The following is a 53,771-nucleotide window of genomic DNA, read 5'->3' as shown; positions in this document are numbered from 1 at the left end:
CAGACCTCTCCTATGTTGCCCACTGCTCCCCTCAGCAGTATATTTCAGTAGATCTGCCTGTTCTGCTCCCCACTCTGTCTGGTGAAACCTCTCACTCTCCTACCCTCTCACATCTGGCCTACTTCCCAGCTATATATATATATATACATAAATAACTAAAATAAATCTTTTTTGTTTTTTAAAGATTTATTTATTTCTGCATACAAGAACTGGGGTACAGGCTAGAGGTGTGGAGGCTGAGAGGATTCACCAGAGACAGAGTGGGGAACCGAACAGGCAGACTGACAGATATATATTTTTGAGGGGAGCAGCAGGCGAGACAGGAGAGGTCTGCTGCGCCATGCCAGTAGCTCCCTGGCTAGCAGGGGATCGAACTCTTTCTGTGGAGGCTGCAAATAGCTTCACAGTGCTGCGCATAACCCCTTGCACTAGCAGGGAGACCCTAAAATAAATTTTAAAAAGAGAAAAAGAGATCCTGTTCGCAAAGAGAAGAATGCCCTAACGCACTAAGATCCGTGTTTACACAGTAACAGTCTAATGCACCCACTGAGCACAGAGGATCATATACACCCATGAAACCACCATGGACACTATATTATCAGTGCTAGCAAATCTGACCCAAGAGCACATATGTGTACAACAAGGAGGTAGAACAAGGGGGAATATTCATAATAGAAACCGAGCTAACAGGCCAGAGGGAAATTGTAGGTCATGGTTGAATACTAAGCAAAGCAACAACAATCATATTTGAAGAACCTGGTGTCCGAGACGCCATTCCCACAGCTTTTATAAGGTTCATTTATGAACCAGATATTTTTCTCTGAGATTAATAAATCCCTTATATTTTATGAAAGTATTTCCTCAAACATCCCCGAAATTACAGGCCAGAGTTTTGCCCACAGATCCAAGCTACAATGGAATGTGCACAGGAGGTTTTGGAGCTTAAAAAGGAAACTAGTTAAAAAAGGTTAAGGACAACACAGTAAATAATGTTATCTTTTCAAGTAAACAATATGGGAACCACACACACACTAAATTGATGAATATAGTCATGTCAATGAATTCAAGATTGTCTTTTTTTTAAATTTATTTATGTATGCATACAAGAGCTGGGGTACAGGCCAGAGATGCAGGGAGTGAGCGGAGACAGACTGGGGGAACAGAACAGGCAGACTGACTGAAATACACTGCTGAAGGAGCAGTGGGCAAGACAGAAGAGGTCTGCTTTCCCATGTGGGTTTCTCTCTGGCTGGCCGGGGACCGAACTCGTGCTGCACAGGCTGCGGATTGCTTCATAGTGCAGTGCTTAACCCCCTGCGCCACCAGGGAGGCCCTCAAGATTGTTTTAAATAGTATGAAGGAAATAACTCGCCAGTCAAGCCATGTCTATCAGTTGTGGGGTTTTTTTTTGTTTTTTTTTTTTTAAGATTTATTTATTTATACAAGCACTGGGTACAGTCAGAAGCATGGGAGGGTGAGAGAATTCACCAGAGCCAGAGCGGGGAGCACAGCAGGCAGAAGGACTGGAGTACACTGCTGAGGGGAGCAGCGGGCGGCAGAAGAGGTCTGCGCACCATGTGGGACCCTCCTCCGGTGGCCGGGGAGCAGCCGGGGATCGAACCGGTGCTGCAGAGGCCATGGGCAGCTTCGCAACCCAGCGCTCAACCAATGCACCACCGGGGAGGCCCACGTCTATCAGTTTTGAGTCACTCACCCGGTAAATGACATTTCCAGCAGCCACACACATCCTCTAGCCCAGAGTACACATAGAATTACATAAACGATATGTCCGTGAAAACCATGCATCTCACCTAAGCTCTACAAGGGAAGAATTAATCTCTATAATGATGTCTTTGGAGCACATACACAAAAATAACATCCTCCATTTTTCTCTCTCATCCTGGTCAAACGGTTTGTGGCTTTACCTCTCTATTTAATATATGTATTTGTTATATTTTCCTTTCTCACAGAATATAACTTCAAGAAAGCAAAGGCCATTTCTGTGATAATTGCTGTTATCCCTTCTCGCAGAACATTTAGCATTAACTAAACTTCCCATGACCATACTGAAAGAATGAAAGAATGAAAAAATGCCTGAACCAGTACCTAAAGAAAACAGTTTGTGGGGCATCCCCGGTGGTGCAGCGGGTTGAGTGCAGCACTGTGAAGCTGTCTGCAGTCTCTGCAGTGCGGGTTTGATTCCTGGCCCGCCAGGGAGATACTCACATGGCGCAGCAGACCGCTCCTGTTTCACCTGCTGCTCCCCTCAGCAGTGCTTTTGGTCCATCTGCCTGTTCTGCTCCCCACTCTGTCTCTGGTGAATCCTCTCACCCTCCCGCACCTCTGACCTGTACCCCAGTTCTTGTATAAAAATAAATAAATCTTTTTTAAAAAACATCTGTGAGAATAAATTAATATAGAACACAGAAAATTTGACTAATGTAGAATAATTTCCCACAGTATCAGGGACTGTATACTGGTTTAAGATACTGACAACCATTAAAAGAGCCAGAGGAAATCTAGGAGAGAGCAATATTTGAGAGCTGAATAATGAATCACACTGATATATGCAGACAAACTGTCCAAGGTTGGACATTGGAAAAGTAGCTCAGTGTGGCCAATATCACCGGCCATACTCCCAGCCTCCCAGCCAGGCAAGCACTGACTGACCTGAGAGGTCCTAGTTTGGGGGCTCTTCCACAGTCCATGGCTATACTCCCTGCTCCAACCCGATGCTCACCTCAGGATCATTTACACAATGCCCTGGGATGAGAAACCGTGTTGGTCTTGGATCAAGTTAAACTTCAGACTTTGAAAAGTAACAAAAGCAGTGTTAAGAGCTGTGCAAAAAAGGCCAATCTGAATCTTCCCCCCAAAAAAAAAACCCACAATATACTCTGCCAGCCATGTTCTACCTCACCTGCTCCCAATGTCATAAGCAAATGCACACTTGTCAGTGCAGAAAACAGCTCTTGCACTGAAGTGTTACATTGGAGTTTCCTCACCTAGTGACACCAGGTGACTGCAGGTCTCCAGCATCACATTCCAGTACAGGGTCCTCTGAGCATCATTCAGGTTCCGCCATTCCTCCCGGGTGCAGTTCACAGGCACGTCCTCAAATGACACCATCCCCTGTGAGAACACATTTCTCCTCATTTCAGGGCCATAAGCCTGGGTCAGGCAGAAGCAAGTGTAAATGCTAATTTTTTGGGTCTTTTATCTTGTATAGGATGCTTCATCTTTGTACTGTGATATGCACAAAATTCTCAGTAGAAACAGACTTACCCATAGATGAACTCATTCGCTCCTAAAAATGCCAGTACGGCTTACCTTATAAATTTGGAAGTGTCTTTGATGCTAAGAATAAAAGGATGAATAAAATTTGCTCCTTGAAGAGCTTATGGCCTGGTTGGCAGGTATAACAGACACATACCTGGAATCATGCGCTAAAGGAGCTTCACAATAAATGAAAACCATGTATAAAATTTGTGGCAATACTTTATTCCTGTGACCTCAAAGCCTAGTATCTCCAGCTCGGAGTAAACAAAAGCTAGACCCTAAACCAGAATGTTCAATGAGGGGGGAGGGGGGGAGGAAACAGAGGTAAGAGATGTCCAACTAACAGAGTCATAAGAATACAGAACAAGTCATCACCTCAAACACAGAGGGGTAAAGGGGAGGAGAACTCAGTAATAACTTGGTGGCTAGGTACAAGGAATGTTTTCCTGATATGCTGTCTGCATGACCAGTTGTATTGGTATTCCACACACAATTGACATGTGTCTTATAGATCACGAAGTCTAAAGTGAGCATAGAAATATTGGAATCAGGGCCTCCATGGTGGCAGAAGGGTTTAAGACTCAGCACTATGAAGCGATTGGCAGCCACTGCAGCACAAGTTCCATCCCCAGCAATGGAGCTAAACCACAGGGCGCATCAGACTTCTCCCATCTCCCCGATGCTCCCCTAAGGAGTATATTTCACTCAGTCTGCCAGTTCTGTTCCCCACTCTGTCTCTGGTGAATCCTCTCACCCCTTGCACCTCTGGCCTACACCCCAGCATTTGTATGCATAAAATAAATAAAATAAATCTTAAAAAAAAGAAATTTTGTAATCTCTGGAATATTATTGATGGTTTTCATCGTCATAGGAAATAACATGGTCGACCAGAACAAATGTACTGAAAGAAGAGAGAAAACAACTGGAAGAGACTAATATTTCTATTGGAGAAAGAAAAAATAGGTAATAGAAATGAAAAACCTTTGGAAAAGATGACAGTAGGTATATGGAAACCTCAATCTTAAGAAATCTGTTAATGTATTCCACCATCTCATTTCCTGTATAGAAAATCCTACGTACATCCACATACATATTGAATAGAACCCCACACAACAATCAGAGGATTTTTCTTTAACACAATTCAACATCCTTGACACAGCCACAGTTGAAATCAACATTCACAGTGAGAGAAGGTTAGTTTCCCCTTACTCACAATGGGTTAGGGTGACTCCACACAAGAGAAAAAAGAAAACCTAAGTAAAAATGGTCATAACTAGTTATAATTCATCCTTGGAAAACTAATGACAATCAGTAAAGTGACTCTAGAAAGGAAAATCCAATAAGCAGACTATAAAAATAACATACAAGTCTTCACATACACAGGAGCTCCCACACGATACCAATTAAATGACAAAACACCAGCAATGCATAACAGAACCAAGGGCAGAGTGTGAGCTGGAATAAAAGAAAACCTAGAAGTTTAAAAAAGGAATTAAACAAATGCAAAGACACAACAGGATCCAGGGTGAGATGAATCTGCACTGCACTGACAGCAATTCTCCCAAGGTAACCACGCTCACAACACAGTTCTATGAAAACAAAAATGCATTCTTATTCATAGGTCTAATTGGTAAAAACGTTAATATGAGAAATGAAACAATTAACAATAGAGAGAAGGTGAATGGCTCATTTCTGTGCACAAAAATTCACTGTCCCTCCCAGCATCAGCGGGCTCAGGAAGCCATAAATGGACTGTATGACAAAATGAGACAATACAATCCCTTCCTCCTTTGACCATTTTCAAAATGGAATGTTCAGAAATGAGCCAAGTAGTGGAATACACAGTTCTGCAAATCAGATATGCAAGCGGGTCATAACACTTGAAAATGCTCAACCACCACCAGGAAAAATAAAGCTTAACTTACTGTAAGAGAAATATGAATTAAAACCACACACTGAAATTCTACCTCACACCTTCAGAATGGCCCAAACAAAAGAATGGAATTAATAACACTGGAGAAGTGCAGTGAAAAGGAGAACTAATCCACAGCAGGTGGCCATGAAAGCTGGTACAGTCCCTGTGGATAATGGTGCAGAGGTTTCTTAAGGAAATAAAAATGGACATTACATATGATCAGCAATATTTCTATACATTATTTATCCAAGCGTAAAAAACTCAAATACAAAAAGATTTATCTACACCTGTGAGCAGAGCAGCACACTTCCCACTGCCCAGTCATGGCGCAACCTGCATCCCTTCAACAGAGGCAGGGACAGGAAGGGTGGAGCACACGCCGTGGAACACAGCAGGGCTGTGAGGAAGAAGCAAGGGCTGGCCCTCAGGACAAAATGGGTGGGCCAGGAGGAGATTATCTTGAGTGAAATAAGTGAAAAAGTAAAGACAGATGCCAGATGGCTTCACTCATCTGTGGAAAATAAATACCCAAAAAATATTTACAGGCAAAATAGAGTAGGAATACAACTTGAACAAGGCAAAATGAAGATAAAGGTTACCAGTGGGAAGAGGGAAAGTGGAGAAGTTAGGGAGGGAAGCAGATGGTGGTTTGGTACAGGGAGAAAAAAAAAGGTAAGGCAAAACCCATTAAGAACATAGGAAAATACACACAGTAGAAGCAATTTTTTTTTCAGTAGATAACGTTTTTTTAAGGTTTATTTATTTATGCATACAAGACCTGGGGTATAGGCCAGAGGTGTGGGCGGTGAGAGGATTCACCAGAGACAGAGTGGGGAGCAGAACAGGCAGACTGACTGAAATACACTGCTGAGGGGAGCAGCGGGGAGACAGGAGAGGTCTGCTGCGCCATGTGGGTAGATCCCTGGCTGGGGATCAAACTCGATCTGCTGGTGCTGCAGACAGCTTCATAGGTTCATCTTAACCCCTTGCCCCACCAGGGACACCCACTGTGGCTTTTAATGCCACAGATGTCAAAGGAGATTGAGAACGCCAAAAATAAAGGAACATGCAAAGAAGTATAAGGCTTTAAACAATTTAAAAAATACAATGTTTACCCAAGGTCACACACAGTATTGTCAAATATGGCGGGACATTTTGGGACGGCAAAGGCTAGAGAAATCTAACTAGACTTGAGAACAACTAAGGGTGTTGGTGAGTGTCACTAGAAATGCATTCAGACTACACCAAGGTGAAATGCTAAGGAACAGTGCAAACAACTGCCAGAAAATAGGACTCTGAACAGTAAACTGGACACCTTGGCTTTACAGACCACCTGAGCAAAATGCAGGATCAGGTATATAAGGACTCCCCCATAGGACTCAATGTCATACATTGTCAACACTGATCACTGCATGCAAGAGCCTCCAATCATTGTCTGGGACACACTATATTTTTTCATAACAGCACAAAAATCTTAAAAATTAAGCCGTCCTTTTTAAATGACATGTGGCTCCTTAATGCCCATTCTGCACTCAGGTCCTCAGGTACCATTCCTTTCCCTCCCCTCATGACACACCTGACCAGTGCAGAACTCAGGAAGTAGTTACTTCCAGAGGGATGAAAAGCCACTGTCTTACATCATCTACATCAACGAGACCTAGTTTCAGACTCTACTCTGCATGAGCATGAGGGCAGAGCCCAATTTCCCCTCCCCCATCCGTCCTACCTGCCTGTGTCAAAATGTTACAGGCAACCCTGCTCTTCAATGAGTTGCCTGACCTCACCTGCATGCTCACCTGCACACTTAAAAGGGACTTACACTGCAGGCACACACAAAAGGTTAACAAAATGTTTATTTACAAGGGAAGGGGAATGAGGAAATGTACAACTCAGGGGGAAAAGAGGGAGATAAATTCTTAAATGCGTCCTACCTGTTCCACAGACCTGTAATCCGAAATGACCCTGTGAGACCAAACCTGCCCGGCCAAGTTCCTGAGATCCCACTGGCATGGCTGGGTTTTGGTTACAAACAGAGAAAATGGATGCTTAGCTCCGCCCTTAGGTCCTGCAACTTCCCTTTGGGGGATCATGGGATTTCTAGTTCCCAGGGTGTTGATGGAGTGGGGGTGGCATCCACATAGCCTGTAAAGAGTTTTACTCAGGACATCATTTTCCCCTAACAAAAATAAGACTGATTATCCAAGAAACTCAATGTTCAGAAACTTAAAAAAAAATTTTCTAAGATGCTTAAGCACAGGGCCTCCCCAGTGGCTCAGCGGTTGAGCACTGGAGTGCGAACCTGCCCGCAGCCTCTGCACCACCGGTTCGATACCCGCCCCCAGGCGAGGTTCCACATGGCGTGCAGACCTCTCCTGAGGCCCACTGCTCCCCTCAGCAATGTACTTCAGCCTGCCTGCTCTCCCCTCTCCTCTGGCTCTGGTGAATTCTCTCACCCTCCCGCGCTTCTGACTGTACCCAGTGCTTGTATAAGTAAGTAAGTAAGTAAGTAAATCTTAAAAATAAAAAGATGTTTAACCACATACAAAATTCTTGACCACAATTTCATAGGAAAAAACGCAGCTAATGTACATTTTTGGTAGACTATATGGTTCCGTGAGCCCTGATTCCCTCTAGTTATTTCCTTGGACACCACCTTTGGCAATGACTGGGATTTGCTCTGGGACGTTTACCCAATGGGAATCAGTGAGGATAAACATAGGATGAAAAGCACATGTCCCGAGGTCCTGCCTTCCGGGACAGTGTCCTCCTGGGAAGACACTGGGGGTCGCCTGTCAGGGGCACATGGCAAGGGACAGCCACGATAAACCCACCAAAATGGCGGTGAAATTCTTATGCAACCAGATTAGGTGGGGGCACAGGGTAACCACAGCCTTCTGTGTCTTCCCAAACGCACCAGCAGACGACCTGTACGGGAAAATAGACACCAAATGCTGAACCACCCAACGTCCAGGAAAAAAACGGCTGCTGTTTATTTAAGTCAGTAATCTTGGGTGGAGGGTCACACGGAAAATGCTGAGTGACAGATCCATGCCACACCCACTGCTTCTAAAAGGTTATGTTGCGGGCGAGGAAATCTTCAATTCCGGGACACAATCAACTAACGTCACAATCACATTTAGAATTCCGGAAAATATGAAGGGGTGTAACCTGGAGGGGCTCATCTGCGTCCAGGGCGGCACCCCCACCCACACTCCCACGCCTCACCCGCTGGGCTGACCCTCCGTGGACTGCTCAAGAGCCACGGGCTCCCTCCCCTTCACCCGCCCTCAGGCCTCACCCGACGCGCTCTCTACGCGCTCTCTACCGTATCCGCAAAGCCCGGTCTCCCCCTTCTCCCCACACCCGCACACGGATCCTCAGCTTCACCCCAAACCCAGCCTTCAGACACAAAGTGCAGGTGAAACTCGTGGACACCGTAGCCTGAGCAGAAGCACCGAAACTTCCGGCAAAAGGTGGGCGGGCGGGGCCGCAGCCGCGCAGCACCTGTAAGCCACGCCCCAGAGCCTGGGGCCGATACGGTGTGGGCGCCAGACTATACATTTCCCACAATTCTGCGCGCCACTCGTCAGGCGACAAGGGTGGATTTTGCAGCCAAAAGGTGGGATCAGTGGAGGTTGAGGGAAAATGGACAGGTGCGCGGGGCCCCTGAACACGGGGACGCCAGGACTGGTTCATGTCTGCGGCGAATAGGAAAGTAACTGGGTCCCCCTCGGGAGTGAAGAGGTTAACGTCTCAGAACTTTCAAGGTATTGCCAGCTTCTGGTGCTTGAATTTGATCCTGGCCAGGGAGCTGACCCACATGGCCCAGCAGACCTCTCCTTTCTCCCTGCTGCTCCCCTGGGCAGTGGTTTTCAGTTCACCTGCTCCCCACTCTCTGGTGCATCCTTTCACCACCGCACCATCCACCACACCAATGGCCCACACCCCCAGTTCTTACATGCAGAAATTTTTTTTTTTTTTTTTTTTTTTTTAAGCAGTGGACCTTTTTATGTACTCAAATGATTGAGTTCCGGATCGGGTTCCTCACAACTCCCCTTTGTAGTTCTGGAGCTGCATCCTTAGAAGGGTGGAGCATGGAAGACTACCTGGTCAGCCATCTAGATCAAACTCCAACTAAGGCATTTTTGTGTTTAGACTTTACCTTCCTGGTCGCCAGAAGACCAGCAGGGGACTGTATCCTTAGACCTCATTCTATCCTTGCACTGCTGTCTTGCCCAGAATCTGCTGAAGGCCGTCATGGCTGAGTCAAAGTCCCCTCATTCCATTTCTTAAAAGATGTCAGTGTGAGCTGCTGGCACTATCCTGATTTTTCCAGAAATGGAATAAAGGATGCCTCCATCCTGCAAGACACCTCCCACAAACAGTCCCATTTTATAAGTAATCACCTCTTCTCCTAAAAATAAGCAACTGCTGTCCAAGCCAGTGACATCACAAAATGCTACCCTGCTCTCCCGAATGCCCGTAATATAAACAGACACACCAAATTATTTTTCCCCCAACCATTCCTAAGTAATGTCTCAATGTATTTACATGTTGGATTAAATATATATTAAATCTAGGACAATATGTGTTTGAAGGCCATGAAAAGGTCCCTAACTAGAGTTTTTCAAAGATTCTGAAGACTGTGTTACTCCAGGTAAACTAAAGGGAGAAATACAGTAAGTAATACTTAATGTAAGTAACTAAGTATTGTCTATTGTCAGCCCTGTGAAGATTTTACCCAGGTCCAATCAAGGGGAGGCCCTTACACAGGAGAGGCATGACAATGTCTGCATGTGAAGTCAGGTGAAGAATTTGTATTTCCTTGTGATCATGCAGAGTGTCATAAAGGAATATAGCAGGAACCTCTAAAAGAGGGTCTGGTGTCACTTCAGGGTCCCCAGAGATAGTTTATGTACAAAAAATGGATAGCAAAGCACCAATATCATGAAGTGTTTGCAGCAAAAATTCTTCAAAATACTCCACCATTATATTAAACACACTCAACAACATCCAGGGTTACTATCAGAACAAAAAGAAGTGTGTAGTTCTTCAAAATACAGTCAAAACTATTTCAGATATAAGGTATCTGAGAACAGAGCCTGCAAGTGATGACATAACACTGTGTAGACAACCATCTTATTGTTCTCATCTGTTACCAAAAGCCTTAAAATGGAGGAATTGGCTAATGCTGATGAGCAAGAACTTGTTATCAAGTACACATCAACATGACCACATTAAAAATCAATCAGAATTATTAATACATATATAAAGTTTACACATAGTCTAATAAGACATTCAGATAGCTCTGTATGCTATTTCTCATTTAAGAAGCATTCTGGACCCTTTAATATCAGTTAGTGTTCAACATAGACCCTTTACTTAGCTAATGTAAATGGGCAAGAATTCTATGCCCTTTTGAAAGTCACCTGGTCTTTCATCATGTCCCTGTGAAGATTTCTTTTGGCAACAACATCAAATAATATTCATGATCTCTATTACTACCATGAAGAAACACCGGAGTTTAATAAACTGTCAGGGTATTCCCTAAGGAAAAAATGATGAAATGCTTTAAACTTTAGCATGTTTCTCTGTCTGACTTTTATGCCAACAATGAAGCCCATGACTCTTCAGGGTGATTTAGACCCATCTTTTGGGTCAACCACAAACAGCATATCCATTTAGATGTTCTTCATGCATGATCTATGACGCCATCTTAAATTTGGTGGAGCAAGTTAGATGTGAGCAAATCCATCCATTAGAGAAGGGTCCCTTAGATGTTTGAGGCAGCAAAAATCAAACACATGACTTCATGTACGTATGAGAAGAAAGCCACAGAATGAAGTGATTTAGGGCTGATTTACATTCCTCATGTCTCTTCATATCTCAAGTTATGACCGATAAAAAAGGACATAGAAAATAACTATACATGTCCCCAAACCATTGTCTTCAACTTTTATTTGTTTTTTAAAGATTCATTTTATTTATTTATGCATACAAGAGCTGGGGTGTAGGCCAGAGGTGTGGGAGGTGAGAGGATTCACCAGAGAGAGTAGGGAGCAAAACAGGTGGATACAAAGAAATAACACTGCTGGGCCTCCCCGGTGGCACAGCGGATGAGCCCTGGGTTGCAAAGCTGACAGCAGCCTCTGTAGTGCCGGTTCAATCCCCAGCTGCAACCTGGCCACCGGAGGAGAGTCCCACATGGCGCGCAGACCTCTCCTGCCGCCTGCTGCTCCCCTCAGCAGTGTACTTCGGTCCTTCTGCCTGCTCTGCTCCCCACTCTGGCTCTGGTGAAATCTCTCATCCTCCCGCGCTTCTGACTGTACCCAGTGCTTGTATAAATAAATAAATCTTGAAAAAAAAGAACACTGCTGAGGGGAGCAGCAGGCAAGACAGGAGAGGTCTGCTGCTCCATTTGGGTCCACAACCTGGCCACTGATCGAACTTGTGCTACAATGGCTGCCGATAGCTTCAGAATGCTCAGTTTAACCCCTGTGCCACCAGGGAGGCCTCTTGAACTTTTAAATTATACTAACATTTAGTGTTTTAATCTTGGTTTATGCTCCAAAACCATATTCTCACTTTAGGTAATGTCTCACAAGTGGAATTAACTTCCTACTGCACTGTAATGTCTTAATATGCACCTAATTTTCATTATAAATTACTTTCTCCTATTTTCTCTTCTTTAACGTTCCCAGTATGAAAATCTGGTGGTTTCAAAATATATATTTGGACAATCTATTCTCACTTTCCATTTATGGGTTTCTCTCAGCAGGCACTCTCTGATGTTGAGGATGATTTGACTTTTGGATAATCACTTTGTCACTTCTGGTTAAACTTCTGGACTTCTGGTTAAAGAGACTAAAGTCAAAAAATGAACTTCACAATTTTAACACTTCTCTCTGATGTGAATGCTATTATGTAGAATAAGACGTGACTTCTGCTTAAAGGCTTTGCCACATTCTTCACATTTGTAAGGTTTCTCCCTAGTATGAATGCTATGATGGTGACTAAGATTTGCCTTCTGGTTAAAGGCTTTGCCACATTCTTCACATTTGTAAGGTTTCTCCCTAGTATGAATGCTATGATGGTGACTAAGATTTGCCTTCTGGTTAAAGGCTTTGCCACATTCTTCACATTTGTAAGGTTTCTCCCCAGTATGAATCCTATGATGTTGACTAAGATTTGCCTTCTGGTTAAAGGCTTTGCCACATTCTTCACATTTGTAAGGTTTCTCCCCAGTATGAATTTTATGATGTCGAGTAAGATGTGCCTTTCGGTTAAAGGCTTTACCACATTCTTCACATTTGAAAGGTTTCTCCCCAGTATGAATTCTATGATGTCGAGTAAGTTTTGCCTTTTGGTAAAAGGCTTTGCCACATTCTTTACATTTGTAAGAGTTCTGCCTGATATGACTTCGGTGATGTCCAGTAAGACTTGAACGATTATTAAAGGCTTTCCCACATTCCTTACATTTGTAAGGCTTTTCCCCAGTATGACTGTTGTAATGGTCAGAAAGACGTGATAGCCAGTTAAAGGCTCTGCCACATTCTTTACATTTGTAAGGCTTTTCCCCAGCATGAATTCTGTAATGGCCAGAAAGATTGGACATCCAGGTAAAGGCTTTGCCACATTCTTCACATTTATAAGGTTTCTCCCCAGTATGAATTCTGTGATGTCGAGTAAGTTTTGACATTTTCTTAAAGGCTTTGCCACATACTTCACATTGGTGAGCTTTCTGGCCAATATGAATTCTCTGATGCTGAATAAGACTTGACTTCAGCCTAAAGGCTTTCTTACATTCTTCACATTTGTATGGTTTCTCACCATTATGAACTCTCTGATGTTGGGAAAGGCAACACATATATACAAAGGTTTTACCACAGTCTGGACACGTGTAAGGCTTTTCTCCAGTATGACTCCTTAGATGTCGAGTCGGCTGTGAATGCCGACAAAAGCCTTTAACACACACTTCACATTTGTGCCGTTTCTTTCTCTGATGTTCAGTAAGTCTTGAGCAGCATTTGTTAGCTTTGCCATATTCCTCACAATTGTAAGGTTTCTCACGAATTGTCTGATACTGGAGAAGTTTTGAGGACTCCTCAATATCTAAATTCTCAACGGTGTCCATTCCATCTCCTCCCAGTCCCACATTTAGGAACAAACCTTCTCTGCCTAACTGTCGCATGGAGACATGGTCGTCTTCAGAAGACATGGCTGCGAGACAGCAAGGAATAATCACTCCACTTACAGCACTCAAAAAAAAAAGGAGTATTTTAACTATTTAATATATGTAACATCAGCACTAGCTAGCAACACATATGCCTACGAAAAGGTCATGTCCTCAGGGAAAGATAAATACATAGCAAATAAAGAAAATGGCATGATATATAATCCTACAGCAAAAATATTGTTTCTGCTTGAGAATTTGGATAGATGGCACCAAAAAAAAAAAAAAAAAAAAAAAAAAAAAGAACTATGTAGTAGAATACAAATATAATGAGACATAATTCGTGATGTCCATAGGGATAGGTAAATGGTAAACAGCTGAGTTTTGGTATGCGGTTGAATTTACATTGTTTTCAGTTTAGATAAGGCTGTCATAACTTTTCAACATGTTGTCTAATCCCTATTATGACAAAAAAGATACCAGTAAAATACATGGAAAAGGAAATGAAAACAGAGAATGACATTATGTGTAATAGGTTGGGGGACAATGCTTTACAATGTTTGTAAATAATATTACAATCCAATATACATCAATTAGTATATAAAATGTGAGCAATTGGAGGGAAATCACCAACAAGAAAGGAGAGAGGAATAATATGGAGATGCACTAGGGAAGAAATAAGGTATAAAGGGGCTGAGAATACAGGAATCATTTTCTAATAAACGCCTCCCTTGCAGAAATACTGTGTGTGTAAATTAATTAAAAGCCCACATGAAAATGACAAATGTGTCTGAAGGAATTAAAAGTAAGACCAATTCAATCTTACCTATATGAAACTCAACATAGACTTCAGTGCACCATGTGGAATGTAAGTATGGAACTAGATTCTGTGAAAACTGATCATGAAAATTGAGTGTTGATCACACTAATATCAGAATAATATGATCTGAGTCTAAAGCATCACAGAATGAAAAGAATGCCTCAAGAAAATAACAGAAAACTACATGTATTGGGAAGCATTGTAATACTACATATGCACTAACATGAGGTCCTGAATGTGTATAGCACACAAAGACAGAAATGAATGCAGAAGAGGAGAACAATAAAATCAAGGAGAGGTTCAAGCCCCAATTACATCTGGAAGGAAAATAATTATATAAATTCAAGAACTTGACTTGACAAACAGGGGTGAAAAATAATTCTAAAAGGACTATGTGGGGCCTCCCTGGTGGCACAAGGGGTTAATACGCAACCTATGAAGCTGTCCGCAGCCTCGGCAACACAGGTGAGATCCCTGGCCGGCTAGGGAGCAACCCAAATGGCGCAGCAAACCACCCCTGACTGCCTGTTTTCTTCCCCACTCTGTCTCTGGTGAATCCTCTCACCCCCACCCCCATACCTCTGGCCTGTACCCCAGCTCTTGTATGCATAAATGGATCAATCTTAAAAAAAGAAAAAAAGGAAATTGTGGTATATATATATATATATACACACACAGGATGGACTACTGAGCTATGAAAAAGGATACATCGGACCATTTGTAACAACAAGGATGCAATTATGGGGGAGGATTATGCTCAGTGAAGTGAATCAGGAGAAAGACTTACTGGATGAATTCACTCCTATTTGGACTTTGGAAAAAGACAGCAAAGAAACTGACAATACAAACCAAAATAAAGTCCAGAAATAGGATTGAAGACTGGAAGGTTACTGAGGAGGTAGCAACAGTGGGTGTGGGTACGAAAGTGGGAGGGGTTCAAAGATCTCTGGAGAAGCCCACAATGCACTGGTGGTGGGTGTGGTGGTGACAGACATCTGAGGAGATGAGAATCTATTCCCTGAATCACGTAGAGCAAGGTAAACCAAATCCTTGATTCCAAAAAACTAAGAAATACTGAGAAAACACTGAAACAAAGCAAACTCCCCAAATCATGTGGGATTCAGAAAACAATACTAAGAGGTCAATTTAAAGAATTAAACAATTATATGAGCAATAAGAGGGATCTCAGCTGAGCAACATAACTTCACACCTCAAGGTATTAGAAAAAGAACAATTTAAGCTCCATATTTGCGGAAAGGAGAACATTTAAAAATAAATAAGAAATATATAAATGTATAATCATGGCAAAAAAGCAGGAGCTCGTCTATGAGAGTAAGTCTGGATTTTGAAAGATCAACAAAATAGAAAAACCTTTGCTCAATTCAGTAAGCAGGAAAGGCCTAGGACTCAAGTGTCAAAGAGGAGACGGCCCCAAGGGACAGCAAGACTAAGATTCCAAGACAAAATAGGAGCATGTCTGCAGCCACTGAAACAGAGATTCTCATATATTTAGGATGCTTTCCTATTGACCACCGCATCTCTCAGCTGTTTTCCGCTGGATTCATTCCACATACCTGGGAGGATGATGGGATTTGCACTTCTCTCCACATCCCTGGGCTCCATCTTTTGCTCCAACAAGGTGACCAGGTCAGGCTTAGATACCGCAAGACCTGTTTATTAGGACAGGTGATATGAGATGACCTGGAGATTCTCAATTCCCAATACAGTATTGTGCTTAGTAGAGAGGAGAGTATACAAGGTTCTAGAAAAGGATCAATGCAAATACTTTTTCTGACAGCACCTTTACCAGAAACCATTGAAATTTTCATATCCCAAGAACCGTATCTAGACCTGAGTCCTAGGAATGTGGTAGAAGCTGGGATTGTAGCATATAGCAATAACACTTAAGGCACTGATTATCTTGAATGAGCACTAATAGAGACAGCAGGCTGCATATCACCCTAAGAGAGGAGAAGTTTCAGTCATGATGAAACAGCATGAGACTTTCTTTCCAACAAACCCACAGTTTTTCCTTAAAGTAGGGATCTAAATGTACCCATAAATCTGGACATCCCAGGAGCATACCCACACACAGCACAGGAAACGCTAAGGGCAGATGAGGAAATCTGGAGGGATGTTCTCCTCACCCAACGACACCATATTTTTGTAGGTCTCTAACATGACATCCCGATACAATTTCCACTGTGCCTGATCCAGGCAGTCCTGCTCCTCCCGGGAGAATTCTATGGCCACATCTCTGAAGGTCAAGGGTTCCTGAAATCAAAATATACAATTACCACATGGCCAACAGCAGAGCTCTGAACAGGATATGAGGTGAAAAGACAGTTTTTAGGAGCCCCCAGGGTGGCACAAGGGCTTCAGTCTTAACACTATGAAGCTATGACAACCACTGAAGGACGAGTTTGATCCCTGGTCAGGGATATGACTCACATGGCACAGCAGACCTCTCCTGTCTCACCCGCTGCTCCCCTCAGCAGTGTATTTCAATAGACCTGCCTGTTCTGCTCCCCACTATCTCTGATGAATCATCTTTCTTTAAAAAGATTTATTTATTTATTTATTTATTTATTTATTTATTTATTTATACAAGAACCGGGGTACAGGCCAGATGCGCGGGAGGGTGAGAGGATTCACCAGAGACAGAGCAGGGAATGGAACAGGCAAACTGACTGAAATACACTGCTGAGGTGAGCAGCGGGTGTGACAGAAGAGGTCCACCGCGCCATGTGGGACTCTCGCCGGCCAGCCAGGATCGAACTGGCGCTGCAGAGGCTGGGACAGCTTCACAGCCCGGCGCTCAATGGCTTGGGCCACCAGGGGAGGCCCCTGATGAATCATCTTATCCCCCTCCTCATCCCCTTCAACTCTGGCCTGTGCCCCAGCAATTTATGTATAAATAAATCTTTCTTTTTTTTTTTTTTTTTTTTTGTGGGACCCTCGCCGGCAGCCGGGGAACAAACCAGCGCTGCAGAGGCTGCGGGCAATCTCGCAGCCCAGCGCTCAACCACTGCGCCACCAGGGGAGGCCCTAAATAAATCTTTAAAAAAAAAAAAAAAGGGAGACCTGTTTCTGAAAGAGAAGATAACCCTTACCCAGTGAGATCCTAGCTCACACAGTAATAGTCTAATGCACCCACTGAGCACAGAGGATCAATTATGCCCACGAAACCACCGTGGACACTATAATCTCATGATGTCAGATCTGACCCAAGAGCACATTTTTGTACAGCAAGGAGGACAGCAGGAAAATTGGAAAATTCATAGTAGAAACTGAGCTGAAAGACTGGAAGAAAATTGTGGGCAATGATCAAATCCTAAGCAAAGCAACAACAAAAAAAAGCCCATCATATTTGAACCCTTAGGGTCCATTATATATGTTGAACTATTTTATAATTTTTACAATTGAATACATGATAAAATTTTTCGTTTATTTCTCTGAAAGTATAAACAAGTTATGAAGAGAATGTATGTGAAATTGTAACAGGGTGGTCCCCAGGAAAGTGGGAGGTTCCCTGCCCCACCCAAGAGGGTGGAGCTGAACAGGGAGAGGGGAAGCTGCAGAAGAGACTGAAGAAGGAAGGAACAGGATGGAGCCAGGAGACCTGGAGGAGGCGCATGGAGCCTAGAGACACGTGAAGAAACTGAGCTTGTCTTTTGGTCGTGGACAGGGTGACAGAGATGTGGGTGAGACCCATGGGGAGGTGACAATGGCAGCTTTTATCTTGATGTTGATTTTGCTCTTTTCCTTCCAGGCTTGTCTGATAGTTTCTGACCCTTTTCTGTGGGTCCCCACTGGAAGATGCTTTAGACTTGTGGCAGGCTTTGGGGCCTTGCTCTAGGCTGATCCCATATGGATGTGTTATAGGACAGGGAGAGGGGCAGCCCAAGCCCCGCAAACCTGCCTATTCTAAATGGGTTCTGCCATCCGCCGCATCAACACAAAACATATGAAATTTTAATGGGAAGGAACTTTAATAAAACTAGGAAATAATACAGGTAAGGCAAAGAGTCTAGTTTCTAAATCAAGCACCCAAAGTTACCCATCCCCTCGTGGGTAAAACTCCATCCAAATGGGATCGGCCCAGAACAAGGCCCCAAAGCCTGCCACAAGTCTACAGCATCTTCCAGTGGGGACCCACAGAAAAGGGTCACAAACAACCGGACAAGCCCCGAAGGAAAAGAGCAAAATCAACATCAAGATAAAAGCTGCCATGGTCACCTCCCCACGGGTCTCACCCACATCTGTGTCTCCCAGTCCACGACCAAAAGACAAACGCAGTTTCTTCACGTGTCTCTAGGCTCCATGAGCCTCCTCCAAGTCTCCTGGCTCCATCCTGCTTCCTTCCTTAGTCTCTTCTGCAGCTTCTCCTCTTCCTGCTCAGCTCCACTCTCCCTTGGGTGGGGCAGGGAACCTCCCCCTTTCCTGGGGACCACCCTGTTGCAGATGGACTTTTACCCACGAGGGGACGGGTAACTTTGGGTGCTTCATTTAGAAACTAGACTCTCTGCTTACCTGTATTGTTTCCTAGTTTTATTAAAGTTCCTTTCCATTAAAGTCTCATATGTTTTGTGTTGATGCGGCGGATAGCAGAACCCATTTAGAATAGGCAGGTTTGCGGGGTTTGGGCTGCCCCTCTCCCTGTCCTATAACAAAATGACTGGCATTTACAGTGATACATTCACACCAAATATAATGAAATAACTGATTATTTCATTAAAGTAAAAGTTAAACAGGAAAGAACCTGAACACTGAAAATTATAAAACTCTATTAAAGGAAATAAAACATACAAAGAAATAGAAAAGATGTCCTGTGCTCCTAGGTGGGAAAAATTAACATCATAAATAGCCTTATTGTCCAGAGCAATTTACAAATTTAATGCAATACCTATCCACATACCAAGGAGGTATTTTGTAAGGAAACAGAACAATCACCACATTTATATGAACCCACAGAAGGTCCCGAATAGCAAAAATTCTTGAGAGAAAAGAAAATATAACTATCACACTTTCTGACATCAAAATATATGTAACACCAACAGTAATCAAAATATTATTTTACTGGAACAAAAGCAGAACTCAGAGCAATGGAAGGCAATTAAAAACCCAGAGAGAAAAATCAGAGAACTAAAAGAGATCGTCTTTGACAAAGGAGCTTAAAAATCATACAATTTCAACAAGATAGCTTCTTTTACAAATAGTACTGGGATGGGGTGCCCCTGGTGGCCAAGAGGTTAAGAGTCAGTGCTATCATGGCTATTCCAGGCCAGAGAGCTGACCCACATGGGGCAGAGCAGACCTCACCTGTCCCTCTCACTGCTTCCCTGGGCAGTGTTCTGCCTGTTTTGCTCCTTACTTTCTTTCTGGTGAACCCTCTTACTGGGAGCCATGCTACTCATGTCGTCTGACAAAGGTCCAGGCATGGGGCAGATTCCTGAAAAGTCAGGAATCTCGTTAGCTGACTCCTGCTAGATTCTCCTCATTTGTTTATGGCTAGTTTCTACCATTGTTAAAATACGCATTTAAAGGCAAAACTACAAATGCTTTTTGATCAATTACTAAATTACCAATTTGATGGCAAATGGCATTGCATAATACAAATATTACATTTTTTTATAAAATTAGTAATTCTCTGCCAAAAGGCAGTAATTCAACATTGGGCCTTACATTAACAAGTGAAAAAACTTCTGGGAACAAAAGGCTGTAAACATCCCTAGGCCAAGTCTTTAATAAGGATATGTGGTCTTTTGAGGCATGGGCTAATTGGAGAAGGAAATTCTTTTACTTTAAAGTTAAAGATAGCAGTTCAGTGGCAGAGGTGAGCCATGCTCCAAGTGTAAGAAAATTCAAATAAGCCAGGAGGCACCATAGCCGCCATAGCCGGTTCCTGCTAAATTCTTCCTGTTTATTTAGGGCTGATTCTGTATTCCCCTAGATGTGACAATTGGTATGGTAGCTGTTAGAGTATGCATTCAAGAACAGGTCAACACAATTTTGTGACTGGTTGAGCTAATAACCATGGCAGCACAAATAAAGCACTTGGAAATAGTGTTACAACTGCTGATATGTCACATATTAACCATTTTGAGAACCAAAAGCTATAACCATCTCCAGCCCTGCCTCTGATGAAATATTTGTAGTTCCTTAAAACAACAATCAGCAATCTTACAGAAAAAGGAATTTTCCCTTGATCTTAAACTTAGATATGGAAACCTGGCTGACTACATAAGTAGAGGAGTAATAGGTAGAAAACTCTTTTGTTAGATTAGGAAAATTCCTCCCTTAATTGAGAGCTTAGGGCTAGGGAAAAGTCAATACATCGTCCTTCCCCCAGGTAACTTCCTGTGCTTTGTTCCCCCAGGTAACTTCCTGTGCTTTGTTTCCCTGAGCCCTCAGTTAATCGTTCACTATGGCAAACATAGAACTGTTAGTTTCAGTCACATAAGTTTTTGCTAGTAATAAAATGACTGGTTGTTTAAAGTAAATGACTATTTTAAGAACACTTTTGTTTAGCAACTGTGCCCTCTTTAAACCAAAAAATAATAAATGTCACGACCTCTGCAGGAGGGCAAATAGACCCTTGGCTGTTCTTGAGAAAGACATGATTGTTATCTTCATGCCTTAATGCATGTGCTTATGCACTCTCACGGTTTGCTTGAAATGTATAAATAAAGGGCTGCTGAGACCCTAGGCAGGATGATGTCTGCACCCTGATCAAGTGTCAGTGTCTCCTCATTCCCCCTCCCCCTCATTCACCCCACAATTGCACCAAAGCCATCCCATCCCTCAGGAACCCCTGACACCCAGGCTGCTGCAGCTGGGTCGCAGCACCCTCTCAACCCCTGAACATCTGGTCTACACCCCAGTTCTTCCATGCATAAATAAATTTATCTTCCCAAAAAATGCTTTTGGGAAACATGTAAAGTGACTTGCAAAATAAGAACCAAGACCCATTCAAAACTCCATACAGAAAACGAATTCCAAATGGATTAAACGTTTGGACAGAAGAGCCCAAAGCATGAAGTACTGAAGCAAATAAAGGGGTACACTCCAGGAGAGCTGCTACAAAATGTATCAGGGAACACATCCCCAAAACCAAGGGAAACAAAAGCAAAATTCAACAAGTGGGGCAACACACCAAACCTAAAAGCTTTTGGAACTCAAAGAAACCAGCACAGGGCCTCCCCAGTGGTAGTGCAGCGGTTGAGCACTGGGCTATGAAGCTGCCCAAAGCCTCTGCAGCACTGGTTTGATCCCTGTGGCCACAGGCTAGGGTCCCAAATGGCCTGCAGACCTCTCCTGCCACGCCCACTGCTCCCCTCAGCAGTGTATGTCCATCCTTCTGCCTGTTCTGCTCCCCACTCTGGCTCTGGTGAATTCTCTCACCCTCCCGCACCTCTTACTGTACCCAGTGCTTGTATAAATAAATAAATAAATCTTAAAAAAAAAAAAAAAAAAGAAAGAAAGAAACCAGCACAGAAACAGAAAGGCATCCTATAGAATATAAAGAAAATATTTGCATGACACATCTGAAAAGGGCATCTTTCAAAAATTTATAATGTTCCTGGGTATCCCTGGTGGCTGAGACACAACACTATGAGGCTATCCCCAGCCACTGCAGCACCAGTTGGATTCCTGACCAGGGAAGTGACCACATGGCCCAGCAGACCTCTTCTGTTGTGCCTGTTGCTCCCCTCAGCAGTGTGTTTCAACAGATCTGCCTGTTTTGCTCCCTACTCTGTCTCTGATGAATGTACTCAGCCCCACACCTCAGGCCTGCACCCCAGCTCTTGTATGAATAAATATTTAAATAACAAAAAATTTTTAAATTAAAATATGTAAAACAAAATTTATAATGTTGCCATCCAATCTGAGAAACCAACCAATGAGTCAACTAACTAAACACTTCGCTAAAGAAGAAATTCTGAGGTCCAACAGACATAGGAATGTTCACTTTAATATACTGTAAGACAAATGTAAATTAAAACCACACTGAAATGCCACCTCGCCCCTTGAAAATGGCCCAAACAAAAAAGAGTGAAATTAACAACTCTGGATAGGGTGCAGAGAAAAAGGGGCTCTCACCCACAGCTGGCGGCCACGAGAGTGGTACAGTCCCTGCAGATAATGGTGCAGAGATTTGAAGGAAAAAAAAATGGAAACTCCATATAATCAGCAATACTTCTATAGGTTATTTATACAAACGTGAAAATTCATTACAGAAAGGTTCATCTACACCTATGAGCAGAGGAACACTGTTCCTAACTACAGAGCCAAGTTAAAGAAAACAAATCACTCACCACAGATTTATTCATTGTCTGGTGCTGTCACAAATGCCTAAGGACTCTGGAGAGAGTGGTGGTGGAGCTGGGAGAGGTGAATGGAGTCCAGCAGGAGAGGACTGAAGGAGCTCGCACCTGGGTCCTGGAGTCTCCTCTCCAGAGCTCCCCACACTGCCTGGGAGAGATCATAGAGTCACTGCGTGTGACAGCCGTGTTCACACCTTGAGAAGTGGCAGGAAAAGGACCCACAAGTCAATTACTGGTAGAATCTGGGTTTACAATTTACAGTAGGTTAATAAAACTAGTATTTCCTACTGACTGACTAATAGTTCATGCGAAGACCTAAACAAAAGTTTCAAAACTATTAATCACTTTAAAAAAATTGGTCACAGGCCTCCCTGGTGGCGCAAGGGGTTAAGACACAACCTATGAACCTATCCACAGGCACTGCACCACAAGTTGGATCCGGCTGGCCAGGGAGCTACCCACAGGGCATAGCGAACCTCACCTGTCTCGCCCACTGCTCCCCTCAGCACTGTATTTCAGCCTGTCTGTTCTGTTCCCCACTCTACCTCTGTTGAACCCTCTCACCCCCCACACTTCAGGCCTGTACCCCTGTTCTTGCATGTATAAATAAATAAATCTCTTAAAAAAATTGGTCACTTGGGACTCCCCTGGTGGCACAGGCAGTTGAGCGCTAGCTGTGACACTGTCAGCAGCCTCTGCAGTGCTGGTTTCATCCTGACTGGCCAGCGAGGGTTCCACATGGCGAGGCAGACCTCTCCTGTCTCGCCCGCTGCTCCCCTCAATAGCGTATTTCGTCAGTCTGTCTGTTCTGTTCCCCGCTGTGTCTGGTGAATCCTCTCTATCTCCCTCGCATCTGGGCTGTACCCCGGTTCTTGTATACATAATTAAATAAATCTTTCAAAAAAAAATTGGTCACAATTTCAAAGGAAATGATGCACGTAATGCATGTTTTTGGGAGGAAATTCCCAGAAATGGTTCAGTGAGCACTGCTTTCCCGGATTCATTTCCTTGTACAACATCCTTGACCATGACTTGGATTTGCCCTGAGATGTTTCCCCAAATGGAATCAGTGCGCAAGCGCTCAGGATGAAAAGCGCTTTTCCAGGGGTCATGCCTTCTGGGACACTGTCTCCTGGCGAGACACCCTGGGTTAGCCGGTCAGGGGACATGGATGAGTGACAGCCACGACAATCCCCCCCCCCCAAAAAAAAGGAAGGTAAATTCTTAACCCAACCACCCTCAGTCAATGCATAGGATAACAACAGCCTCCTGTGTCATCAGGCAACACCGCGTAAGTGACGGGAAACGCCCAAAATTCAGAACCATCATCTTCCAGTAATAAAACGGCGGTAATAAAACGGTGTTTTCTGAAAGGCAGTAAACTTGGGTGGATCTTTACAGAGAAAAAGTTCAACGAACCCCGTAAAACCACACTCCGGCTTTCTAACAATTCACGGGAGCGGGAAATTCTAAAATTCCACGACCAAACAATCAACAGAACGTCACAATCGCACCAGAACTCCTGAAAATACGCAGGGGTGTCACCTGGGGGGACTCCCCTGTGTCCAGGGCGGGGTCCCCGCAACTCCACCCGCACGCCCGAGCCTCCCCCGCCGGGCGGACCCTCCCGCGCGCCTGTTCCAGGGCCCCGGGGCTCCCCCCCTCCCCCGCCTCAGGCCTCACCCGACGCGCCTCTACCGTGTCCGCAGCCCCCGGGCTCCCCCTTCTCCCCACACCCGCACTCAGATCCTCAGCTTCACCCCAAACCCAGCCTTCAGAGACTAAGCCAGCGCCCAACCCGTGGTCGGCGGCAGCAGCGACAGCGCAGGGTCCCGCGCCTCCCGGAAGGAGGGGGAGGACGCGGGGCCGCACCTGCGCAGACCAACCCGGAAGCCCCTTCCCAGAGCCCTTTTGCGGGAACCGCGTGTCCTCGGGCGACTACATTCCCCACAATCCTGTGCGCTGCCCGTCAGGGACCTTCTGGGCGCGCGTCTTCGCCGTGAGACTCAAGGACTTACGTGGTGGCGGGGCCGGTGGGCGCAGCCTCTCAGGTTGCTCCAGGCGCAGGAACTGAGGTTGGCGAGGAAAAGGAGGGGCCCTTTTTTTGATGCCAGAGAAGTGGGTTCCTGTTACTGTGCCCTACCCCTACCGTTGGGGAGCTGCATCCCCAGGAGGGTGAGAAGGGCACACTCCCTGGACAGCATCTTGAATAAAGTCAATGTAAAGGCGTTTCTCTTGTGGCAGCTTTGCCTTTCAGCGCCAGTGAGAGACCAGGTTTGGAGGCTCCCAGCTGGGACTCTGTACCCTCAGACCCCATTCACTCCATGCATTGTGTGAGAGCTCAGAGCTGCTGGAGGCCACCAGGCTGAGCCAAGAACCCTTCGGTCTATTTCGTAAAAGATCTGAGTCTGAGCTGCTCGCAGTCTCCTCACTTCTCGCTGAATGGCTTCAACCGACATTTTTCATCCTGCTAGACCCACTTTAAGAGTTACCGGCTGAAAAAGAGACAATAACAAAAACAAAGAGAAACCCCACCAACTGGGAGAACATTTTTGCACACAACACTAATGATAAAGGACTGATCACAAAAATCTGCAGAGCTGATGAGACTCAACAACAACAAAGAAAATAATCCAGTCAAAAAATGGGCAGAAGAGCTAAAAAGAAACTTCTCTGAAGAAGAAATGCAAATGGCCAACAGGCATATGAAAAAATGTTCAACATCACTTGTCATCAGGGAAATGCAAATCAAAACTACCATGAGATACCATCTTACACCAGTGAGAATGGCACATATTAAAAAAACTAGCAACAACAAATGTTGGCGAGGGTGTGGAGAAAAAGGAACTCTTCTGCACTGTTGGTGGGAGTGCAAACTGGTCCAACCACTATGGAGAGCTGTGTGGAGATTTCTGGACCTACTAAACATAGAGCTTCCATATGATCCAGCAATTCCACTCCTAGGTATTTACCCAAAGGACACAGAAACATCAATTCCAAAGAACACCTGCACCCCTATGTTTATAGCAGCACTGTTTACAATAGCTAAGCTTTGGAAACAAACCAAATGCCCAAAAATAGATGACTGGATCAAGAAGATGTGGTACATATACACCATGGACTATTACTCAGCATTCAAAAAAGATAAACATGCAATTTGCAGCAACATGGATGGTGCTGCAAGGGATCATGCTCAGCGAAATAAGCCAAAAAGAAAAAGAAAAATACCGGATGGTCTCACTCATAGTGTTATAGGACAGGGAGAGGGGCAGTCAAAAGTCTCCTGGCTCCATCCTGCTTCCTTCCTCAGTTTCTTCTTCAGCTTCTTCTCTCCCTGCTCAGCTCCACCCTCCTTTGGGTGGGGCAGGGAACCTGGAACTTCCCCCTTTCCTGGGGACCACCCTGTTACAATAGCAGGAATCTAGAAAACTTAAATAAGGGACCAGGAAAATGAATAACTATAAGAAAGTGAAAATCAGAATCAACAAAAAACTATGAAACAGAGACACTTTTGGGGGGGTGGGGGGCGGGAGGGGAGGGATTGGGATCAGAATGGGGGTTGCAATTGTATGGGGAATATAAAAATAAAATTTATTATTTAAAAAAAATAAATAAAAACATGACCTAATATTTGTCAAACAAAAAAAAAAAAAAAAAAAAAGAGTTACCGGCTGATCAAAAACTAAGCAACTGCTGCCCGACCTACTTCCAGCACTACCTGCCTGTGATAGACTTGCGGCCCAGACACACACACTCTCTCTTCCCGACATTCTGTCATTCCTAAATAATGTCTCTTAATATCTTTACATGTGGCATTCAATATGTTATCACAGCCATGAAAATGTGTTCGTTTTATGGGCCATGAGAAGGGACTGTTCAAAGAAATAGGGTACGATTTTATAGGTCCTGATTGAGAATTGTTGGGGTATTGCTCCTAATTATAATTGCGACTAGTTAAAGCCGAATTTGTGGAGAAAGTCTCTAGGGAATACATGGAGAGTCACAGTTCAAGGGAAGACCAGACAAGAAATGGAAATAGAGAAATGTATGACAGAGATACTGATTAAAGTCCACTCACACCTTGTGGACTACATGGATGCAGCAGAGATCAGTAAGGAGAGAGTTGCAGGAAATGGGGCATGTGAATATATTAGGGTACCTAACTGGAGTGCTTCAACTTTACTGAACTGAGATTATTCAAGTTAAACCTAAAACGGCAGGACTATTGTTGGCTCTATGGAGGTTAGGTCCAGGGCCAATCAAGGGGAGGGCCTGTGAGAGACTACCATTGCCAATATGTGCAAATGACCTCATGCAAAGAAATTATATTTACTTGTGATTCGTCAGGGTGTGTTCTAGGGAATGTAGCAAGATCCTCTAAGGGTACCATGGAGTGTTGGATGAAAGTTCTTGACAATACTCCTACATAATTTTCAATATACACATTACAACATGTGGTGTTACTAAACGGACCAAAAAAAAAGTGCCGTTGTTGTAAAATACAATTAAAACTATTTGAGATTTAAAGTCCATGTGAATGGGGCCTCCCCGGTGGCACAGCCCTTGAGCGCTGGGTTGCAAAGCTGCCCACAGCCTCTGCAGCACCAGTTCGATCCCTGGCTGCAGGGCAAGGGTCCCACATGGCGCCGAGACCTCACCTGCCGCCCACTGCTGCTAGTCAGTCTGCCTGCTCTGCTCTCTGCTCTCTGCTCTGGCTCTGGTGAATTTTCTCACCCTCCCGTGTTTCTGACTGTACCCAGTGCTTGTATAAATAAATAAATAAATCTTTAAAAAAAAAAAAAACTGATTACATGATTAGTCTTTAAAAAAAAATAAAGTCTGTGTGAATGGAGCCTGACACTGTGTTGACAACCAGTTTATTGTTCCTATAGTTTACCTAATCCTTGAACAAGGAGGAATTGGTTAATGTCTCACCCTTATTACAGCTAAGGCCCAAGTTTGATCCAGGCCAAGGAACTGACCCACATGGACTAACAGTCCTCTCCTTTCATGCCCACTGCTCCCCTTAGCAGTGTAGTTCAGTTAATCTGCCTGTTCTGCTCCTGACGCGGTTGCTGATGAATCCTCTCACCCACTACACCACTGCCCCACATTCTTGTTCTTCCATGCAAAAAAAATTACAAAAGAATGTTACCAAATATACCTGAGGATAGCCACATAAAAATCGATTGGGTTTATGGGCCTCCCTGGTGGCACAGGGGTCAGAGTCTCAGTGCTATCAAGCTGTTGTCAGACACTCCAGCATGGATTTGATCCCCAGCCAGGGAGCAGACCCACATGGTGTAGCAGAACTCTCCTGTCTCGCCTGCTGCTCCCCTTCCCAGTATATTTTAGTAGATCTGCCTGTTCTTTTCCCCGATCTGTCTCGGGTGAATCCTCTCACCTCCACCCTCACCCAACCTTGGCCTCGACCTCTGATTTTGTATGTATAAATAAATTTTTTTTTAAAAAACCAGCTTTATTAAAATATATATTAAGTTCCCATATAGTCTAAATAGTCAGCTACCAGTATATGCTCTTTGCTCAAAATCAAGTTGCAGGCATTAAAGAAGCATTCTTGTTCTTTTGCATCCTGGATCCCAGAGTTGGTGGTCAACATAGAGGCTCACTACTTAGCTAATGTGCACACACACACAATTCTATGCTCTGTTATTGGAATGTCCCCTGTTCTCTCATCATGTGCCTGTGAAGATTTCTTTTGGCAACAACATCAAATAATATTCATGATCTCTATTACTACCATGAAGATATATCAGGATTTTAATCAGCTGTCAGTATATTTCCATAGGGAGAAACTGATGAAAGGATTTGAACTCCAGTGTGTTCCTATGTCTGACTTTTATGCCAACGATGACGCCCATAACTCTTCTTGGTGATTTAGATCAATGTTTCGAGTCAAGTAGAAGCAGCATTTCCATTTAGATATTCTTTTTTTTTTTTTTTTTTTTTTCAGCTATTTATTTATTTATTTATTTTTTTTTTTAAATATTAAATTTTATTTTTATATTCCCCCATACAATTGCAAACGCCCCATTCTGAACCCAATCCTTCCCCTCCCGCCCCCCCCCCCCCCAAAAGTGTCTCTGGTTCATAGTTTTTTGTTGATTTTGATTTTCACTTTCTTATATTCATTTTCCTGGTCCCTTATTTAAGTTTTCTAGATTCCTGCTATGAGTGAGACCATCCGGTATTTTTCTTTTTTTTGGCTTATTTCGCTGAGCATGATCCCTTCCAGTGCATCCATGTTGCTGCAAATTGCATGTGTTTATCTTTTTTGAATGCTGAGTAATATTCCATGGTATATATGTACCACATCTTCTTGATCCAGTCATCTATTTTTGGGCATTTGGGTTGTTTCCAAAGCTTAGCTATTGTAAACAGTGCTGCTATAAACATAGGAGTGCAGGTGCTCTTTGGAATTGATGTTTCTGTGTCCTTTGGGTAAATACCTAGGAGTGGAATTGCTGGATCATATGGAAGCTCTATGTTTAGTAGGTCCAGAAATCTCCACACAGCTCTCCATAGTGGTTGGACCAGTTTGCACTCCCACCAACAGTGCACAAGAGTTCCTTTTTCTCCACATCCTCGCCAACATTTGTTGTTGCTAGTTTTTTTAATATGTGCCATTCTCACTGGTGTGAGATGGTATCTCATGGTAGTTTGATTTGCATTTCCCTGATTACAAGTGATGTTGAACATTTTTTCATATGCTGTTGGCCATTTGCATTTCCTCTTCTGAGAAGTTTCTTTTTAGCTCTTCTGCCCATTTTTTGACTGGATTATTTTCTTTGTTGTTGCTGAGTCTCATCAGCTCTTTGCAGATTTTTGTGATCAGTCCTTTATCATTAGTGTTGGGTGCAAAAATGTTCTCCCAGTTGGTGGGGTTTCTCTTTGTTTTGTTATTGTCTCTTTTGCTGTGCAGAAGCTCTTTAATTTGATGTAGTCCCAGCTGTTTATCTTTCTCTTCACTATCACTGCTTTGGGTGATGTGTCTGTAAAGATGTCTTTGATGTGCAAATCACGTAGTGTTTCACCTATATTTCCTTCTATGTATTTTATGGTTTCAGGTCTTATGTCTAGTTCTTTAATCCATTTTGAGTTGATTTTTGTGTATGGTGTGAGGAAGTGGTCAAGCTTCATTCTTTTGCATGTAGCGACCCAGTTTTCCCAGCACCATTTATTGAACAAACTTTCTTTGCTCCAATGCATAGTCTTTGCTCCTTTGTCAAAGATTAGTTGACCATAAATCTGTGGTTTATTTCTGGATTTTCTATTCGATTCCATTGGTCTGTATGTCTGTTCTTGTTCCAATACCATGCAGTTTTGATGATTATGGCTTTGTAGTATAGTTTGAAGTCTGGGAGTGTGATGCCTCCATTTCCTTCTTTTTTTTCAGTAGAGCTTTGGCTATTCGGGGTTTTTGGTGATTCCATATGAATTTCATCAATAATTGTTCTATTTCTTTGAAGAATGCCATTGAGATTTTGATTGGAATAGCATTGAATCTGTATATTGCTTTTGGTAGGATGGCCATTTTAATAATGTTTATTCTTCCAATCCATGAGCAGGGGATGTCTTTCCATTTCTTTGTGTCTTCTTCTATTTCTTTTAACAGTGTTTTATAGTTTTCTTTGTATAGGTCCTTTACCTCTTTTGTTAGATTTATTCCCAAATATTTGATTTTTTTTGTTTCGATAATAAAAGGGGTGGTTTTTTTGATTTCTTCTTCTTCAGATTTATTGTTTGTGTATAGGAAGGCTACTGACTTTTGCGTGTTGATTTTGTATCCTGCCACTTTACTGAATTGATTGATGAGTTGAATTAGTTTTTCTGTGGAGATTTTGGGGTTCTCTATGTATATTATCATATCATCTGCAAATAGTGATAGTTTGACTTCTTCTTTTCCTATTTGGATTCCTTGGATGTCTTTCTCTTGTCTTATTGCTCTGGCTAGGACTTCCAGTATTATATTGAAAGCAGTGGTGAGAGTGGACATCCTTGTCTTGTTCCAGATCTTAATGGAATTGCTTTCAGCTTTTCACCATTGAGAATGATACTGGCTGTTGGCTTGTCATAGATGGCCTTTATGATGTTGAGGTATGTTCCTTGTATCCCAAGAATTTCAAGGGCTTTTATCATGAATGGGTGTTGCACTTTGTCGAAAGCTTTCTCAGCATCTATTGATATTATCATATGGTTTTTATATTTCTTTTTGTTGATGTGTTGGATAACGTTGATTGATTTTCGGATGTTAAACATCCTTGTGCCCTGGAATGAATCCAACTTGGTCGTGGTGAATTATCTTATGGATACATTGTTGGATTCTGATAGCTAAAATTTTATTGAGGATTTTTGCATCAGTGTTCATTAGGGAGATTGGCCTATAGTTTTCCTTTTTTGTGTTGTCCTTATTCGGTTTTGGTATTAGTGTAATATTGGCTTCATAGAACGTGTTTGGTATTGTCCCTTCCTTCTCAATTTTTTGGAAGAGTTTGTGAAGGATAGGCACTAATTCGTCTCTGAATGTTTGGTAGAATTCATTTGTAAATCCATCAGGTCCTGGGCTTTTTGTTTTTGGGGAGGTTTTTAATTACCATTTCAATTTCGCTGCTTGTAATTGGTCTGTTTAGGTGTTCTATTTCTTCTTTATCTAGCTTTGGGTGATTGTAGAGTTGTAGGAATTTGTCCATCTCCTCTAGATTGTTGAACTTGTTTCCATATAACTGTTCATAGTAGTTACTGATTATTCTTTTGATTTCTGCTGTGTCCGTTGTGATTTCTCCTCTTTCATTATGATTCTGTGTATTTGTGCTTTCTCCCTTTTTCCTTTGTGAGCCTGGCTAGGGGTTTGTCTATTTTATTTATTTTTTCAAAGAACCAGCTCTTGGTTTCATTGATCTTTTGGATTGTTTTTTTTTCAATTTCATTTATTTTCTGCTTTGGTTTTTATTATTTCTTTTCTTCTACTGGTTCTGGGGTTTTTTTGTTGTTCTTTTTCTAGATCTTTGAGCTTCGAGATTAGGTTGTTTCTTTGAGTTCTTTCTTGTTTTTTGATGTGAGCTTCTATTGCTATATATTTTCCTCTTATTACTGCTTTTGCTGCATCCCATACATTTAGGATATTGGTGTCCTCCTTGTCATTCAATTCAAAGAATTTTTTAATTTCTTCTTTGATCTCCTCGTTAGTCCAGTGGTCTTCCAGTAGTGTGGCTTTTAATCTCCATGAGGTAGGATAGTTCCTTGCCTTCTTTTTATGATTTATTTCTAGTTTGATGCCTTCGTGGTCAGAAAAGATGGTTGGTATGATTTCAATCTTGGTGTATCTGTTGATGTTTGTCTTGTGCCCCAGTATGTGATCGATCCTGGAGAATGATCCGTGTGCGCTTGAGAAAAATGTGTACTCCGTTTTTTTTGGGTTTAGTGTTCTATAGATGTCTGTTAAGCCCAAATGCTCTAGGTCCTCATTTAGAGCTTTAGTTTCTTTACTTATTTTTTGTCTTGTTGATCTATCCATTGTTGATAGTGGTGTGTTGAAGTCTCCCACTACATATGTGTTTTCTCTGATGTCTGTTTTCAGAGAGGACAACAGTTGTCTGATATATTTTGGTGCTCTTTCGTTTGGTGAGTATATGTTAATGAGTGTTATTTCTTCTTGAAGTATTGTCCCCTTAATCATAATGTAGTGACCATTGGGGTCTCTTTTTATTTTTTTGAGTTTGAAGTCTGTTTTTATCTGATATAAGTATAGCTGTTCCTGCTTTCTTTTTTGGCCCATTTGCTTGTAGGATTGTTTTCCATCCTTTGACTTTGAGCCTATTTTTATCTTTTGTAGCTAAATGTGTTTCCTGGAGACAGCAAAAGGTTGGGTTTTGTTTCTTAATCCAGGCTGCAACTCTGTGTCTTTTTATTGAAGAGTTTAGTCCATTTACATTTAGAGTTAATATTGATATGTTAGCATCTGTATTTGCCATTATGTTTGTCTTTCCTTTGATTTTATTTATTTATTCTTTTAATAACTTTTTTTTTTTTTGGTCTTCTTTCGTTGTTATTCGTCCCTCTGAGGTTCTGGCTTTAGGATTCCTTGTAGTATTTTTTGGAGTGGGGGTTTAGTCGCAATGAAATTCCGGAGTTTCTCTTTGTCTGGGAAGGTCCATATTCTTTCTTCATGGAGGAAAGAGAGCTTTGCGGGATAGAGTATTCTTGGTTGGCATCTGTTTTCTTGGAGTCTGTTGACTATGTCCCTCCACTCTCTCCTTGCCCGTAGTGTTTCTTCAGAGAAGTCTGATGTCAGCCTGATTGGTTTTCCTTTGAATGTTATCTGTTTCTTCCCTCTTGTCAGCTTCATTATTTTTTCCTTGTCCTGGATTCTTGGGAGCTTTACTATTATGTGTCTTGCTGTGTTTTTCCTTTCGTCGTGGAAGTTTGGTGTTCTTCTTGCTTCTTGTATATCAATTTTCAGCTCCTTCTTCTCATTTGGGAAGTTCTCTTCAATTATATCCATGAATATTTTCTCTGTTCCTACATCTCTCTCCTCTCCTTCTGGAATTCCTATAACTCTTATATTTCCTTTCCTCATGGAGTCAGATAGTTCCCGAAGTCTTTCTTCATTCTTTTTCCTTCGTACTTCTCTTTCCTTTTCTGTTTTGGTTCTTTTTATTTCTGTGTCTTCAAGATTACTTATTCGTTCTTCCATTTCATCTATTCTGCTTTCATTGCTTTTCCCAGAGTTCTTTAGTTCCTCCATTAATTCTTTGATCTCCTGCATTTCTCTTACTTCCCTCTTTAGGGACTCAATTTCCTTCTTCTGATCTATCACTTTTTTAATCATGGCAATTTTAAATTCTCTTTCTGGAAGGCTCAGAAGTTCTTCCAAGTTGCTGTCGTTGCAATCTGGGGAGTGGTTTTCTTTTTGTGGTGTGCTTCTTTCCTGAGGAGTTTTTAGGTTGCGTGTGGTTCTTCTACTCCCTACTGTCTGTTTTCTAATTTGTCGTATGCGTTGGGACACTGTGTTGCTCGGACTGACTGACATCTTGGGTGAACTTCTCCGCTCCCCTCTGGCTCTTCCAGGAGCCATCTCTGTCTTCTGGGGGAGCTTTCTGCTGGTTTTAGGCAGTTTTTACTGAAGAAATGTCCCTGTTCTCAAATGGCGAAGCGGGATGCAGTCCCTGCGCCTCCGGTTTCAGGCACACTCTTCTGCGCACCCGGTCTGCCCCGGACGTGGGTGCCTGCTCCCTCTGTGGGCTCAGACTGCTGGTCGGAAGGGGCCTGGCGTGGAATAACTTCCCGGCTGGCCACTGGGTCCTCCAGAACCTTCTGCCCTTTTCAAGCAGACTTAAGAAATGTCCTGGTTTATAGGGTGTTAGTGACTTTTTTTTTCCTGGTCGCTAGGTGGCGCCAGAGATCTCTCCTATTGTCCTTGGGGGGCTGTTTTTCGCCTCCCCCCACCCCGTGGGACAGAGAACAGAGCGGGAATGGTAGGGTACACCTCAACAGCTTTGGGGTGCTGTGTCTGCCTTGTGCCCCACCGTCGTGGAGAACCACGCCCCGAATTTTCGTGCCCCGGGTCTCAGTTCAAAGCCCTCAGGTCCAGGACGCGGGCTGTAGCCCAGTTCAGTGGCGCGGGAATGGCGCCTTTTGCACCCGGCTCCCGTGCCTGGGCGCCTGGTTCCTGCTTACTCAGGGAGGGACCTTCACCTCAGTGAGGACCTCCGTGCGTCTCCCCGCAAGCCTAGGTCGTCTCCCCGCAAGCCTAGGTCGCAGGCGCGGGGACCTGGGCAGCCGCGATCCCGGTCTGCACTTGCTTTTCAAGCGCGCCAGGCGCGCCGCGTTTCCCGCGCAGGCTTACCGGCAGCCTGGGCTGTGTGCACGTCTCCCGGGGTCTTTGTTCTTCTCTAATGGCACCCGGAGCCGTTCGCTCACCGCCGCGGCGGATCCTGCAGGGTTCGCCTCAGCTCCCGTTCACGGGTGTGGTGGCTGCAATAGTTCCTTTCCGCTCACAGTCCCGCTTGCTGCGTCGTTTGTTCTTGTTGGTTGTTTTGGTTTGTTGTTTCTCCCTCTCTGCCGGTCGGAGAGTGCCGCCTCTGTGGGCGGGGGAGGGGAGCAGGGTTCTGCGCTTCCCTCCCTTCTAGTCCTCTTTTATGGCCACTTTCTTCTTCGGGCAGTTCGCTGGCGTCACCTGTTTATCTTCCGTGTCCCAGTTCTCACTGGGACCTGCCGCTTTTCCTCCCTATTCACTTTTTTTAATGGGAGATCTTACTCGCAGCGTCTCCTCGCGGCCATGTTGCTCCGCCCCCCCTACAAATTCCCCATTTAGATATTCTTGATGGGCCTCCCCGGTGGTGTTGAGCGCCCCACTGCGAAGCTTTCCTGCAGCCTCTGCACTGCAGGTTTGATTCCCAACAGGTCAGGGAGACCACAAATGGTGCAGCAGAACTCTCCTGCCTTGCCCTCTGCTCCCCTCAGCAGTGTCTTCTGTCCATCCACCTGTTCTGCTCCCTGCTCTGGCTCTGGTGAATTCTCTCACCCTCCCGTGCTTCTGACCTGTACCCCAGTTCTTGTAAAAAATAAATAAATCTTTAAAAAAAAAAAAGATTTTCTTGATTCATGATCCATTACTGTTCTAAACTTACCCTGAAAGTTAGTTATGAACAAATCCATCTACTAGGAGGGTATCTCAGATGTTTGAGGCAGCAAAAAAGCAAACGCATGACTTCACATACACAAGGGGATAAAGCCAGATTATTAAGTGAATTAGAGCTGAGTTACAGTCATCAACTCTTCATAATGTCCTAAGTATGACTGATAAAATGTACACAGAAATTAATTATACCTCAACCATCATACTGAACATTACCTACATTCTAGACATTATAGGGTTTGGCTCCAATCTGACTTTCCAATGTACAATGAGGCGTGATTTCCTGTAGAATGTTTTCTTACACTTTAGACATTCATAGCGTTTCCCTCCAATGTGAATCCTCTCATGTTCAGCGAGGGCTGATTTCCAGGAGAAAGTTTTCCTACACTCTTGACATTTCACAGTTTCTCTCCAGTGTGACTTCTCTGATGTACAAAGAGGAGTGATTTCCTGTAGAACGTTTTCTTACACTTTGGACTTTCATGGGGTTTTTCTGCTGCATGAGTTGTCTGAAGAACACTCAGGTCTGACTTGTGACAGAACTATTTCTTTTTTTTTCTTTAAAGATTTATTTATTTATGCATACTAGAACTGGGGCACAGCCCAGAGGTGTGGGGGGTGAGAGGATTCACCAGAGACAGAGTGGGAAACAGAACAGGTAGATCCACTGAAATACACCTGCTGCACCTTGTGGGTAGCTCCCTAGCCAGCCAGGGATCAAACTCCTGCTGCAGAGGCTGAAGACAGCTTCGTAGGTTGCGTCTTAACCTCTTGCACCAGGGAGTCCCAATGGCAGAACGATTTCTTACATCCTTTCCATTGATAAGGCTTCACTCCTGTGGGAGTTTTTATGTACACTGAGGTCAGTCTTCCAGGAGAAAGGTTTCCCACATTCTTTATAGCCAAAGAACCTCTTTGTAGTGACACTTCTCTGATACCTTTAGTGTAAGGAAATATCAGATGCTTCAGAAGGTTAATCACCTCTTTGTACTTTCTCATGCTCAATAAAAACAGACATTTTAGACAACATTTCAATCATTCAACATTTCATGTATTATACTGACATGAAATTTGAAGCTGCGGTTACTCCCACTTTCATTACATTAATGCTGTTCATCTTCAAAATGTTGATGAAGACTCAAAAATACTGATTCTCATCAATACGTTTCCTCCTTTCATTGCATTTACAGGGAGTCTTCCCTATTTGCATTTTATCTTTTTTTTTTTAAGATTTATTCATTTATTTATACAAGAACTTGGGTACAGGCCAGATTCATGGGAGGGTGAGAGGATTCACCAGAGACAGAGCAGGGAACAGAACAGGTAGACTGACAAAATACACTGCTGAGGAGAGGTCTAGCTGCGCCAGGTGGGACCCTTGCAGGCCCGCAGGGATTGAACCGGTGCTGCAGAGGCTGGGGACAGCTTCACAGCACTGCGCTCAACCTCCTGTGCCACCAGGGGAGGCCCTCGAGTATTATCTTAACCAATGAAAGTTGCCTTATCATAGTATCCCCACACTCATTGCATTTCTTTCTTTCTTTTTTTTAAGATTTATTTATTTATACAAAAACCAGGCCAGATGTGCAGGAGGGTGAGAGGATTCACCAGAGACAGAGCCGGGAACAGAACAGGCAGACTGATGAAATACACTGCTGAGGGGAGCAGCGGGCATAACAGGAGAGGACTGCTGCGCCATGTGGGACCTTGACGGCTGGCCAGGATTGAACCCATGCTGCAGAGGCTGTGGACAGCTTCACAGTGAGGCGCTAAACCAACTTCTCCACCAGAGAGGCCCACTCATTGGATTTCCACGCAGTCTCTCCCAATAGAGCATCTCGATGTGTAAAGAATATTGCTTCTTGCATAATCATCAAAACTGCATGATATTGGAACAAGAACAGACACACAGACTGATGGAATCGAATACAAAATCCAGAAATAAACCCACAGATTTATGGTCAACTAATCTTTGACAAAGGAGCAAAGAATATGCAATTGGAGCAAAGAAAGTTTGTTCAATAAATGGTGCTGGAAAACTGGGTCGCTACATGCAAAAGAATGAAGCTTGACTACTACCTCACACCATGGACAAAAACCAACTCAAAATGGATTAAAGAACTAGACATAAGACTTGAAACCATAAAATACATAGAAGGAAATATAGGCGAAACACTACATGATATGCACATCAAAGACATCTTTGCAGACACATCACCTAAAGCAGTGATAATGAAGGCAAAGATAAACAGCTGGGACTACATCAAATTAAAGAGCTTCTGCACAGCAAAAGAGACAATAACAAAAACAAAGAGAAACCCCACCTACTAGGAGAACATTTTTGCACACAACACTACTTTCATTAAGTAATATTTACTGTATTCCTCCCTTTAGTTTACCTGGAGTAACACAATCTTGAGGATCTTTCAAATACTCCAGTTAAGTGCCTTTTATTTATTTTTTAATTTTTTAAATTTTTTTTAAAGATTTATTTATTTATACAAGCACTGGGTACAGTCAGAAGCACGGGAGGGTGAGAGAATTCACCAGAGCCAGAGTGGGGAACAGAATAGGCAGAAGAACCAAGGTACACTGCTGTGGGGAGCAGCGGGGGGCAGGAGAGGTCTGTGTGCCATGTGGGACCCTTGCCAGCAGCCAGGGATCAAACCAGCACTGCAGAGGCTGAGGGCAGCTTCGCAGTCCAGTGCTCAACCACTGCGCCACCAGGGAAGGCCCAGTTAGGTTCCTTTTAATGGCCTTCATATACACATTGTCCTAGATTTGATATATATTTAATCCAACATGTGAATATATTGAGACAGTACTGAGGAATGACAGAATGGTTGGAGAAAAAAAGTAGGGGTGTGTTTATATTACGTACATTTGAGAGCAGGGTGTGTGTGTGTGTGTGTGTTTGTGTGTGTGTAGGAAAGCATTTTATCATGTCGCTGGCTTGGGCAGCAATTGCTTTCTTTTCAAAGAGGCAATTACTTCTAAAATTGGGCTGTTTGTAGGAGGTGCCTGGCAGGATGGAAGCACACTCTATTTCATTCGGGAAAGTCAGGATAGTGCCAGCAGTTCACACTGACATCTTTTCATAAATAAATAGAATGTGGGCCTCCTTGGTGGTGCAGATGGTTGAGAGCCACTGTGAAGCGGTCAGCAGCCTCTGCAACCCGGTTAGATCCCAGCCAGCCAGCGAGAATCCCACATGGGGCAGCAGACCTCTCCTGTCTCACCCGCTGCTCCCCTCAGCAGTGTATTTCATCAGTCTGCCTGTTCTGTTCTCGCTCTGTCTCTGGTGAATATTCTCACCCTCCCGTGCATCTGGCCTGTACACCGGTTCTTGTATAAAAATAAATAAATCTTATTTAAAGAAAAAATAAATAGAATGAGGGGACTTTTTGGATAAGTCCTGGTGGCCTTCAGCAGATTCTGGGCAAAACAGCAGTGCAAGGATAGAATGGGGTCTGAGGATACAGTCCCCTGGGTCTTCTGGCGCCCAGGAAGGCAAAATCAAAACACCAGAAATGCCTTAGTTGGAGTTTGATCTTGATGGCTGACTAGGTAGGGAGTCTTCCATGTTCCATCCTTCTGAGGATGCAGCTCCGGAACTACAAAGAAGGGGAGTTGTGAGCCAATGCCAGAACCCAGTTATATGAGTACACAACATGGTCCCCTTCTTAAAAAAAAAAAAAATTAATTCTGCATACAAGAACTGGGGGTGTAGGCCAGCGTTGTGGGTGAAGGTGTAGGGGTGAAAGTGTTATAGAGCAACCCCGATATTAAACGGGTTCCTGGCTGTGGGTCCTCACCCGCGCGCTTTAAAGGGACTTATGAATACTCTACTACAGACACACGCAAAAGGGTTAATAAAAGATTTATTTACAAGAAAAAAAGAAATAAGAAAATGTTGTGCCCACGTCGACCAGTGCAGCTCCCAAGGACACAGACAACCGATGCAAGGGCACAAAGGAGTTTAATACGGGCTCGAGACCGGGCCCTCGACACGCACCGATGCAACGGCAGAGGTCGAGAGCCCCGAACAGAGGAAGCTGGGACATCTTATAGGGTCGCGAGTGGCGGGAACTTTGAAAGAAGTTGGCAATTATTCATTGGCTACTACAAAGGCACTTTGGGCGCGCGCGGTTACAGTTTCAAACTGATTGGACGGTTAGAGATGCTGTCCCATTTATGGACAGGACTGCCCTCATTGGTGGCTGGGGTGGTCTGCTTTTTCGTCACCAAGTGGAGTGAGGGTTGTGACTGCTGAAACTATCTCCGGAATGCGGCTGGACAAGGACTAACATATCAAGGTGGAGGATATACAAAATGGCGAAACCTCAGCTAAGCTTGGTTCCACATTTCCCCATTTTTTTTTTTTTTTTTTGAAAAAAACGGCTAGTCAGTTAAGAAAATAACACAGCTACCAAGCCTTTTATCAGTTAGTCAGTCTCAGAATTATGGTTACGTTTAGTCACATTATGTGTCATTTTGTTGTTCATTCACAGGGTTATAGGTCCAGCAAAAGTTCTCAGCCACAAATGAGAATTACTCTGCTTAAACAAGAGATGTTTCTTTAGTTGTTTTTATCCCTGAAGCCTTCCTAAACTCCTTAGAGGTCCTCTTTTGTACTGTTCCTGAAACTTGCTTAATCACCCTAACTCGCCCTATGTCTCATTCCTCCCTTTTTGGGAATGGAGCCCCTAACTGCAGTCAGGGAAAAGGGGCGTCGTTCTGATCAGTAACTGCTTCCTGCTGAAAGTGGGCGATGAGGGGAAACAGTCAGGGCTCCACTCCTATGTATTGGGAGGGGTCCTGTTTTAGGGGTTGTTGGGGAGAGTTATATTGGCGTAAGGGGGCATATTGGGAGCACAGCACCATTAACTGGACCGTGTTTACCCGTTGTTTAATAAAGGCCACGAGTCGATTAATGACACAGGGCCCGATAGACAGAATTAAGAAGAGGGTAACGACTGGGCCCAGAAGAGGCAAGAGATAGGGCAGCCATCCTCCTAAGCCTTCCCAAAGAAATGCATTGTTGTCTTCTAGCTTTTTTCTCCGGTGTTCTAGTTCCTCTTGTAATTGCTTAATTTTATTTCTAACTATTCCTGACTTGTTAGCATAGAAGCAACATTCTTCCCGCAGGTAGAGACAGATGCCTCCTTCCTTTGCTGTGAGAAGATCTAGCCCGCGGCGGTTTTGCAGGACCACCGCGGCCAAAGAGTCTAACTGAGACTGTAACTCTAAGGTTGTATCTGCTAGCCGCCCAATGTCCCCCACCAGCTGAGCTGAAATTTTTTGGTAAAGGTTAACAGAGGTCCCAATTCCAGCAACTCCGGTCCCCACTCCGGCTGCCACCCCCAGGCCGAGCAGTAGTGGGGTAATTATGGCCCGCTTATGTCCGGCAGGCACAGACTGGATGAGCTGTATGGGAAGGCTTTGGTTGCCTGGGACCACTCCCACATCGGGCATGAGATATGTTAAAATGCACAAGCCCGACCAGTTAGCAGGGAGTACGGAGTAGGCTGTGGTGCCACAGAAGAAAATAGTGCCCAGTGCCGGCGGGCACATAGAGGCAGAGCCATTAAAACTGGGCGCCTTAGTTGCACTGACTACTGAACTGCAGAGTACCTTATTTACTTGACCCACTCTTAAGGTCCCATTGTGACTAAGGCATGGCATCTGAGCAACTGTTGGGGAGAGCTTGACATTATTGATGGGCAAGGTCTGGTTACACGTATGGGTTGGGCCCTTTAGGTTTGTCCAATTAATCCAGTTGTACACAGCAGGGATCGCTGTGTAACGGGGGGGTCCTTCTCTTAGACATAACCAGCAATCGCTGGCCAGGGTTGGGTTGGTCTTGTTTAAAAATTGTAGGGCTGAGTCTAACATGGCCTGTACTGTCTTTTCCAATTTAAGGGAACCCACCGGGCCTGGGATGTGTATCGGCTTGAACCACCGATCCTGTGTTTGGGCAACTTGTTCAAAAACCCTCTGAACTTCCTGCTTTCGTGCGTGGTCTTGCACACCCCCACCATCTGTCATCCCCCAGTGGGTTTGCAGAGTCCAACAAAAGGGTTTTCCTGCTTTGACAGGGCATACATATCCCGCGTTATTTCCTAAGGATATACCAGTCCAGAAAGTTTGATTGGACTCTGTGCACTGATAAACAGTAGACCTTTCATAGCACTGTGAATGAACAAAGGTATAGGCTGAAAAACTCCCCCCCTCTTTACAGTGATTGCAACTTTCATTTTTAGGCGGCATTTGATTTAAACGCTTCCAACAGACCACCCTTCCCACTGTACCTGGACATCCATGGGTGGTGCCCTTAATCAGGGTCGCCACAAACAGAGGAACTCCCTTAAGGCTGCAAGCACGCTTACTAACATAGCACTTGCTCTGAATATGACCGAATATGCCTTCGGTGATGCACCGTCGGCAGGGATCCCAGTCAGCCCCGACAAGGAGAAAACAAAGGAAGGACAGTAGGTAGCCAACATTACAGTTTGGTGTCATTTTTCACGGCGTGGGCAGTGGTCTGGGAGCGATGGGTTGTAGCCGGGAGCGCCTGAAGAGTCAGCTTGAGTGGATTGGTGGGATGCTTCCGGGCTCGCCACTGCAGCTGGGAGTCGTCAGTTGGTGCCGTCTTGACGTGTGAGTGATGAACCCAGGCCGCGATGCCGTCCACTTTGAGTGCGGTGGGTGTGGTCAGGAGGACGATGTAGGGACCCTTCCACCGGGGCTGGAGGCCACGACCGTCGGTCTTGTGTCGGCGGACAAGGACAAGATCTCCAGGCTGAAATTTGTGGGCTGTCTGAGAAGGTCCTCCCCCTTCATAGAGCGCTCTGAGGCGGGGCCAGACCTCCTGGTGAGCCTGCTGTACAGCCCACACAGAAAGAAAAAGTTCACAATCAGAAGGCAAATCACAAGCTAACTGCGCACCGTGCGGTGTGGTTGGGGGGGCGGTTCCATAGATAATCTCGAACGGAGACAGACCCAGACGATAAGGGGAATTGCGAGCCCGGAAGAGGGCATAGGGAAGGAGAGTCACCCAGTCCCCGCCAGACTCTAAAGTTAATTTAGTTAAAGTTTCTTTTAAAGTTCTGTTCATTCTCTCCACCTGCCCTGAACTCTGGGGCCGATAGGCACAATGGAGCTTCCACTCTGCTCCCAGGGCAGAAGCCACAGATTTCGATACCTGAGAGACAAAGGCTGGTCCATTGTCTGACCCAATGGTCACTGGAAACCCAAATCTAGGAAAAATGTTTTCCAACAGGATTTTGGCTACCACTCGAGCTGACTCACCTCTTGTCGGGAACGCCTCCGGCCATCCGGAAAACGTGTCCACCAGGACCAGCAGGTATCGATAGCCAAATTTACCTGGTCTTACCTCGGTGAAGTCTATTTCCCAATGGACCCCCGGGCGCGTTCCTCGCGGCCTCATTCCTGGTTCACCGGTTGTCTTGGTGGCGTTTACCATGGCACACGACTGGCAGGATGCCACTACTTGTCGCACGGTACAGGTTGCGTCCCGGACATGGAGGTTCCATTGCCTGATTAGAGTTAGAATTTTTTTTCTCCCAAATGCGTGGCTCGGTGCAAGCGCTGAATGAGATCAGTGGCCAAGTGTGCTGGCAAGATGGCCTTAGTTTCTTGGGTGTACCACCAGTGTCCCAAAGAAAAAGCACCCGGTAGAGACTGTATGTAGTCAAAGTCCATAGCACTATACTCTGGGTCTTCCGGCAGCTGCGGGTCCCCTGGGTCTGGGAGTTTTACTGTCAGGGCATCTACCGGCATTAGGGCAGCTTGGCGTGCTGCCTCATCCGCCCGCTTATTACCTTGAGTTGGAGTCGAGGAGTCCTTTTGATGACCTGGATGATGTACTATAGCCAGCTTACGTGGTAGCCACAGCGCTGCCAGGAGATCCATAATTTCTTGAGCGTTTTTAATGCCTTTGCCGTCGGAGGTTAAGAGCCCGCGCTCTCGATATATGGCCCCGTGTACGTGGGCCGTGGCAAATGCATATCTGCTGTCAGTATACACAGTTAAATTTTTCCCTCGAGCCAAGGTGAGAGCTTTGGTTAGGGCAATTAGTTCAGCCTTTTGAGCGGACGTCCCGGATGGCAAAGGCTCAGCCCATATGACTTCCTGCATGGACACCACTGCCGCCCCTGCCGCTCTTCGGCCCTCGTGGATAAAACTGCTCCCATCCGTAAACCAAACCAGTCCGTCCGGCAGAGGGTTATCTCGCAGATCAGGGCGTAACCCTTGGACCTGGGCCAAGATATCAACACAGTCTAGATGGGCCTCCAGGTCAGGGGCAGGTAGGAGGGAGGCGGGGTTTAGCCCCGTGGGTGGCGAAAAATTGACCCTCTCTGGGTTGAGCAATAGGCTCTGGTAATGCGTGATTCGGGCATTACTCATCCACCTCTCTGGCGGCTGCCTGAGGACTCCTTCCACCGCATGGGGGGTGGTTATGGAAGTAACTTGTCCCAGAGACAGTTTTTGGGAGTCCTTGAAAAGGAGGGCAGCCGCTGCCACCATGCGTAAGCACGGTGGCCAGCCGGACGCCACCGGGTCTAACTTTTTAGACAGATAAGCCACAGGACGCCTCCAGGGGCCCAAGGACTGAGTGAGCACCCCTTTAGCTATGCCCTTTGCCTCATCTACGAACAAATGGAAAGGCTTTGTAATGTCCGGAAGACCCAGGGCTGGTGCAGACAGTAAAGCCCTCTTTAAGGACTCAAAAGACTGCTGCATCTGGGGAGTCCACTGAAAAGTTACTTTTTCCCGGGTAGCCTCATACAAGGGTTGGGCCAGGTCTGCGAATCCAGGTATCCATAGCCGGCAAAACCCAGCAGATCCCAGGAACTCACGTACCTCCCTTTTGGTGGTGGGTGTCGGTAACTGTAAGACAGTAGCTTTTCTGGCTTCCGTCAGCCACCTATAACCGTTTTTGAGGCGGTAGCCCAGATAGATTACCTCGGGCAGGCAAATTTGTGCCTTTTTTGCGGAGACGCGGTATCCCATCTGGCCCAGTTCCGTCAGTAATTCGGCTGTTCCTGTTCGGCAGGCCTGCTCACTTTCCGCTGCAAGTAACAGATCATCAACATACTGGAGCAAAGTTAGTTCGGGAAATCGGCTGCGGAATTTTCTTAAATCCTCATGAAGGGCCTCGTCAAAAAGGGTGGGAGAGTTTTTTGAGGCAACCTTGTCCAAGTTAATTGTCCACTGATGCCCCGTTCCGCATCCTGCCATTCAAAGGCAAACATTTCCTGGCTTTGGGGTGCTAGTGGTAGACTAAAGAAGGCATCTTTTAAGTCCAATACTGTGTACCACACATGAGTAGGTGGCAAGGCACTCAGCAAGGTATAAGGGTTTGGGACTGTGGGGTGGATATCTATGACCCGTTTATTTACTTCTCTGAGGTCCTGTACCGGCCTGAAGTCTTGTGAGTGTGGTTTTCGCACCGGTAACAAAGGGGTGTTCCATGACGAATGGCATGTTTTAAGGATACCACTGTCCAATAGCCTCCGAATATGAGGCGTTATTCCTGCCTTGGCTTCTGCAGGCATAGGGTACTGTTTTACCCGAATGGGTTCAGCCCCAGGCTTTAGCTGGACTATAATGGGTGGTCTGTGGGACGCCAGGCCAACGCCCCCGGTTTCTGCCCAAACATTCGAGAAAGATTCCATCCACCACCCAGAAAGGGGTGGGTGATCTGGCGCCACCAAAAGGCGGTACTCATCTTGAAGGGAAATCGTGAGGACGTGTAGGGGAGAGCCCTTAAAGTCCTTGATTTCGACACCTTCCTGTCCAAATGAGATTTGCGCTCCTACCTTGGTTAAAAGGTCTCTTCCAATTAATGGGTACGGGCATTCAGGAATTACAACGAAGGTGTGCGAGACCTGACCTTTTCCCAGGTCTACAGATCTTTTCGTGGTCCAGGGATACTGCTTGCATCCCGTAGCCCCTTGCACCCACGAAGTTTTACCGGAAAGTTTACCCAAGGGTTCCGTGAGGACTGAATGCTGTGCCCCCGTGTCCACAAGGAAATTAACGGGTCTCCCCTCCACTTTTAAGGTTAGCCGGGGCTCGGGGAGGGTCGAGCCCTGACGGTCCTAGTCACTGTCATCTCTTGTGCCCCCGAGCACCAGGACAGGAGTGTCAGAAACGGCGGGGTTGTTTGAGGTTATTCCCCGTTTCTTTGGGCAATGTTTGGCCCAGTGTCCTTTTTGAGTGCAGTATGCACATTGATCACGCTGTAGGGTCCTGCCTGTCCCTGTGGAGCTGGGGCGGCGGGAGGGGTGTAGCTTACCCGGGTCGTCCTTTTGAGTGACGGCGAACAGGATTCTGGCCATATCCCGAGTGTGGCGTGCGTTTTCAGCCGCCCTTACCTTCCGTTCTTCCTGGCGGATGCGGTCTTCTCTTTGCTCAGGAGTTTCACGGCGATTGTACACCTTTTCTGCCACCTCCATAAGATCTCGAATAGATTTTTCTCCCAGCCTATCTATTCTTTGTAGTTTTTGTTTAATGTCAGGAGCCGCCTGGTTAACAAAGGCCATTACCACCGCGGCCCTGTTCTCCGTTGCCTCCGGATCCATAGGAGTATATTGCCGAAAAGCTTCCATGAGGCGTTCTAGAAAAGCCGCGGGGGTCTCCTCCCTTCCCTGCTGCACATCCCCTACCTTGGCCAAATTGGTGGGCTTGCGGGCTGCTGCACGCAACCCTGCCATTAGAGTCTGGCGGTACACCCGGAGTCTCTCCTTACCTTCAGCCTGGTTAAAATCCCAGTCAGGTCGGGTCAAGGGAAACACTAAATCTATGCGGGCCGCGTTTGTGGTGGGTGTGCCATCTTCTCCAGGGACTAATTTCCTGGCGGCCGTCAGTATACGATCTCGCTCCTCAGTGGTGAAGAGGACCTGCAAGAGCTGTTGGCAATCATCCCAGGTGGGCTGATGAGTAAATAGAACAGTGTCTAGGAGATTAACAAGGTCTTTAGGGTTGTCAGAGAAACGTGCATTTTGTGCTCTCCAGTTGTAGAGGTCACTGGTCGCAAACGGCCAGTAGTGCATGGGCTGGTTGCCCTGCTCATTAGGCAATCCTGCCACACGCAGGGGCAGGACGGTGGAATCCGGGGAATTCGCCTTCACTGAGCGGGTGCCTGCCGCCGGACCCTGCCCACGAGCCCCGCCCGCCTCTGGGGGAGGGTGGTCAGCCGACCGCAGGAGTTGGGGAGGGTTACTACAAGGGTTATGATAGGGTGGTGGAAATAGAAGTTCCTCCGGGGTAGAGTCTTGGAAAACCGCAGGTGCCGACGGGGTGTTGGGGTGGGACCCAAGCAGTTTAGCCGGCAGTACGGGTTGTGCCTGTAACGACAAAAATGGCTTTAACCAAGCAGGGGGGTTCTGGACTAGATCTTGCCAGACTAAGATATACGGGAGTTGGTCAGGATGTCCGAATTTTTTTTCACTGGTGATGATTTCCTTTACGCGACGGACAATCTGTAAATCAAAAGTTCCCTCCGGGGGCCAACCAACTCCGAACTTCGGCCACTCTGAGGAACAAAAGGTGATTAGAGGGGATTTTTTTATTTTTACACTGAGGTCCGACCCTCTGGACCTGACATCTTTAAAATGCTGTAAAACAACGGATAGAGGGGTAGATGGTGATTGACCCATGATGACAAATGCTAGAAGTACAGTGGCTGTCGTCACAAGAAACAGGCCAAAGACTGATTTTTCAAAAGGCCCCCAAAAGGGGTATCTGCTTCCCCGCAAAGGGTGTGGCCTTCCTAACATGTGGTCCGGGGACGTCTCCCGCGGTCCACGCCGGCGGCTTTCAAGTGCGTCCACTTAAGCCTGACCCGGCTATTGAACAGATTTTCAGGTTTGCAAACAATTAAAGCTTTTACAGGTACAAAGTACAAAAGATACAGGTACTAAGTACAAAACAGCTTCTACAGGTACAAAGTACAAAAGATACAGGTACTAAGTACAAAACAGCTTCTACAGGTACAAAGTACAAAAGATACAGGTACTAAGTACAACTACAGGTCTGCAGACTTGAAGCTTACCTGGGCGAGTGTTGGAACTCACCTGCGCGCTTTAGAACTCCTTTCGGTTGCTCGGCAGTTGGGGTCTGCACTCGTCGATCCCGGACGAGCCCCCAAAATGTTGTGCCCACGTCGACCAGTGCAGCCCCCAAGGACACAGACAACCGATGCAAGGGCACAAAGGAGTTTAATACGGGCTCGAGACCGGGCCCTCGACACGCACCGATGCAACGGCAGAGGTCGAGAGCCCCGAACAGAGGAAGCTGGGACATCTTATAGGGTCGCGAGTGGCGGGAACTTTGAAAGAAGTTGGCAATTATTCATTGGCTACTACAAAGGCACTTTGGGCGCGCGCGGTTACAGTTTCAAACTGATTGGACGGTTAGAGATGCTGTCCCATTTATGGACAGGACTGCCCTCATTGGCGACTGGGGTGGTCTGCTTTTTCGTCACCAAGTGGAGTGAGGGTTGTGACTGCTGAAACTATCTCCGGAATGCGGCTGGACAAGGACTAACATATCAAGGTGGAGGATATACAAAATGGCGAAACCTCAGCTAAGCTTGGTTCCACAGAAAATGTACAACTCAGGGAGAAAATAGGGAAATAAAGTCTTTAATGCGTCCTACCCGATCCGACGACCTGGAAACCCAAAGTCACTCTCAGAGCTGACCGGACGCTCGGAGCTGGCTGAGAGCCCAAAATGGAGAGAGAGCCCCCAAAGCCCACGTGTCTGCCTTTTGTATCCACCTGGCTGCTTAACCCCACCCTCAGGTCCCAGCCACCTTCCCTTTGGTGGTGATGGGATTTGGAGTTCCCAGTGTCTTTGGCTTTGACCTGGGGTGGGGGTGGAGTCCACAAAGCCTGTATGGAATTTGCTTTGGGACATCCTTTCCCCCTAACAATTGGATTCACCAGAGAGTGCGGAGCAGATGAACTGAAAACCACTGCTGAGGCGAGCAGCAGGGAGAAAGGAGAGGTCTGCTGGGCCATGTGGGTCAGCTCCCTGGCCAGGGATCAAACTTAAGCATCTGAAGCTGCCAATACCTTGAAAACTCTTGAGAGGTTAACCCCTGTACCCCTAGGGAGACCAAGTTCCTTTCCTATTCACCGCAGACCTGAATCAGCTCCGGGGCCCAGTTCCGGCGCCCCGCACTTTTCCAGGCCTGCGCACCTGTCCATTTTCCCTCAACCTCCACTGATCCCACCTCCCGGCTGCAAAATCCACTCCCACTACGCCCACCAGACGTCGCCTGACGGGTGGCGCACAGTATTGTGGGAAGTGTAGTCTCGCGCCCACGCCTTTCCTACCAAGGGCTCTGGGGCGAGGCCTGCAGGCTTTCCGTGGTTGCAGCCCGTGTACCCTCTGCTTTTGCTGGAAGTTTCGGTACTTCTGCTTGGGCTACCTCGCCCACGAGTTTCACCTGGACTTTGTGTCTGAAAGCTGGGTTTGGGGTGAAGCTGAGGATCCCTGTGCGGGTGTGGGGAGAAAGGGGAGCCCCGGCATTGCAGACAGGGTAGAGAGGCGAAGTAGGGTGAGGGGGGAGGGAGCCCCGGGGCCCTGGAACAGGCGCAAGGGAGGGTCAGCCCGGTGGGGGAGGCTCGGGATGAGAGAGGGTGCTGTGGGGACCCCGCCCTGGACACAGGGTGAGTCCCTCCAGGTGACACCCCTTCATATTTTCAGGAATTATAAATTATAATAATTTATTATAAATTATAAATTTTAAGATTTCCTCGCCCACAACATAACCTTTTAGAAGCCCTGCGTGTGGCATAGATCTGTCACTCAGCATTTTCCGTGCAACCTTCCACCCAAGATTACTGACTTAAATAAACACGGCAGCCGTTTTTTTCTTGGACGTCCAGTGGTTCTACATTTGGTGCCTATTTTCCCGTCCAGGTCTTTTGCTGGTGCGTTTCGGTAGACACTGGAGGCTGTGGTTACCCTGTGCCCCCACCTAATCTGGTTGCATAAGAATTTCACTACTGTTTTGGTGGGTATATCGAGGTTGTCGCTCAGCCATGTGCCCCTGACAGGCAACCCCCCCTTCCCAGGAGGACAAGTGTCCCAGAAGGCAGGACCTCAGGAAAAGTGCTTTTCTTCCTATGCTTATGATACAGTTAACAGGTTTGTCTTTTCCCCATTTCTTGCAATTCACTCTTATGTAGCATTAATAGGATTAATAGCTTGTCTTTCCCATTTGTTGCAGCTTCCCCTACCCTTGAGAAGAAAAACAAGCTGGTGTTCACCCTTCTCTGTGCTGACCCCTTCCCCTTCCCTTAAGATGAATGAGCTGACACCCATTCATCTTTGTGAAAACCCTTTCCCCTTACTCCTCTCTGTGCTGACACTTTCCCCCTCCCCTTAAAGAAAACCAGCTGGCACTCATCCATCTCCATATTGAGCTGGCACCCACTTGCTTCCATGTGGACCACTACCCATCTCCCCCTTGTATGAATACCCCTGCCCACTGCCAAAGAGCGGGACGGTGGTCTTTCAGACATGAGTCTGCTGCCCTCCTCATTTGTCGATAAATTCAACCACTTTCTGTTTTCCTCAAACTCTGTTTCCTTTTATTGGCTGAGGGAAACTGATGCTGGCGTTGGGTAACACTTATGCTCACTGATTCCCTTTAGGCAAACATCCCAGAACAAATCCCAGTCTTTTTTTTTTTAATGGCTTATTTTATTTATGCAAGAGCCAGGGTACAAGCCAGATGCGCGGAAGGGTGAGAGGATTCACCAGAGACAGAGCGGGGAACAGATCAGGCTGACTAAGGAAATACACTGCTGAAGGGAGAAGCGGGCGCGACAGGAGAGGTCCGCAGTGCCTTGTGGGACCCTCGCTGGCTGGCCGGGATGGAACTGATGCTCCAGAGGCTGTGGACAGCTTCACAGCACAGCGCTGAACCCCCTGCGCCACCAGGGAGGCCCACAAATCCCAGTCATTGCCAAAGTGTGGTGTCCAAGGAAATGCATGGAAGGAAGCAGGGCTCACGGAACCATTTCTGGGAATGTCCTAGCAAAAAAGTACATTACATGAATCTTTTCCTATGAAATTGTGGTCAATGATTTTGTATATGATCTTTGAAGTTTCTGAACTTTGAATTTCTTGGATAATCGGTTGTATTGTAACAGGATGGCCCCCGGGAAAGGGGAAGTTTCCAGGTTTCCTGCCCCACCCAAAGGAAGGTGTAGCTGAGCAAGGAGAGAAGAAGCTGCAGAGGAGACTGAGGAAGGAAGGAAGCAGGCTGGAGAGCCAGAAGGAGACCTGGAGGAGGCACATGGAGCCGAGAGACACGTGAAGAACCTACACTTGCCTTTTGGTCGTGGACTGGGTGAAATAGATGTGGGTGAGAGACCCGTGGGGAGGTGACAATTGCAGTTTTTGTCTTGATTTTGATTTTGCTGTTTTCCTTTCAGACTTTCTGGTTGTTTCTGATCCTTTTCTGTGGGTCCTCACTGGAAGATGCTTTAGACCTATGACAGGCTTTGGGGCCTTGGTCTGGGCCAATGCTGTTTTGGTGGACTTTTACCCAGAGGGGACAGGAAACTTTGGGAGCTTGATCTAGAAACTATGTTCTTTGTCTTTTCTGTATTGTTTCCTTATTGTATTAAAGTTCCTTCCCATTAAAGTCTCATAGGTTTTGTGTTGATGTGGCAGATGGCAGAACCTAGTTAGAGTAGGCAGGTTTGCGGGATCTGGGCTGCCCCTCTCCCTGTCCTGTAACAGTATTTTGACACAGGCAGGCAGGTAGGACAGATGGGGAGGGAGGAGGATAGGAGGGAGAATGGAATTATATACAATGGTGAAGTGTGACCACAGCTATCACACGCATTGACTCTCTGGTCTCTCCCAGGCAGTATGTGTTGGGCTCTGGACAGGAGACTCCAGGATCCAGGTGCGAGCTGCCTCAGTCCTCTCCTGCTGGACTCCATTCACCTTTCCCAGGGCCACCTCCAGAGTCCTCAAGCATGTGTGAGAGCAGCAGACAATGAATAAATCTATGGTGAGTTACTTATTTTTATTTCTCTTGTGGTTCATTGACTTTATTCACCTTGTGATCGTTGATAAACTGAAATGTAAATTAGAAAGTAAAGGTGTCGTGTAGATACAGGCAAATCACATGTCCAACATGAGTGGATATTGGGCTCTGCTCTGATGCTCATGCAGAATAGAGTCTGAAACTATGTCTCGTTGATGTAGCTGATGATGTAGACGGTGGCTTTTCATCCCACTGGAAATAATCACTTCCTGCATTCTGCACTGTTCAGGTGTGACATGAGTGAAGGGAGAGGAATCATGGTGCCTGAGGACCTGAGTGCAGAATGGGGGTTAATGAGCCATGTGTTATTTTTAAAGGACAACTTAATTTTTAAGATTTCTGTACAGTTGCAAAAAAAAATACAATGTGTCCCAGACAACTATTGGATGCTCTTGCATGCAGGGATCAATCTTGGCATTTGTGACATTAAGTTCAATGCGGGGTCCTTACATACCTCCCCCTGCATTTCTCTCAGGTGGTCTGTAAATCCAAGGTGCCCAGTAGACTGTTCAGAGTTCTATTTTCTGGCCATTGTTCCCTCTGTTCCTGTGCATTTCATCTGGTGTAATCTGAATGCATTTCTAGTGAAGCTCACCAACTCCCTAAGTTGTTCTCAAGTCCAGTTACACTTCTTTAGCTTTTGCCTTCCCCAAATTTCCTGCCGTATTTGGCAATACTGTGTGTGACCTTTTTGTGTTTGTATTTTTGTATTTATATATTTTTTAATTGTTTAAAGGCTCCTTGTATTTCTTTGCTTATTTACTTGTTTTACTTGTTTTTGGCCTCAATCTCTTTGGACATCTGTGGCACTAAAAGCCTTCTTCTGAAATAGTCCTTAGTATTTTCCTATGTTCTTAATGGGTTTTGCCCTACCCTTTTTTTTCTCCCTGTACCAAACCACCCTGGCCCATGCCCACTCTGTCTCTGGTGAATCCTCTCACCCCGCGTACCTCTGGCCCGTACCCCAGTTCTTGTACGCATGAAACAAACAAATCTTTTTTAAAAAAGGAAAATGTAACAAATACATTTATTAAATAAATAAAGCCACAGAGATTGTTTAATCACGATGAGAGAGAAAAAGTGGAGAATGTTATTAGAACTGTGCTCCAAAGGCATCATTAGGGAGATGAAGTCTTTGTAGCACTCAGGTGAGATGCATGGTTTGCACGGACATGTCATATATGTAGTTCTCTGTGCAGTCTGGGCTAGAGGTTGTGTGTGGCTACTGGAGATGTCATTTACCGGTTGACTGACTCAAAACTGATAGAGGGGGCTGACTGGAGAGTTATTTAGAACATGAGTAGGGTTTCAGGGGCAAGACTCGTGACCCGCCCACCTGAGATATTGTGAGACTGAGGAGGACCCAGAAATTATTCAGTGAGGAAAGGGATGTCCTGTGACATGGGAGGGGAAACATGAGGTTGTGGTTTCTAAAGCCATGGAACCAAGAGTTTCAGGTTGGGGGCTCATATCTTGGGGAGGAATTTGATATGTGCAAATTCCACCTTCTCATTGGTATCACTGGGAAGAAAGCAAAAGAATCAGTGAAAGGATGATATAGCAAAAACTAACATACTAGATAAAGACTTGAACTGCTGCTATGAATTACATAGAAACAGGTACCAAGGAGTGCAGTGATTCCAGTAGCATCCAAGGAGGTTGATCTCAGAAGGATGTGGAGAAAGCCTTTCACAATGACGACCACAGGTGGATGCAGAACTTTTTTCCTTTTGATCAGCAGGAGAATGTTGGACAAAAGATGAGGCAGAGTTTGCTGCATATGTTGTCATTTTGAGCAGCATGTGATATAACATTTAAATAAGAATTGACAGAAAGGTCTCTTCCTGCCATGAAGGAAAGTACATGCCTTTGAAAACATCTACTGATGACTATAGCTAGTGCCAAGGAGAAATAAAAACCAAGGAAATATCTTTATAGTTTCACTTCTGATTTTCTTGGTCTTCTGCCTTTCCTTTTTAGTGAATTGAACTATCAATTTGTTAAATTTATTGCTCTTTTCAAATTCCAAACTTATGTTCATAGAGAAGCCCAAACATTTTTGCAGTGATGTTACATTTCTGTATTTCTTTATTTTGAAATGTCCTTCTTTGTGGAAATTTAGAGCTTAGATTGTTCCATTTCTAGTTTATTGAGTTGTGAAGTTAATCAACTGCGATCTGTGTTATTGTCAGTGTGTCAGTGCTTGAAATTTACATCTTACTGTTTTCTGAATCCACAATTTTTGGGAAATTTGTTTCATCTCCATATTTTCAATATAGTCTTTAATTTTTTAATCAAGGTAATGTGGGTTTACCTCACAGGAGTTTCATCTCCTCAGAGGTCTGTCACAACCATGCCCACCACCACTGCATTCGTGGGCATTCTCCATAGATCTTTGAACGCCCTCCCACCTCTGTACCCACACCCACTCTCCATCCCTCTCTAGTACCCCCAATTCTACAGTCATATTTCTAGAGTTTGTTCTGGTTTAATT

At 45.2% G+C, this 53,771-nt stretch overlaps 3 protein-coding genes across 11 annotated transcripts; all 3 read right to left on the bottom strand.

The window, feature by feature from the left end:
- Positions 1–8,495: 8,495 nt before the first annotated feature.
- On the bottom strand, positions 8,496–24,373 carry LOC119251929 (zinc finger protein 501-like). 9 transcript variants are annotated; one of them, XM_037519200.2, is made up of 5 exons: positions 24,313–24,373; positions 22,506–22,662; positions 16,335–16,461; positions 15,762–15,857; positions 8,496–13,414 (listed from the first exon to the last, which is right to left on the bottom strand). In XM_037519200.2, exons 2-5 carry the CDS (start codon positions 22,518–22,520, stop codon positions 12,087–12,089), a joined length of 1,566 nt encoding a protein of 521 aa, XP_037375097.1. In that variant the 5' UTR covers positions 22,521–22,662; positions 24,313–24,373; the 3' UTR covers positions 8,496–12,086. The 9 variants fall into 9 exon arrangements, with proteins under 9 accessions (XP_037375097.1, XP_054554410.1, XP_037375095.1 ...); XM_054698435.1 differs by having other exon boundaries at positions 22,506–22,658; XM_037519198.2 differs by lacking the exon at positions 24,313–24,373 and adding an exon at positions 24,198–24,306 and having other exon boundaries at positions 22,506–22,708.
- Positions 24,374–41,667: 17,294 nt separating this feature from the next.
- On the bottom strand, positions 41,668–44,398 carry LOC129146386 (uncharacterized). Its single transcript, XM_054698432.1, is given in 2 exon segments — positions 41,668–42,756; positions 42,759–44,398. Coding segments are annotated over 2 exon segments (2,529 nt in total). The 5' UTR covers positions 44,209–44,398; the 3' UTR covers positions 41,668–41,677.
- Positions 44,399–45,259: 861 nt separating this feature from the next.
- On the bottom strand, positions 45,260–47,578 carry LOC129146387 (uncharacterized). Its single transcript, XM_054698433.1, has one exon. It carries the CDS (start codon positions 46,977–46,979, stop codon positions 45,300–45,302), a length of 1,680 nt encoding a protein of 559 aa, XP_054554408.1. The 5' UTR covers positions 46,980–47,578; the 3' UTR covers positions 45,260–45,299.
- Positions 47,579–53,771: the final 6,193 nt, after the last annotated feature.

This window comes from Talpa occidentalis, unplaced genomic scaffold (assembly GCF_014898055.3).
Source record: "Talpa occidentalis isolate TD23 unplaced genomic scaffold, MPIMG_talOcc4v2.1 talOcc4.2, whole genome shotgun sequence".
NCBI classification, from domain to species: domain Eukaryota; kingdom Metazoa; phylum Chordata; class Mammalia; order Eulipotyphla; family Talpidae; genus Talpa; species Talpa occidentalis.
The sequence above is the reverse complement of the archived record's forward strand: the minus strand, read 5'-3'. Positions and strand labels throughout refer to the sequence as shown.

Bases quoted from the DNA above. Each gene is read 5' to 3' on its own strand.
- LOC119251929 (XM_037519200.2), bottom strand. The intron at 15,858-16,334 runs GTGAGGAGAACA...CCTAATAAACAG, and splicing joins CAAAAATATGGTGTCGTTGG to GTCTTGCGGTATCTAAGCCT. The intron at 13,415-15,761 runs GTATGTGGAATG...GCTGTCTCGCAG, and splicing joins AAATCCCATCATCCTCCCAG to CCATGTCTTCTGAAGACGAC.
- LOC129146387 (XM_054698433.1), bottom strand. From the start codon at position 46,979: ATGTTAGGAAGGCCACACCCTTTGCGGGGAAGCAGATACCCCTTTTGG.